The sequence below is a fragment of the Vombatus ursinus genome, unplaced genomic scaffold (assembly GCF_900497805.2).
Source record: "Vombatus ursinus unplaced genomic scaffold, bare-nosed wombat genome assembly UNPS02015255.1, whole genome shotgun sequence".
Lineage (NCBI taxonomy): Eukaryota > Metazoa > Chordata > Mammalia > Diprotodontia > Vombatidae > Vombatus > Vombatus ursinus.
In genome coordinates this window covers 640,979-713,067 of record NW_020955033.1, presented here as the reverse complement: position 1 = coordinate 713,067, position 72,089 = coordinate 640,979, and the positions used below count along the sequence as shown (strand labels likewise).

Below are 72,089 nucleotides of genomic sequence, written 5' to 3'. Positions count from 1 at the left end.
AATATTAGTAAAGCTTTCTGCCTGAGCATAGGACTTAACTCAACCTCAGGAAATTCATATTGGAGAGAAAAAATATAAATGTAATGAATGTGGGAATCCTTTTGCTGGAGGATACATCTTACTTGACATCAGAGAATTCATACTGGAGAGGAACTTTATGAAGGCAATGATTGAAGGAAAGGCTTTCTTTCAGAAGAAACACCTGATTTAACACACCAAGTTGCCTTCAGTGCCCAGAAAGCTCTCCTTCTCCACCTCTAGCTCCACCCTAGCACCTTCAAAAATCAGCTCAAGTGACACCTACTACATGAGGCCTTTCCTGAACCCCTCAGATGCCAATACCCCCCCAAATTATTTTCTATTTATTATATGTATATACACACACAGTACATTTTCATATACTCAGTGGATAGAACACTAGGCCTGAAGTCAGGAAGACCAGAGTTCAAATCCAGCCTCAGACACTTACTAGCTGTATGACCTTAAGCAAATCATTTGACCTCTGTTTGCCTCAGTTTCCTCAACTGTAAAATGGAGGGGGGAATTAAAGTACATACTATTGTTGTGAGGATCAAATGAGATAACTTATAAAACTCCTAGAACAGTGCACATAGTAGGTGCCATATAAATGCTATTGTTGTTGTTATTATATGTATGTTATTTCCTTTGATAGAATGTAAAGAAAGAGACTGCTTCACTTGTCTCTGTATCTGCAATGCCCATCACAGTGCCTGGCAAATAATATACAATTAATAGATGTTTGTTGACTGAGTTGTTGGGAGAAAGGAACTTTATAAATACAATGAATATAGAAAACCCTTCAACCAATGCACAGAATTTAGATAACCTAGGATAGTTCACATGGTAAGAAGTCTTATGAGGGTGAAACCCTGTGAATTGTTTCCTGACAATTAATTGTCCAGAAGTAGAACAGGCTACTCCCCTTCACAAGAGAGCTTCAAGTAAAGATTGGAAGACCATTTTCCCATATACTGCAGGGAGGATTCTTTTCAGGTAGGAGTAGAACCCCTGGGCCTCGGAATTATTTTCTAAGTTTGAGTGTTATTCTATGAAAGCAATATGGCATCTTTTTTTGTTGGAGGCAATCTGGGTTGAGCGATTTGCCCTGGGTCACCCAGCTAGTAAGTATCCAAGGCTGGATTTGAACCCAGTTCCTCCTGACTCCAGTGTTGGTGCTCTATTCCTTGTGCAATGTAGCTGCTCTAAGCAATATTGTATTTTAAAAGTATATAGATCTGTTGACTTCTCCAAAATGTGAGAGGCTGCAAATTTCTTGGTCCAGACAACTGTAATTGCCTACTACATTCCTTTTATGCTTTCGGCGATGTTTCATTGTTCAGTAATCCTCTCTCAGTCTCCCTGAGCTGCCTCAGGGTTGGAAACATTGAGTAAATTACTGAAAGACAGAGTGACCCGGAAATTTTCATGATAAATAGACATCCCCATGTTACCAAATGGAGTCACTTTCTGTCTTTCCATTTAGGCATATTCAGTGACAACAACTGGACTTGAATTAACCTATCCCCTGTTGATAAAATTACCCCCAAAGGAATGGAGAAGTCAGGGAAGGGTAGGATAGATTTCTTTTGGTATTGTTTTGAATTGTTTCAAATTTCACTTTAACTTACACCAAGTAAAATCTGTTTTATCATCAAGTGTAAAATGGCATTACTAATGTAATCAAAAACATTTGAAAAAAATTTTAAGTACATAGGTTATGTAGGTTGATAAAATTTTGAACAATCTGAAAGTGTTTGCTTTCTTCTCTGGTATTCTATGCTGCCAGCAATTAGCTGTGTGATGTTGCTTGGTTAGATACCAAACCAGTGGATGTCACCATTTTAGATCAATGTGCTAAAATATCTTTCTTGAAAGGGATTGGAGTTTTTATTTTTGTTTTATTTTACTTATTACCAAAGGCATATCATATTTCCCGTGATGTTGGACTTACGGGTTAGAAAAAAAATGGAGAAAGGAGAAGAAAGAGAGGAGAAGAAGAAGAAAGAAAAGAAGAAGAGAAGGAGAAAGAAGAGGAGGAAGAAGAGGAAAATGAGGAGGAGGAGAAGGAAAAAGAGCAGGAGAAGGAGAGACAACCCAACCACATTTATGTAGTATGATGGGTAACAGAGTTAACAGAGTTAAAAGGAACTGCTCAAAAGAATTGTAAGTTGGAGGCAAAATGTCTACAGTTCATGAGTCTATGGTGTCTGAGTTTAAGTACAGGTAAATTGTATACAGAATAAAACATATTTTAGGTCTCTGGCAAGTAAAATACAATTTTACATTAGTAACAACTTCAAAACCCTCCTACAGAGCAAAGACTTCATCATGGTAATATTTTATCAATGAGACAAATAAGTTTTAGTGCCAAAATCAATGCTTTATCTTCCTTACCATCCTACATATGAAACACCATGAGGACAGCTGTGTAATTTGGGGAGGAACATAGGCCTCCAGGGGGTTCTAGACAAACATGTTCTAATTGGTTTTTAGTTAGAAGGCTATATAATACAGTTAGTAATTCTTTTCCTCACCTAATTTTGTCTTAATTATTTTTGCATTATTTTAACAATGGATAGTGTATTGAGTTTAGAATCAGAAAAATCTGAATTTAAGTCTTGCCTGTGGTTTCAGGCAAGTCACTTAACTTCGGTTAGAATCTAGAGAAAGAACTGATAAATAGAAATATGTATAGAATGATTTTACACACACACAATTTTGTGTCTAATGGTAGTCATCTCTTGGGGGGGAGAAAAAAAAGAAATTTACATGGTAACTTTATTATATATTTAAAAGGAATAGCAAATTGTACATAATAGATTTGCAGTTTCCTGTTCAATCATCTTTATTATTATTATACAGTGCTATGGAAATGCTTGTTTTATTCCATAAATTTAAAATAAAATTACAAAAAAAAGAATGTTACCTGTTAGAATATAAAATTTTTGAAAGAAGAGATTGCTTCATTCTTTGTTTGTCTTTGTATCCCCAGTGCCTAGCATAGTCTGGGATATAGTAGGTGCTTAATACATGCTTATTGATGGTTGATTGATGAACCTCAGATTTCTCTTGTCAACAGGAAATCACAACTTCACAAAACATACATGAAAAACTAGGTTTATTACAAGAGAAATGAACATGCATGTGGAACCCTATTCTCTCTAGGATTTAGACTAGACTAGATTAGTGATTTTTAAAGTGTTGTCCAGGGATTCCTGGGGATCCCCCAGACCCTTGCTAACAGTCTGTAAGGTCCAAAACTATTTTCAAAATAATACAAAGGTGTTATAATTTTCAATATGGTGAATATTAATAGATATAACCCACATAAGCAAAAGCTCTTTGGGGAATCCTTAATAATTTTTAAGAGTGTGAAGATACCTAAAGTTCCCTGCTAGTTCTAAATCTATCATCCTATGATTTAGTAAAGCTTGAGTTATAGTGTGTCCTTGATGAAAGTATTTCCAACACCCAGGATTCTCTATGAATAAAAGAGTTGCATGAGTTTATGATTTGGATTATGAATTATGGGAGTACTTTCCTGTTGATTGCACAGGCAATCTTCTGCCAGAGGCACTACTGAGTGAAAAGCAACCAGAATTTCAAGGAGAGCATTAAGGTTAACAACATTTTAGTTTCAAGGTCCCACTTTACTCTCCCCTTCTACCTTGAAGTTTGGACAGCAGAGGAAACAGAGAATGTGCTGGTATGTGTCTGGAATTGAGATGATGGCCTAGGAATCCCTGTGTGAAAAAGGTTCTTTCAGTATGACTGTGCCGAAAGTGCACCTGAAAGAGTGAAACTGACATTTGTAAAGTTGTTTAATAGACACAAAGCCATGTATAACAGCCAATGTGGCTTGAAAGGTTAGGTAAAGAACTAGAACTCTGAAGCCTTGACTTTTGACCACTTTGTGCCTCTTGATAAAGTCATTGTTCAATACTGACCTTTGCTTCATTTTTCTCATCAGTGAGATGGCAAAAATAATAATTATGTGCTATTGAAAGAATGGTTAATAATAACTAATAATAATCACCAATACTACTGGTCCCAAAACACTTGGCAATATAATGATTTCACATCCCTGGGTTACAAAATCTGGGTTTAAGCAGCACATGAAAAAGCAACTCATGAGAAAACTACCATGAGACCAGTTCTCTCTTACTAGATCTTGTATTTTTCTGTTCTTCAGTCCCATCAATGTAAAAACAAGATTGAACAAATCCCAGAAGAGAAACTCAGTTCCAACTTCATCTCCACTTGCTGAAGTCTGACAGACTCTGAGGTTCTATGGTTAACTGCCTTATCACTCAGTAGTCATGTCCTACCATGAAATGATTATTTTGCATTGGTGGATGTACACTTTCCTATGAGATAGCTTTAGATTTTGTTTTGACATCTGATTTCTCTATATTTTTATTCCCAACCTTAACAATAATAGTATCTACAATAGCAAAGGTAAAAGGCCACTCTGACCTTGAGGGAATAATATAATCCTTATTCCAACTAGGCAGGTCATTTTCTCTGTAGAGATAGTAAACTGAGTGAAGATAGCTGGGGTGGGGAGGGTTTGCCTGCCTTCAGATCTTGTAGGTTGTTTGCACTGGGTGTAGAGATCTTTCTTAGTTGAACTGCAGGTGGGTTGGCTGAGATGCCTTCTTTCCAGCTCCTGACTCCAGGTGATAGCTATTGTCTCATCCCTTCAGCAAACACCTTCAAAGAACATGCTGCAGATATGAAGTGGGTAGGAAGATTGGCTTTCTCCAAACAGAGAGACTGTGTAGGGGGAGTAGGTGAAAATCATATTCTTAATCACAAGTAAACACAATTAACTGGCAACTGGATTAAGATACCTAATCAGTCAAAATTATTTGGAAGGTTCTTATGACCATTGATTACTCTGTGAGATAATGTCTGTTAATAAAGTACATTCTCTTGGTGGGGCATCTAATTTCAGTGATCACTCTTCAAGAGGAATATCTATTTGATTTCACTATGACTACCAAAGTAGGTCAGGGAACCTGAGGAAGAGTTATTTAAATGGAAAAGGCCAGAAATTAATTGCAATAAATGAACTGATTCAGATCCAGAGATTGTTTTATACACACACACACACACACACACACACACACACACACACATCTAGACTTTTCATTTTATAGGTGCAGGCAACTCCCAGTGTGGAAATTGTATTATATTGGAGGGATCCACCAATACAGATCAGCAACTCACCTGTAATTTCTAACTTCAGAGAATTTCCTGAGGCTGTTTAACAAATGAGAAATTAAATAACTTGTTCATTGATCTCATAGCTAGTATGTGTCTGAGGTAGGATTTGAACATGGGTATTTCTTATTCCAAAGTCTGAAACATTGAGCCCAAGTTGATGTCTCTAGTTTTAAGCACATATGAAGCAATGCTAAACACATGGCTTGTCTTCCTCTACTTCAAGAGAGTAATGAAAATTAGACTTAACTGGCGGAGAGGGAAAATGATCATCTTTATGTTTTATTTGCCAATGACATAAGAGAAGGTTGACATAGAAGAATAGTGAGCTGGCACTGTTCTGTATTGGGATGTTGGCAAGCTTGAAGAACTTGGAGAACTTCTCTACAAATCTGTAGAATAGTGAGTAATTAGTAATCTTGGCAATCTCATTCTAAACTTGTTCTTTCTTCCTCCCTTTAGTTTTAAGGAGGAAAGAGGAGATCTTGTTAACTCTGACCCTTCTGTCCAATGTTGTTTTAATGCATGATAGAAGCCAGATGGGAGTTTTGTTCTCAGTATGAGAGGAACTAGATAGAAGTACAAGGCCTAGGAGCAAGGAGTTCTGGATCTGGGGTCAGAGGACCTGGTTCATAACCTGCTTCTGGTGCTTACAATCTTTCTTGGCCAAAATTTCCGCATTTATAAAAATGAGAGATTTGGACTAGAGCAGGGGTTCTTAATCTGGGTTCTATAAATCTAAAAATATTTTTGATAACTATTTCTATATAATCGGTTTCTTTTGTAATCCTATACATTTTATTTATGTACTTAAAAGCATTATTTTGAGAAGAGGACCATAGACTTAACCATAGACTTAACTGGGCAAATGGGACCACGCCGCAAAAAAGTTAAGACCTTCTGAATTAGAAGGTCTCTCAAAGGTTTTTTTGTTTTTTGTATTTCCCTAGCTCTAAATGTGTGTTTGCTAATAGTTTTAAACTCATGGGTAAACCAAATGAAAAAACCATGCCAGGTGCTGCTAATTCATTCCAGAAGACTGTGTATTAGTAGATAATGAAATCAGGAAGAAAACTTGTATCAGGGTAGTCTGTGTGATTGTGTGTGTGTTTGTTTACCATAGGAGAAATCTTTCAGAAATGGAAAGTCTTCCATAAGAGCAATTTATTTGACCATTGTTTGCTCATCTTTGCCAATGGAAGACTAGAGAATAAAGAAGTTGATGGTGTTATCCAGCCCCAGAATTCATAAGCACTATCCAGTTTTCAGGAAAAGTATCATTTAGTAAGGGAAAATGCCAAGATTGTACTTTTTGTTGTCCTTTCTTTGGATGTCAGTTAAAAGATACAGCTTAAAAAGGTAAAACAGAAGGCTATTTCTTTGGTTTACTAAATAATGGTGAATAGATGGGTCTGAATTCCTGCTAATAAAGGAGTGAATTTAAGAGATCTAATCTTCATTGCTCTGGACCAGAGGTGGGATCTTGGCTAAAAGACAGAAAAATTTCCATATATTTAACCAGTGGCTGATAACAAGGTAATCCTCCTTGCCAGCCCTATTTTCATTTCCTCTCAATTTACTAATTAATCTGTATTACTTGCAGTCTTCCATGAGCTCAATCACATCTAATAGCATTACTTGATATTCTTGAATGACAAATTAATCAATCAATTCATTATGCCTGTGGGAACTAGGTAGTTATTACATAGTTTACAGGAAGTACAATGTTCTCCTGGTTCTGCTCACTTCATTCAGCCTCAAACCAAACAAGTCTTTCCAGGTTTTTCTGAAGTCTGCCTGTTCATCATTTCTTATAGCACAATAGTATTCCATCACATTCATATACCACAACTTGTTCAGCCATTCCCCAATTGATGGGCATCCTCTCAATTTCCAATTCTTTGCCACCACAAACAGAGCTGCTATCAATATTTGTGTTCATGTGGGTGCTTTTCCCATTTGTATGACCTCTTTAAAGGGCACTTTAGCCAATTTGCCCAATATTCCATGGATTTCAGTGAAGAAGCTGGAATTAGAATTCAGAGCCATTGGCCTGTGTATTATCAACTGAACTGGTCCAGGTATAAATTAGTTCAACGAACTCATTTCTATGATTTGCACCCATGACTCTGGAAATCTAGTTAGATGCCTTGCACACAGTAGATAAATATATGTTTATTTAAAGAATGAAGTTTTTCTTTCTCATTAGTACTGACTTGCTGGATGACATTAAGAAAACTATTATTATGTACAGTCTTCTAAATGTGATCTATAACAATAAGACAAGAAAAAGAAATTGAGGGAATAAGTACAGGGAAAAGCATGATTACTTTTTGTAGATAATATGATGATTTGTTTAGAGAATTGTAGATAATCAACTAAAAATTATTTGAAACGATGTAAAGCTAAGATGCAGGGTATAAGATAAATTCACATAAATCATCAGTATTTCTATATATTACCAACAATATACATCAGGAAGAAGTAGAAAAAGAAATTCCATTAAAAATAGCAATAGAATATATTAAAACCTTGGGAATCTAACAATGAAGATATACACAGGAGCTACATGACTACACTACAAAAAAGACTCTTTACAGAAATAGAAACTTAAATAATTGGAGAAACACTAATTTATCATGACTAGGTTGATCCAATAAAATGAAAATGATAATACTACCTAAAGTAATTTTCATATTCCATGATAGGTTGTTCATTCTTCATTTTCAAAGCAGACCAATGACATCATGGGGTGATGTCTTGACTTGTTCATGAATCATATTTAAGTGAGGCAGAGTTAAGAAAAATCATCAGCCTCATTTTCTCTTCCAGGATCATAGAAGTCCAGTGGCAGGACAAAAGTCAAGATGATTGGTGATGGACCAGGGATGACCTTAGTATCTTGAATGTCTGATGACCCAGCTCTAATAGATTCAAAGTACCTGCTTCAGTCATCTTCATGGCTATTGGAACAAATTGTTCTCATCTGCCCATTCTGCCAGAGGAAGTCTTCACATTCTTGGGGTAGACATCCCCCCTAACCCATAGGCCTCAGTGAGGCTTAAACTGGTTTAGCCCATCTGCTGAAACCATTTTACCAGGGTGTAGCCACTGCATATGCTACACCTTCTTGGAGCCACAGGTAAGAGTTCCATGATTTATGCCATGATATGCCAACTCCATGATACACCAAACAAACTACCAAAGGATTATTATATAGAAATAGAAAAAATGGTAACAAAATTGATCTGGAGGAACAAAATGTCAAGAATCTCAAGGGAAATAATGAAAAAAAGTGAGATAGAAGGAGGCCTAGCAGTAAGAGATCTCAAACTATACTACAAAGCAGTAATCATCAAAAACAACTTTGTAAAAAAGAAGGTTGGTCAGTGGAACGGATTAGGTACACAACATAGAGAAGCAAATGAAACCAGTAGCCTAGTGTTTGATAGTTCCAAAGACCCCAGCTACTGGGGAAAAACTCATGATGTGACAAAATATTCTGGGAAAATTACAAAGTAGTTTGGCAGAAATTAGGTTTAGCCCAACATTTCATATCATATGTGCAGTTAAACTCCAAATGGATGTATAATATAGATGTTAAAGGTCACATCATAAATTAGAGGGACAAAGAAGAAGTTGCTTTTTGGATCTGTGGATAACAAAGAGTTCATGATTAAACAAAAGACAGATAAAGAGGATCACAGAAAATTAAATGGACTGCTTTCATTTCATAAAATTAAAAAGTTTTGCACCAACAAAATTAATGCAACTAAGATTTGAAGGAAAGTAGTTGGCAAAAAAATAATCTTTGTAGCTAATTTCTCCAATAAAGGTCTCATTTCCAAGATAAAATGGAATTGGTTCAAAGTTATAAGAATAAATTGGCAAATAGTTAAAGAATATAAACAAATAATTCTCAAAGTAAGAAATCCAAGCTGTTAATAGCCATATGAAGAATATTCCAAATCACTCATAATTAGAAAAATGCAAATGGAAGCAACTCTGAGGTTCTATCTCACAACCACCAGGTCAGCAAAGATGAAAAAAAAAAGAAAAATATTGGAGGGGCTGTGGGAAAACAGACATATTACTGTAAGAGGAGCCGTGAATTTCCTTTTTGGAAAGTTGTTTGGAATTATGTCCCCAAAGTTGCTAAACTATACATGTCCTTTTATCCATAAGTAACACTACTAGGTCTATACCTTGAGTATATCAAAGAAAGAGATAGGCCTTCATGTACATAGATATTTATAGGATTTCTTTTTTGTAGTGTCAAAGAACTAGAAATTAAGGGCTTGTCCATCAGTTGTGGAATAGCTGAAAAAGATAAGGTACATGAATGTAACAAAATATTGTTATGGAGTAAGAATTGAAGAAAAGAACTGTTTCAGAAGAACCTGGGAAGGGGCAGTTAGGTGGCCCAGTGGATAGAGCTCTGGCCTGAAAGTCAGGAGAACCTGAGTTCAAATGCAGCCTCAGACACTTGGCAATTATTAGCTATGTGACTCTGGGCAAGTCATTTAACCCCCATTGCCTAAGCAAAAAACCTGGGAAGATTTGTATGAACTCATGCAGAACAAAATAAGAAGAATCAGAACAATTTATACATAATAACATTGTAAAAAAGAAACTTTGAAAGACTTAATTTAAATCAATTCAATGACCAACCATGATTCCAGTAGACTGTTGATATAGAATGCTATCCACATCTTGACAGATAGACTAAATATGTAGAGTGGTACAGGAATTTTTGGTTATAGACAACTACTTTATATGACTCTGCATATTTAATGTAAGGATTTTGTTTTTCTGCTTATTTTGGGAGGAGGGGGAAATTAATGCTTGTTTATTGAAAAAAAATTAAAAAATCACAAAATTACTCTAAGCCTCAGTTTCCCAACTGTGCACAAATGAGGTTGATAGCATTGACCATCTGCTTTTCTTCAAAAGAAACTTAAAATTGAAAACAATTTGAGACTGTTGGCTGGTATAAGAAGGGAACTGGAGGGGTCATCTAAACAGTTTGCCCACATCAAGGCTCACAGATAATAATAGACGATATTTTATAATGCTTTGAGGTTTATGAGATGTTTTCCTCACAACAACCCTTTGACACAGGTACAAGTGTGATTATTCACATTTTAAACAAACTGTGAACCATAGAGGTAACTCTACATGCCCACACAACAAACAGACTTTAGGAAGCAATGAAATAGGAGGGCCTGCAACCTCAGTCTATGACTCTGAATTTAGTGGGGGTTTTTTTTCCAGTACTTTTCCCATTAAAACCATACTGTCCCTAAAAACTACAAAAGATCTTAAAAAGTTTCTTAAGGCAAATTTAATGATTAAAGTAATTCCCTTTGTCTTAGGGGGGAAAAGTATGTGTGTGTGTGTGTGTGTGTGTGTGTATGTGTGTGTATTTTTTTGGATTTTGACTTTTCTTATTTTTAAGAGCAGTTTAAAGTTTGTCTTTATAGTTCTTCTGATAACAAACAACTCTAAGAAATGGTCAGGATTTTTAGTTGTACTGAAATTTGGTTGTATAAAATATTGCTTAAGATAAGTAATAATAGTATCATAGATTTAGAACTGGAATAGATCTCAGTGTTGGAGTCCATCCTTCATTTTACAAATGAGAGAGCTGAAGCTCAGACAAGTTAAATTCGAGGTTCACACAGCTAGTTGTAATAAGGCAGGATTCAAACCCAGGTCTTCTTGACTGCAAGCAAGCCCTCCCTACCTAATTCACTTAGAACCTCCTCTCCCCCCTCCCCACCCCACTTTTATATTTGACTAAGGAAAGTTCGGAACTTCTAATTGCAAGTGTTTTTCTTGGGACTGCCTACATCCATAACGTTAAAACATAACATTATCATGGATGTTGCCTTGGCCTTTCTGAGCCTTAGGAATTTCCCTATTGTTGCCTCTTTTACCTCCAACCACAGGGACACCAAGCGAGTCCCTGCAAGTACCTGGTAGAAAAATGGAAGGCTAAACCGCTGGAGCCCACAGCTGGAAACAACAGGGGAAGCTACGTGGTGTATGCACCACAGAAAGGCACACTCTCCACTCCCCCCCACCCTTTCCAACCCCCCTTCCCGATACTCAAGGGAGCGAAGGAGACCAAATAGCATCCCAGGAACTATTGGGTGTCTGTGTTGGGGGAGGCAGTGTTATGGTGAGAATCAGTCCCAAAGCTGAGAAGCTTCTGAGGGGGGGAAGCAGGCGGGAATAACGCATTTCCTGTTTCACTAGTACAAGCTCCCAACAGAGCCAAGGGGGAGCAGAGATGCAGACCTGTAGTCTCCCTCTGCAACTTCGGGCCAAGCAAAGGTTGGCAGAGAGAAAAATGGGGAGGGCAAAACAGGGAATCGAGCCAAAGGAAAAGCGAACAAGACTAGGGTAGAGGGGCAAAGGGGAATGAACTGTGTGCGTGAGGGACAGTGAAATGGAACAGAAGGGAAAAGCACTTTGAGGCCTCTAGTAACTCGGAAGCTTAAGTGAAAAACTGAAACTGGTAGAAAACCTGAGTGCAGGGGCTGGGGTGGATAACTGGAGAGTCAGGGATCCCGAGGATGCCAGCTTGTTCTCAGCAAGGGATCTCTCTGAGGAGTTTTCCGTTTCTCCCTCTCCCCTTTGCCCGGGTCAGGTCCTTGACTAAGCCCCTCTCCTCCCGCCAGATGCCCCCACTCTCTACTACGCCTTAGTCTGCGGCAGATTGGGTTTAGCACTTGGGGGTGTATGTGTGTGAAAAGAGAGTGGGGTGGTTAGTGAAGGAGGGTGCTAAAGCAGGGAGAGGCGGGGCGAAAGGGGACTGACATCCAGGCGCCCAGCGACCTTACGGCTCAATATTGCCCTATTCTGGGTTGCACTTAGGGCAACTGGCTCCTACCTGAGAGGTGGAAGGAGACCATTGCTCTGGCCAGGTACCGCCAAAAAGAGCCCACGAGCTCTGTAAGCGCTCTCCCGCTGCTGTCCCCTGGAGAGTGATCGTGCTTTGCTGGGGGAAAAAAAACCCCACAATTTATAAACGCAAAGACCTTATTGTTTTACTTTTCCAAGAGGGCTATTGTTTATTCCCACGCCTGGGCTTGTTATTGTGAGGCTTCTACGTAGCCTTCCCAAACAACCTTGAGCCAACCCTGCTCCCTCTGCAGTGGTTAGCCCGACCGAGCTGCTTCGCTGTACCCCCAAAAGTACGGCTGCAAAAACACAAAGTGCACCCACACTTCGCTGTGCTTTGCTTTTTTCTAGTCCTGGGAGAAGGGGAAATTCGTGTTGAGTTTGTCTCTTAACTTTTTAAGATCTTTTGTAGTTTTTAGGGACAGTATGGTTTTAATGGGAAAAGTACTGGAAAAAAACCCCCCACTAAATTCAGTCATAGAGGTTTTTTTAAACCTCTGTTTGACATTTCCTCAAGAGCTCCTCGATATTTAGCCGGGTCAGGTGTGCACAGGGCTTTCCTCTTAGCAACCCTGATCGTTAACAGGGACTCTTTGCTGAGGTGATACCTCCAAAACCTCGTTTTCTTACAAACTAGTTATTTCCCACACTCTGCTGAGGATCGCATGTGCTGCTGCAACAGCAGCGTCTTCAAGGGACTTCATCCACTGAGGGGCTCACAAAGCAACCTGGACAGAGGGAGGAGGGTGCAAATGGAAAATGTCCGCTTTTATTTGGGTATGGTGTATACTGTTCTTTACTTATAAAACTCCCTTCCTCACCAAAGAAACAAAACAAAACAAAAAATCCTTCAGTGTTGAGAAAAGCGGGTTTTCAGGAAGCACTCCGGATGTTTGCGGCTTTTCATGTGGCATTTGTGGCTGGCTATGATAACACTTGACCACTTCCAATGCTAGTTAGCAATGGGACTGAAATAGAAACGATTCCTCGCAACGAACTACAGGGTTTGATAAGGTCCAAAAGAAACTGCGGTACAGTTATCAGAAAGGAATTAATGCCAATGGGAGCAAGGCTTGAGAGCCACGGCTAAACAGGCACGGGGAATTCCTTCCCAAAGATTTAATTAAATCAGTGCTGACCTCTGGAAAGATAGTAGTGTTATAGGAAGGAGGTGAAAGCTGAAGATTCCGATAAAGCTTCGGTACAGTAATTCCATTTGATTTCTCACTAAGCTAATTGGGGCAAAGATTTTGCATTGGGAGGCTAATTGTAAGATTCTGATGAAATAGCTTTTGCTGGTTGTCAAGCTTACTCTGCCTCTCTTTAAAAATGTCCTTTCTAGGCGAGTTTCGTTTTGTTCTAGTAATGTTGGTGAAGTAGAGCACCAGAGTGAAGAACACTTCCAAATGTAAGTCAATGGATATAAGACGCTGGCCTCTTCACCCCCGGAACATTTACTTTTGATGCCCAGTTGTTGTTATTTTTTTTAAAGGGTCATCAAAAGGGGTTATTAAGGGAGCTAAATCCATTACTCCTTTCTTGAATGCAGAAAAATCTTTTTTTCCATATGTGTAATATGAATAATTCTCTTTAGTTCACCTGACTCTCCTAGGGAGATTTTCCCAAAGTTAACTGTCACTAAGCAGATTATCAACAGCTCGTTAAATTGAAAGCAATTGTAAATTTAAATTTCCCCAACCTAAACGATCAGCATTTTACTTTCAGAAGCTGGTGGTCCTAGTGAATTTTGGATGCCCTGCCTTTTGTATCCTACCTATATAGTCCTGAGAATGTTTTTACAATTTGTTTCTCACTTAACTTGGAAGAAAATTCAAAATTTCATTACAAAACTAAGCAACAAAGGCAACATTGTGAAATTTGTTTAGGGGACCATCTCTTTTCTAATTCACTTGGTTGAAATAATACTTCTGCAATTCTTTAAGCTAATGCCTCTACTTTCCAAGTTGGGGGTCTTAACCTTTTTAGTGTTATGTTCCCCTTTGGCAATCTGCTGAAACCTTTGGATCCCTCCAGATAATGCTTTTAAATGCATAAAATGGAATGCAAGGGATTACAAAGGAAACATTATATTGAAATATTTATCGAAATTTTAAAAAAATCGGGGACCCCAGTTTAAGAATCCAAATATTAAACTATTTGCTGGTTCTCTTTTTCTTTCTCTTAGAGACACCTCTTAAAATCAGACCTAAACTCTCATCCTGAAGTGGGGAGAGAAGGCTGCTGGGGAGTAACTTAAGTGAGAATTAACTGCTCAAAGTGGCACCTTTACTACTGTTATTCATGCAATGGGAAATTGAGTGGGAGAATTATTCCTTCTGGGGAAGGGAATCGCTAAAGAAGCACGTTGTTTATGGAACAGAGGTAACTTTACTGGAGTAAAAGCCCCTTCCACAGGTTTCTGAGATTCGGTAGATATTCCGGAGCTGTGAATTTCTGAAACGATGAATTTGGTCCTCTCTTGGATTGTAACATCACGCAAAACGGGATGATTTCAACTTTGGGGCTGAAGACCATTCAGTGCTTTTTTTTCATTTTTCAGATGGCTTTTCACAAGCTAGAAAGAAAAACCCACATTTCTGGAGATTACTATTAAGGTTTTTTGGGAAAACTGAAGGAAAAGGTTGGGGGTTTGTGAGATAGATTCACCGGATCTGTAATTCAGACTGAGTTTAGATGCTTCGTTAAAACACACACACACACACACATCTCCTCTTACCTACCCTTTCCTCCCACATTGGCTTCTTAGATCTGTACTTTTATCACCATTCAGCTCCTGAATATAGAATAAGAAATGTACTTTTTTCCAATCTCAAATTTCAGGCCTCGTTATCCCGGCTCCTTTTTTGTTAAGCCATTTACTTTAACAAAGGCATTCATATTTAAATACCGCCAAAAGACAAAGGGTAGCAGACTTTGGCTGCAAATCTGACTACCGAAAGCCACCCTGAGTGCTAAAGTGAGTTTGTAATAACTGTAGTCCAAACAAAGCTGTCCTTACCCAAATAAGGCTCTCTGATCTCTTGTTTACACCTGGACATTTCCAGATAAGCAATGGATTTAATAGAAGTCGGGAGTAAAATTTGAAAATATTCAAGTTTAGGCCCATAAAATTCACTTGTTTGACTCAGATTTCAGATTCTAAAGGTAAGGTTTGCCTTGTTTATTAGAGACGTGGGAGAAATAGCTTAAAAATACCAATATACATTTAGGAAATCACTTAAAACAATTTTTAGGACACAAAGGTTTTTCTTCTGACAAAAGGGAATGAAGTTCTTTAACAATCTTATGCAAACTTTGTACCGAATTTCCTCCCTCCTCGTTCTGAATATCCTAGGTGCTAAATAAATATGCATCCAATTGAATTGGAAGAGAAAGATTGAGGTCTACAAAATATTAGTTACGTTTTATTTTTAGTAAAAATGACTTATGAATCAACGTCTAAAGGGAAAGCAACGTGAAAAACGTCGTAGGGAAGCAAGAAAACTTAAGTCGGAGGGAGGACTTTTTTTTTTTTTAATCAGAGACGTTATTGACGTCGGATTAAGCACCTCTGAAGGAGATACCGGTTATTCCCTCGGCGGGAAGGAAGACATCCAGAGGTTGGTCATATAGATCATTTTGTACTTTACGTAAAAGGAAAATACCAGTGCTTCTGTATTTTCACTAAGAAGGAGCTGAGAAGTTTTTGTCCACCAGGGCTAGCATTAAAAAAAAAAAAAAAAGGTTTCCAAGTGGGAACCTTTGAAAATTTTGCAGCTTGTGCAATCAATTCGACAACTGAGAAGTCTGAGGTTCCGATTTTCCGATGCCTGGAAGTCTGGTTCCTTCCAGTTCACACCTGCTCAGGTAAAGCCTAAGCAGCTGCAGCGCTAGCTCCCAGCCCGGGAGGTGGCCCAGGGCCTTGGCCAGGGAGGGGCGTCTGACACCTCGTGGGAGCGGCCCCGCCCCCCGAGTCCTATTGGTCGCGTGGGTGTAGAAAGGGGAGCTGCTGCAGTGAGAGCGCTTACACTGGGTCCGTGTCGGTTGGGGGCTTTTGTTCCTCTCGTGATTTGGACCCGGGAGTCGAGGCAAGGAGTCAGGGCATCCACATAGACCGATCTATTGCCGTAGGCCGCCGCGTTCTCCTTCCACCTAAGAACCTCCACTGGGGGAACCGTCGGGTCCCGGCTGAGGGTGTGGGGGCCGGGCGGGGTGCTGGGCGTGAGGTCTGGGCAGGAGAGCCATGAGCAGCCCTGATGCAGGGTACGCCAGTGACGACCAGAGCCAGGCCAGGTGCGCGCTGCCCATGATGATGGCCGGGATGGGTCCTTGCCCTTGGGCAGAGTCTTTGAGTCCCCTGGGGGAGATGAAGGTTAAGAGCGAGTCCGGTGCGGGTGCGGGGAGCGGGAGCAGCGCGCCTGCCGCAGCTTCTGGAGCTGCATGCCGTGGCAAAGGGGAGTCCCGCATCCGGCGGCCCATGAACGCGTTCATGGTGTGGGCCAAGGACGAGCGCAAGCGATTGGCACAGCAGAACCCAGACCTACACAACGCCGAGCTGAGCAAGATGCTGGGTGAGTTGGCTTTCTCTGGGAAGTTGCTTCTCTGGGAAGCAGCAGGGGCCAGGAGGGGAACCGTGGGGGCCCTACTGCATGCTTCGGTCACGGTGAACTCACTTTCCAAGTAGGGACCTTAAAGACCAGAAAACAAAATAATGTGTTTTGCAAGACTTCGCTTCCCTCTTGCTTTGCTTTTTCCGTGCTTTCCACCCTTCTCCTCCCCTACATCCCCCCCCCCCCCCCGCACTTTTCGCCTAGCCGCTCTAAATTAATCTTCCCGGTCTTGCCACCCTTTTGCCCCGCTAGTTCCTGCTGCCCTGCTTATATGCCCCTCTTTCGGGGAGGCTGCTTTCGGGACAGATGTGGCGAGAGCATAGTTTTTGCCTGCCCTCCTGGACTGCAGAGAGAAACGCCCAATTCTAGTCACCTCGGGGCAGCGGGACAGGAGAATTAGATCAGGAAAGGGTATTGGAGTTCCTAATGGAAAGGCAAAAGAGTATTGGGAAGGGGCGGAAGGGATTGGATTAAGACGCTTCTTGGAGATTGGAAATTTAGTAATATTTTTACAATAAGGGTAGTTCCTGAATGCCGCCATTCCCTCTTCGGCCATTTCTAGTAACGGGTTCATTGTAAGGGTAGAAAGAATGGGCGCTGCCGACCGGTGAAGAATGACCAAGTGTATTCCCTCTTCTTCCTCCCCTTGTCCTTGCAGGGAAGTCCTGGAAGGCGTTATCTTTGGCCGAGAAGAGGCCCTTTGTGGAGGAGGCCGAGCGGCTGCGAGTGCAGCACATGCAGGACCACCCCAATTACAAATACCGGCCTCGGAGGAGGAAGCAGGTGAAAAGGCTGAAACGGGCAGAGAGTGGCTTCCTCCACAGCCTCCCTGAGCAGCCGGGCTCTGGGCTGGGTCCAGAGGGCAGAGTGTGTGTGGACAGCCTGGGACTGCCGTTCCATGAACAGGCCTACCACCCGGGCCAGGGAGTGCTACCTCCTCAGATGGGACACTACCGTGAGTGCCAGAGCCTGGGTCCGGCCCCTCAGTTTGACAGCTACAACCTGCCTACCCCTGAGGCTTCTCCCATGGATGGCATGGAGCCAGATGCCGCTTTCTTCACCTCCTCTCTTCAAGGGGACTGTCAGCCGGGACCCTACAACTATCCTGTAGCCTCTGAGTACTCTGTGCATCCTGACTCTCACCCAGGTGCTGTGCACCACAGGCACGTTCAGGAACCCTTGGCCCACTCGTTGCAGGGTCTGATGGGTCCCTCCAACCCTCTGCACGTGTACTATGGTCCCATGGGCTCCCCGCAGGCTGGGGGCAGTGTCCGTGGTTTCCAGATGCAGCATCAGCCAGGATCTAGTCAGCCCTCTCCTCCTCCAGAGGCCCTGTCCTGCAGGGATGGCCTGGACACCAGCCAACCTGCTGAGCTCCTTGAAGATGTGGACCGCACAGAATTTGAACAATATCTACATTTTGTGTGCAAACCAGAGTTGGGGCTAAACTACCAGGGACATGAATCTGGCCTCCCTCTACCTGACAGTCACGGGGCCATTTCCTCTGTCGTGTCTGATGCCAGTTCTGCAGTATATTACTGCAACTATCCAGATGGGTGACACATCTACCACTCTCCTCCAGCCTGTGGGCCAGCAGCATAAACAGTGTTACAGTGTTACACACTTCCTGCAGGAGCTAAGGAAATCCTTTCCCTCCCCCTGCCCCCCTTGTTTCTGTGTGTTTTTTAAATTGAGAGTTGTCTTGGCACCTAATTTATGGTAATTTATTTGACTCTAATCTTAGCAATTTCCTAAAGAGGATGTGGGGTTTGGGGGTTCATTCTGTCAGGGATTTGCTCTTTAGTCTTCCCCCTAATTGTTATTGTCAATTGTCATTTGTAAATTGGACTTTACCTTTTCTGAGTAATGTGGCCCAAAATACCAACCATACTATGAAAATTCATGTTGCTTACTGAATTTTGGGGGGGGGGCAATTTTTTATATGAATACTTAATAAAGATTGAACTTTTCCAGTGTTTGAGTTCCCAGAAATTTATTAATCTCATTACTAATTTAAACAGAATTGAGGGATTTCATTTGTTAAAGTGACATTTATTAAGAATGAGTACAATATATGTATAGTATATGCTGACTTCAATAAGGATCTGTAAAATCTGGGGTATACCATCAAACCAGATTGTGATTTTCTCCATGTCAGTTTGAGATGCCACGACTGAAAAATTCATCGCATGGTCTGCTCCTTTTGTAGAGAGACACTTTCCATATTAAATAACTCTGGCCCTAGGATAATACCTATAGGTATAGGTTGGGCTTGTCTCCACTTTCAGCCCCAAAACAAACTTCTAAGGTGAGGAGATAGTTTTCATTTTTAGTGAACTCATTTATATTTTGAGTGTTATAGATTAAATTTTTAATGCATTTGAAGTAGCCTTTTTATGTTGAAATGAATAACTATGTTACCAATAAGTCAACAGGCATTTATTAAGCCCCTATTATGTATCAGAAGCTGAGTCAAAACCTTTTACAGTTGACAGTTTTGTATTTATTCATCAGAGTGAAAATCTAAGCATTCTGTGTACTCTCCTAGTGTCTGAAAATACTGTTAATCCTCCTGTTTTCTGGAACCAAGTACATATGATTAATTTAAACCATAATTTTTTTTATTATTTGAAACAGTTTTGCTAACCCTAATTGGTAGACCAAGTATCTTTTAATGTTGTTCTTAATTCCCTATTTGAAAAAAAAAAGTACTTCATAGTAACCTGAACTTTTAAATCCAAGCCTTTTTTATGTATTGATCTGTAAGATTTCTTTTAGCTTTTAACATTCTGTTACTTGAAAATAGCAACAAAAAACCATGGGAGGCACAGTACCAGTGTTGAACTAAGGACCTGTGTGCTGTTAAGACCTGAACTGGGACAATAAATACTCCAAGGAGAAGGGTGATCTGAGATTGGACAAAACCAAGTCATTTTTTGGGAAAGGTCTTGCAAAACTGACTCCTGAATTCTCTACAGCTTTGTGTTCTTGAACATCTAGTTTCATTTCTACGTAATTGGAGGCACCTCAAATTTGATTTGAAGGTTGGGAAAAGGTAGAGGGGAGGGGGCAGAAAAAAATAAGAAAAAGATGAACTTGAGGCACATTTTATGCTTTAATTACTTTCCTTAGTCATATTCTGTATGATAGTTGCTCTTTCCCTTGACAGTTCATGTGGCCACATCAGGTGGCAGTCCTATTATTCATCTAGAGATTTAATCATTGGTGAATTTAGTCTTTCAGATGAAATAATAGAAATTGTAAGTTCTTTTGCCTAGCATGCCAATCAGCAGTTACCACTATGCTGGAGGAGAGGCAGATAAAACTGGAAAGGGAAGAGGATGAGAAGAGCTAAAGTTGAGAGAGAAAGTGTATTATGGTGAATAGTAGTGAAGAGGTTTAAGTTTTAATCAGGGAGGGCAGTATACACTGCATGAAGTATACTTTCCCTGGCTCTGGCTCTCCTCTCCTGGGGATGGAGGTTAGAGAGAATCTCCTTAAAGAAATGGCATTCTTCCCGTCCCCCCCCCCCTTTATTTTTCTTAGAGGAACAGAATGGGAAATGCACCTTAGGAAGGGGACGGGAGAAAAGAAGGGAATAAGTGTTTATATAGCTCCTACCATGTGTTAGGCACTGGGTTTAAGTGCTTTTTACAAATATCTCATTTGATAACATGAGCACGCAAAGATTCTCTTAAATCTTGGGTATTTTAGACATTTAAAAATTAATCTTCATATGGTTTTAGCCTTAAGAAAAACCTTAAGGTACAAATTTCTTATGTGTACAGCCACCTGTAGACATTCAGAGGAGTTAGCATGACAGGAAATCTCTTACTCTGAGGTCTATGAATTTATTTTTAAATATTTTGATATATTTCAATACAATTAGTTTCCTTTATAATCTGTTGTATTTTTTTTTTTGCATTTGAAAATATTCTGAGAAGGGATCCATAGGTTTCACCAAACTGCCAAAAGGGTCTATGACAAAAAAACAAACAGAACAAAAAACAAAGCCCAGTTAAGAATCTCTTTCACAGGGTACTTAACTACCTTTTCTAAAATTATAAAGGCATGCTTGTGAAGATCATGCCCCTTCTTTTCTGGAGAAAATAAAAATTAAAAGCTTGATTCCTAATGTCAAAGAGGCATATATGAAGCAAAGCAAGAAGTCATTCCTCCCCAACCCACTCCCCCAATCCTTCATGTATCCTGAGTTCACATGATTTTTTTTTTCTATGCTTACATAGTCAGGAAATACACTATTTACTTTAGCCTTACATTTTGAAGGTAAAGAAAACTATAGTACTGCCAATCCAAAACATAGTTGTATTATTGCATTTTATATGGTTTCAAATGTAATTGGAATAAGGACCTCATTTGCAGAGGAAAGAATGAACAGTGGTTGTAAATGCAAAAGATTGGTTGGGGACTGTTGTTAGGTACCAGCAGAAAAGAAAAATGCTGAGTTATAATTGTTAATAAAAATCAAAGGCTAAAATGCCTTCTGTGATTGTGGGAGATCATTAAATGATTTCACATCCCATCCAAAGGCTGACATTACTCTTTGGATGTTACTTTTTAAGTAACATCTCCATGTCTGAATTGAATACATTTTTTTTTTATTAAATTGATTTGGATCTCTCATAGACAATTTAAACTCAACATATTCAAAACTGAACTCGTTATCTTTTCCCTTCCAAACTTCCCTCATACTGTAGCCAGCACTACCATACTCCCAGTCACCCAGGTTTACACCTAGTTCCTCACTTTCTCATCTCCCCATATCCAATCTTTTGCCAAGTCCTGTAGATTTTACTTTGACATCTCTTGAGTATGTTCCCTTTCAGATGCTGTCATCACACTGGTGTGTGTCCCTATTGCCTCATGCCTGGATCTTTGCAACAGCCTGTAGGTTTGCTTCCCGGGTCTCAAAGTCTCTTCTCATTCTATTCCACCCTCCTTTCAAAGTGATCTTCCTGAAACACAAATCTGACCAGTAACTTCTTTATTCAATCAACTCCAGTAGCTCCCTATTATCTTCAGAATAAAATATAAATTCTCTGTTCATCTTTGAAAGGTCTTCATAACTTACCCCTTCCTATCTTTTCAGCCTTCTTACACCTTCCTTCCTTCCACATGCCCTGTAATTCAGTGACACTAGCTTCTTTGCTCATCTGCACACAGGACACTCTCATTCCTTATTACAGGCATCTTTACTGGTTCTCACTCAGGCCTTGTAATTCTCTTCTTCCTCATATTCATCTCTTGCCTTCCCTGACTTTCAAATAAGCCCCTTCCAAAACCCACCTTCTATAAGAAGCCTTTCCAGATCTCCCTTAGTGCTAATGTCTTTCTTCTGTTGATTGTTTCCAATTTGTCCTGTGCTTACATATTATTTGTACATAATTGTTTGCATATTGTGTGTGCTCTATCAGACTGTGAGCTCTTTCAGAGCAGGGACTTTTAAGCTTTAACCTTTCTTTGTATCCCTAGCACCTAGGATATATTAGATGCTTAATAAATGCTTGTTGAATTGACTTATTTTGAATGTGTTTGCTCCAGAGTCATTTAACTTAACTTTGATTTTTTTTAAAGTATGCTATTTTGCATCAGGAGAAATGTCCTCACTAAAAATTTTTAGGGATGTGTAGGAGAGGCTCAAGGAAAAGTGTCATTAGCAAAAACTGGGGGATCACTAAAGTAAAAATGCAAAAAGTTAGGGAAGGAATTTTTGCTAGCATTATGAGGATAACATTTATTTAATTTTTATTTGAATCTAAAAGTCCTCTGTAACAATAGTCAAAACTTAAGATCCAACCGTTGAGGTGCAGGTATGCAAAAAATGGACTAACAAGAGACTGATTTCAGGGAAGAGAGCTAGAAGCAAAAATGGTTGATAAAATCAGTGGCAGTGACAGAAAGAGACAATATTTCAAAGGAATTCAATTTAACTAATCAAAATGTTAAATTGATAAATTCTAAATTGCATGGTTGATTTAATTTTAGAAACTTTTATTCTCAACAGTGATTTGGAGAGTAATTTTAAGATCCAGGGAGTTGCATTAAAAAAATTCCTACATCCTGCTCCTATAGCACCAACATTTCAGGCTTTGCTTTTCATCCCACTTCCTAGAACATAAATCCAAAAAGAGGGGGAGGGAGAAAAGAAGTTTAGTAAAACTAGTCAATACATGGAAAAAGTCACCCCTTCCTCTCCTCAGCCTGTTAAAAGAAGCGGGGAGGTGCTTTCCAAGCAAATTAATTTCAACAAGTTTATTCCCCAAGATTATTGAATAAAATGGGCAACATTTTCCCTTGGTACAATTTCCCCTACTCATGGCAAGAGTAATAAAGGGTTCCAAAGAGAAAAAAGAGTTGATTGTTCAAACTCTTGAATTTCCTCCTAACTGGTAAAATCAGTCCTCTTTTGTCAAGTTATGACTTGGATGGAGTTGGGGCACACTGTTCTCAGTTTAATTTTATTAAAATGATAATACCTGCACTTACTCCACTGAGATATTTAGATCATCTCTAGGTTAAGAAGTATGTGGTGCAATAGAGTGAATGGAGCTCTGTGTTTGGAATCAAGAGATCTAGGTTTGAGTTCAGGCTTAGTCATTTAGCTAGTTGTGTGACCTTGGGGAAGCTTCCTGACCCCCAGTTTCCCTAAGTGCAAAGGGAGTAATAATACTTTTACTACCTAACTTGGGTTGTGAAAGAGTCAAATAAAATAGTGAATGTGGAAGCCCTTAGATATACTAAAATATTATGTAAATGCAACTTCTTATCTTAAAAGTCCCATGTTCCCATGAGCTACTTAAGTGTAAATAAAAATATCCTCACCCCCTTACAAGTCCCACAAGTCAAATATATGTGTATATATATATGTGTATATATATATGTTTCAATTACTAAACTTATACCCATAACTACTATTTCCTCTTTAGTAAAGTACTTATTTTTTGAATTTAATTTTTATTTTTTCTCAATTACATGTAAACAAAATTTTAAACATTCATTTAAAAAAATGTTGAGCTCCATATTCTCTTCTTCCCTTCCCTCCCAAGAGTATTTTTAAAAGTAAGATTTCTTAATGGCTGCTGTATGGTTGATAAACATGTATAATTATCCTTGGTAGAAGTAAAGATTGGAAAAGCCCAAATTTTGTACTGATTTCAGTAGTTGTGTGACCTTGGGGAAAATCATTATGTCTCTATGGATCTGTTTCATTTTCGGTAAAGTGAGAAAGTTGGACAAAATTATCTTTAAGGTTCCTACCAAATTAAAAAAAATGGGATTCAAATATACCATCTAAACAAACTGGCAAAAACAAAAATAAAAATTCTGCATTTTTGAAATTGAATATTTAACTTTTGCTCTTCCTATTTTTTTAAATTTTATTTTGTCATTTTATCAATAGCATTTTGAGGTTTTAAAAAAGCTACCTTGGTTATTTTACCTGGAATCCTAAATTTAACATTTCTTTGAAATCTCTTTTGGTAGTCAGTTCCCTTTTACTTCTCTCTCCACATCACTTCATATTTCTGCTTCCCTATGAAATAGAAATGAACTGCTCCTGCCCCCCATTTCTGACTGCTTTCAGTTGGTCCCTCTTCCCTCTCTCCCCCTTTTTCTTTTATCCCATAGTCTTTTTTCTACTCAATACCTGAGGGTTCCATGCTGAGCTTAATGAAGAGTCAAAGCCCAGGGATGATCTTTATCTTTTCTTGACTTTTGCCGTGTCAGATTTTTTTCCCTCTGAATTAAAGAACTTCTGCCCCACAGTGGCCATTCTAGTTTATCACTGAGTTCCTCACGACAATTCCGGAAAACAGCCCAGCAGCTCCCATCTTTATATTACTATGCAGTTTACGAAGATCTCCACCCTTACTTGTCCTAACCACATTCTCCTTCCCTCTGGTAGCCAAAGCCTTGGCCAACCAACCCTCATTTTCCAGGTAAATCAGTTCTAGGCATAAAAGCAGACTTTTGCTTCATTGATTTAGATCCTAGCCTGAAGGAGCAGTCAAACCCCAAAACAAGAGATTAGGTTGTTTGCCAGTGTTAGGACACTATTAGTGTTTTTGTCTTTTTCTGAGGGTTCTAGAAACGTACGTCTGTCATCTTTTTCTTTAAAACTCCTTTTTTGACAATTAAAGGAAATTCTTTGGGGAAAATGAGGATGAGATTCCTCTTTGGGACAAGGATGTGCTGGTGTCCTTCTTTTTCCCTGATGTAGTGGGAGAGGATGTGTACAATGGGAAGAACAGTGACTTTGGAGTTAAAGGAATTGAATTCAAATCCCACCTATGACAGCATACCACCTAAGTGACTTTGGACAAGTCATTTACCCCTGGGTCTCAGTTTCCTTATTTGTAGAATGAGACAGTTGGACTAGAATCTAATCACTAGATGGCTTCTGGGGTCCCTTCCATCTAGAAATTGATGATCTTATGAATCCAGAGACTGCAGTTTGTACTCAGATGTTTAAAGGACAGGGCTGGATGATGTTAACTGAACATTTAATACCTTAAAGTTATAAAGTACTTTACATGCTATCTTATCTGATTGAAAAGATTCAGATCAAATTGTCTGTGTAACCTGTTGTTATTGTCCTTGGGGGTGGGGGAAGAGAAAAGGGAGAGAAGTGGGAAGGAAGAGAAGGGGGGAGAGTTAGGGAAGAGGAGAGGGAGGATACAATAGGGAGGAGGAAAACAGATGAAAGAGAGTGGACAGAGAACAGGCACATACTGTCAGGTATGCATGTAGACAATCCTCAAACCATTCTTCCACACTTCTCAATTTTTGTTCTTGCTAGCCTTTTTGCCTGGCAAAGGAGGAGAGTAATCATCACCTCTTGAAATCCTTCCTATCTTTCAAGGCTTAGCTCAAGACTATAAAACAACACAGCCTATGGAAGATGAGCTTACATTCCAACACTTTTATTCAATTAAAAAAAACCCCAACATTCTTCTATTTGTACAATGGTCTGCCTTTCATGTTTCATTAAACTTGAAAGAACAATAGTAACAACTTATCACAAAACTATTTCTGTCATCTCCATCAAATATGAGAATAATATTTCTATTATGACTGCCTCCAGCCTCTTTACAACGTGAAACATCGGGCAATTCAGCCTCTCTGGACCTGTAACAGCAGGTTGCCTTATTTTTGTGCCAAGGACAGCAGAAATGCTTCGTATTGTACCCTCCCCCCTTTAAAATGTGCTTTTAATGAGGGCCAGTTAAATCAGAGCAGTCTTGATAGAAATGCCACCCCTGCCAACACTCTTTTCCTGCTCAGACTTTCTTCCTGTCTCCGTCACTATTTCCCAGTCTCTCAGGCCCCGTGTCACAGCTCCCTTAAAATTTCTCAATAAAATAAACTGAATCTGACTGATGAACAGAGATCAACACAAGATTAAAGGGAGGATAGAGAAACCGGCAAGGAAGAGAAGTACTAAAAGTTCTAGGAAATTCTGAGAATGAGCATGAAGCTTTAAAAACACACATCTACCCGGGATAAGTATTTTCCTCCCAGGGCTAGATTGGAGGAAAGGGAATTCTGTTTTTTAGGACAGACAGAACAACCTTGAACAGCCCAAGAACAACCTAGGAGTAGTGTCTCCCTTGAAATGTTAAGGAAAGAATATCCCCTCCCCGACCTTTTCTATCTTGCTGATAGACCTCTTTCATTGATTATAGTGAATCTGCATGTTGGGGAAAAGCTAAAACGAGATTAGCTGCGATGAGGTGGGGGAAGGGAAGGACAAAGCATTTGTACAATCTTTTGAAGGGATAGGAGGGGGGATCTGAGGTGCAGGGTATTGCTCACTACCGAACTGATTCGATGTATACAAATAAGGGACTGAGTAATTGGGGGAGGGAAGAGAAGTAGAAATAGTGGGGGACCTGTGGCAGGTCTTCGGCCATCAGTTTCCGTTCAGCCAACCTTCCCACCAACACGAGAGGGGAGCATGGGTTCTGCAAGAAGAAAAATGAAAATCTTTTTAAAAAGTCCAAGACCACCGAAGTCGAGGGACCCAATTGTTCTCTAGCTACTCTTGGCTCAGGACAAACTTTGGGACTTTATTTCTTTGTTATTCCCTCAGACCAAAGTCCAGAGAGGCGTATCAGAGCCAGGGTTAAGCGAAGGAAGGAACCCACTGGAAGACAGTCCTTCATCCAGTTAGCCTCGGCCAGGTAACCCTGGGTTAAACACAAGGATTCGAAAATAAGAAAGGCTCTGGGTGACTATAACTATCAGAAAGTGAAAAATCTCAGTGCAGTGTTTCTTTTTCATTTGTTCTGATTAAATGTGTTAATATTATTAAGGTAATCAGGGAGAGAGCTTGGTGAAATAAACGTAGGAGTGACAAACCTTTAAATCTTACGATTTAAAATAGCGCGTTTATATAGCTTTCCCAGCTGTACAAACGCGCTATTTTTAAACGTAGGATTTAGAAGAAGGAACTTTAAACATTCCCTAGTAGTCTAGTCCAACACCCGCATTTTACAGATGAGGAAACAAATGACTAGCGAGGTTACTTGTCCAACGAGTTAATAGGTATGGCAAGTAGCAGAACCAGCATTCGAATACAGCCTCTTGACTCCAAAGTAGAGCTCTGCTGTTTTCATTATATTTCTGAACTGGTAGTAATACTAATAGATTAAAAGACTCTGGGGGCGGGGCGGGGCTGAGTTTACAAGAGGGGTTGTAGCAGCCTAGAATTAGTAGGGTATAGGTAAAAGAAATCAGTACCCAGTTCTAAGCAGAACGGAGAGCCTTGTGGGAAGTCTGTAATAACACAGCATACTGCACATGCTACTGGGAAGTCCCGGACCTTCTAAATTGCTAGAGGGAGGAGGGTACTGGGGTTCTATCCGAACACGGATGAGGAAATAAGAGGGAGCAATGTTTTCAGATCCCTATTAAGTTTTACATATGGTTAAATTTACATTCATCTCACAATCCTTGAAATAATTCCTAAGCTTTTCAAGTATCTATCATCTATTTAACTTGGTAAAATACCTTGATGTGAGGAATGCTATTTTAGTGACTTTCAGAATTTTGAAATAAACACCTAATTTGGTTTTTTAATACTAACATTTATGTACCACTTGAAATTATGCAAACCACCTTACAAATATTGTCTCACAAAACCCCTAGGAAATAGGTATTATTATTATTATCCCTACTTTACAGACAAGGAAACTGAGTTAGACAGATGTTAACTAACTTGCCCAGTGTCTGAGGCTGGATTTGAACTTAAGTCTTCCTGACTCTAGGCCAGTATTCTACTCACGGCGCCTCCCATCTTCTTGGAATTAATAAGACTCCAGGCCATTTGAGAAAGGTACCGATTATGGTACTTCCTTAACTGATTTCAGGGCTCGGACTGCCATATCTCCAAGACTTAGAGGTGACTTGCGGAAATTTCACCCAGAACCTGCTCCCTGCCAGGATATAGGCCTCCTCGTGGGGTGGTCATTTTTGTGTCACGGACCCCTTTGGCAGTCTGGTGAAAATTATGGACCTTTTTTCAGAAGATTGTTTTTACATGCATAAAATAAAATGCGCAGTTCTACAAAGAAAACCAATTATATTCAATACAGTTATCAAAGCATTAAAAAAACCCCACAAATTCATGCTCCCCCAGATTGCGCACCTCTATTTTAGGTAAGTGGAGAAACCGGTATGCATCAGAGGTGACCAGGAGCGCAATATGTCTTAACTGTCCAAAGAGCAACCAGGTTCAGGGAGGTCCAGTTCTTGGACTCCAGGTTTTCTCCAGCTCTCACCTGTTCAGGTAAAACCCGAGCAGCAGTCGAGATAGCTCCCGCTGGTCAGGCAGGGGCATCTGACACCTCAAGGGAGCCGACCCGCCCTCGGAGCCCCATTGGTCGCGTGGGTGTAGAAAGAGGAGCGGCTTCGGGGAGAGCATTTCTAGTGAGGCAGTGTCTGTTTGGGGCGCTTCTTGTTGGGGTGGCTTTGAATGGATCCTGGGAATCAGATCATCCAGATAGATCATTGATTCTCGCCGGCAAACCGCGCTCTCTTCCCACCCTCGACCAGCCACTGGGGGAACCGTCGGTCCCGGCTGAGGGTGTGGGGGGCGGGGCGGGGTGCAGGCCGTGAAGTCTGGGCAGGAGAGCCATGAGCAGCCCGGATGCAGGGTACGCCAGTGACGACCAGAGCCAGGCCAGGTGCACGCTGCCCATGATGATGGCCGGGATGGGCCCCTGTCCTTGGGCAGAGTCTTTGAGCCCCCTGGGGGAGATGAAGGTCAAGAACGAGTCCAGTGCGGGTGCAGGGAGCGGGAGCAGCGCGACTTCTGCAGCTTCTGGAACTGCATGCCGTGGCAAAGGGGAGTCCCGCATCCGGCGGCCCATGAACGCGTTCATGGTGTGGGCCAAGGACGAGCGCAAGAGGCTGGCACAGCAGAACCCTGACCTGCACAACGCTGAGCTGAGCAAGATGCTGGGTGAGTGGGGCTCCTGGGCATTTGCAGCAGGAACTAGGAGACTTGGGAAGGGGCGGGAGGTGGGGGAAGAAGACCCAGCATCTGTACCAAAGATCTTTCAAGTGGCGGTTACTCTAAGAGAGCTTTTGACCTTAGTCTGTTCAATGGCTTGTCCACAAGTGTCCCTATCACTTTTGTACTGACTGTATCCAGCAGTACAACAATGACCACGGGCGGGGGTGGGGGTAAGGAAAATTTATCCCGATTGGACCACAGCCCCTTTATGGGGTCCCCTCAGTGGAAAACCTGAATAGGCGTTTATGTCAATTACACCTTTTTTAACCTTACTTTCGCTACTGCAAAGGGGTCCCTGGGCATTATTTTTGGTTTGATAGCAGCGTGGCGCAGTGGACCTGAGAGCTGGTCTCAGAATCAGGAAGTTCTAGGTTCAATTTCCACTGGCTTAATGACCCAGGTCAGGTCACTTAACTTCTAAGCGTAAAGGTCAACAACTCTCCTAGAGGATAAATTGCAGAAAAGTGCTTACCTTCGTTGGTAGAGACGTTTCCTATACGAAGTATAATCAGGGGTCCCTATCCGAAGGCTGGTAATAAAGAGGTGCTGAGGACCTAAATGATTCTCCTGCGATGTTGTTTCAGTGGGTTGGGTAGTTTGCTAAGAACTGCTTGAAAGTCAGGTCCAACCATAACGAAAGTAGTAGTAGAAAGATAAAGCCGATATCCGAATTTTCTTAGGTTAAAAGTTGAGACATAAGAGTACGCTGCATTGGAGATTAAAAATATTGGTCAGTGACGACGATAAGAGCATATTACAATTTTCCATCTTGTTTACGAATACAAACTGTTAGAGGTTGCTGTGTAGATACCGTGTGTGTGTGTGTGTGTGTGTGTGTGTGTGTGTGTGTGTGTGTAAACAACAATGCAAAGAGTTTTTTGTCGGTCCAGTCTACAACCATGCAGTATGGAAGCAACTGTGCTTCAAAGTGCTGCCCTATAGTATGACTTTTATTTTATGGTCAACTGTTCACACTCAGAGAAGCATCGACATAATGGGTATTGCAGATAGCGAATTCTCCTGGGAAACGGGAGACGAGTTCAAGTTATGCCCATGGCTCATACCTGCTAAATGATCATGAGCAAGTTACTTTACCTCTCAATTGGCCCAGGTCACTCTAACATAATGAATTATGCAGAAGGTAGAGGGAGTCCCCTCTCCTCGGAGTTCCCTAACAGTGCAGTCACAGTTTCAGTCCTTAGCGCCTTATGCCAGGTTTTTTGTTTGTTTGTTTTTATTTTGTTTGTTTTTTTGGCTAAAGAGTTGGGGTTAATTCCTAAAGAGCAGGATAAGTGTGTACCAATTTTAGCTTTTTTTTTTTTTTTGGTTACAAAATAGCTTTAAAACTTTGTTTATTGTTTCTTAGTCGTTCTGAAATGAGGAAGACAGAGATCAGTATGTTATGAAAGCAGTATTTTGTGATGGAAAAGCACTGGGCCAGGATCCAGAAATATTTAGGTTCTAGTTCAACCATTGCCACTAACCTACCTGGTCCACCTTAGGAAAGTCTAGAACACCTCAGTTTCTTCAACTGTCAAGTAAGGGACTTAGATAAAATGATCTCTAACGTCTCTTCCAGTTCTGAAATTCTATAAATGGAATGGTCATACATTAGTTTAGTAAAAAACAGCCTGAAATCTTTGTTGCCACATTCCTATAACTGCCTGGGGAGATTATTTAATTTTTATTTTAAAAAGACTATGAAAGAAAGGTAAATGGTACTTGCTGGTAAGGAAGATGAGTGTGATGCTATAGTGTCAAACTCAAACAGAAACAGATCCCTGCTGGCTCCACTTTGATTTAGTAGACCACAAATTAACATTATTTATGTTGTATTGTAGTTTTATTTCTTTTGTTAAACATTTCTCAATTACTTTTTCATCTGGCACTCAGGAGTTGCCCTTGGGCCAGTGAGTTTGAAACCTCTGTGTAGCAGCTAGTTGGCTGGCCTTTAGAGTCAGAAAAATCAGGGTTTTAAGTCCTTCCTGTGATAACCAACTGGATGTATGAACTTTGACAAATCAGTCAGGTAACATGCATGTATTAAGCACTTATTATGTGTTAAACTCTGGTGATAAAAAGACAGGCAAAAATAATTTGTGCTTTCAAGGAACTCCTATTCTAAAGGAGAGAAAAACATGAAAATAACCAGGTACTTAAAGAGGATCCTAGAGCAAACCAGAAAAAGCCTCCTGCAGATGGCATTTGAACTGAGTGTTGAAGGAAGCCAGAGAAACTGAAGCATTGGTAAGGAAGGGAAGGGAAGACTATTCCAGGTATAGGGGATAGGCTGCAGTGCAAAGGCATGGAGTGTTGGGATGAAGATGGAGATGACTCATCAACATAGGCATACCTGTATTGCATAGATACAATCAATGTGTCTACCATTTCATGTTCTGCTCTATTTTGCATAAATTCATATGGCTTTACCTATATTTCTGTATATTTGTATTTATTAATCTTTGTTGCTATAAAGTATTCTCTCTAATGATGAGGCATTTAGTTTGTTTGTAGTATTTTGCTATTGGTAAAACCAAATTATAAACCTATTTTACAAAATAGAAAATTTCTTTGGAAAAGAGTTAACTTTCTGCACAACAAGCACTTTATTTCTATTTCACAGATAAGAAAAATAGCTAAAGACCAAAAGGGGAAGGGGTCGAAAGATCATGCTATTGTGTTTTCTATATAAGGAATATGGAGATATCTTTGAGTAGAAAGGGGGACACGTGAGAGTTGTCTTCAACTCTTTGAAGGCCTTGTGTGACATATTAAATGTTTGGCTTGAGATGAGAGGACTGGAGTCTAGCAGCTAGCTATGTGGAAGTTGCAGGGGCAGATTTTCTTTTGCTAGAATGGAAAACTTTACCAACAACTGGGGTTGACCCAAGGGGCAATGGGCTGCCTAAATTCGTGCAAGTCTTCACTCAGAGAAGCCAGGTTGATCCCTTGTCAGGGACTGCTGAGCAGGTCCTGCTCAGGTCTGACTTGATCTAGATGAACTTTGAGGTCCCTTCTGTCTCTGAGATTCTAAGATTCTTTGACTTGGAGTTTAGAAAAAACAAAACAAAACCCTGTGCTAATTATAGAGACTGTTATGGGTAGTGGAAAGATGATTGGCCTTGGAGTTGGAGGTCTTGGGTTTGAATCTTGGTAGTTAATACTTGTTAAAACCTTGAGTGAGTCACTTGCCCTTCCCTGAGCCGCAGAGAAGGTTGGTTCAGTTGAACGGATGCGACTGGATGATCTTTGAGGTCCCTTCAGTTCTGATTCTGTTAGACAAAACCGTCTTCCTCCAATTCCATAATGGATCCAGTTTAGAAAAGGTGAATATGAAGAATCCAAGCTGTGAGACTTTAGGTATTAGAATAATAAAAGGGAAGGGGGCTTAGATGTGGCTGTGAATTGACTGAAGGTTTAATATGTTAATATTTGTCTAAGTAGGTGTGAGGGGGATGTTTTCTGACCAAAAGGTGCATACAAAGGGAAGGCCTCAGGACTTGAGATGTAGTTGCTGTGATCGGCCCTGCCCTCGGGTCTGGTAGAGCTGGATTCAAATATTGTCTCTGACACTAGCTGTGTGCCCCTAAGCAATTAACTTAACCTTTTAATGCCTCTTTCCTACTTTGTAAAAAGGATTGGACTAGAGGGTCCCTAAGGCCCTTTCCAGCTTGAGCTCCAGCTGGAGTAATTATGCAAGGCAATCTTTGATAATAATTATCAAATAAATTATGTGACAAAGTAAGCAAATGTGCTTTGGGAGTTGAAAGAAACAGCTCCCTGTTATATTTCCGGTAGAAGAAGGCCCCAGTCAGTCATGGTCAAAAATATGAAGCAGACAAAGTTTGCCTTGGGTTCCTTAGGCACTTTTCCTGTTCGTGCCCCTTTCCTTTCCCTGGGGTTCCTTCCCATCTTTCTTCTCTAGGGTACCCATCCTGTGTCTGTACTGGACACTTAGACTCAGGCTATAGCTAATCCCTGCTAAAGTGTGAACTGTTAGTGGAATTGAGGTTTAACATTTTCAGAGGGGATTGGAGGAAGATTTGAAATTAGAATTGTGGAATGACAGGTTATGAATTTGATCCATGAAAGCAGAGGACACCCTGCCTGCCCTGGGTATTTTATGCCTGGAATGGAAAAATGGGCGGGGGCATTGGAGGGGGGAAGGGGTTGGGGCTCGGGATCCTTGTGGGTGGAGAGACTCAGATCTATGCTTTGGGAAAATCACTTTGGTTGTTGAATGAAGGATGGTTTGGCATGGGAACAAATTTGAGGCAAGGAGACCAGTCAGGAGACTTCTGTTCCAAGTCACACTAGCTGAGTTCAAGTATGCTTCTAATGGTTAGAACCTTATTGTCGAATGCTTTAAATTTGTGAGAAACAAGATATATTTTTAAAAGGCCACATTTATGTAGCGCTTAAAGGTTATAAGATCCTTTCCTTACAAACTGTCAGATTGGTAGTGTATAAGTCAAAAAGCTAGTCAGCAAGCATTTAAGTGCCTATGATATGCTGAGGACTGGATGGAGATCCAAAGAAAAGCAGAAGACAAATCTCTGCTCTAGTCTGATCTCCCTGCCCTTCCCCCACCCCAAACTCTTCATCCTGAAATATCATTTCAACCTGGGAATTCATACTTAGGAAGGACCCTCAGCCCCATTTTGACTGGATGGTTCTTCCCTGAACTAGGAGGGCACCTGGACTTACCATCTCTTCATTTCTCTGGGGAATCTTCATTCATACTCCCTAGCCATATGCCCCTCTTTATCCCTCAATAACTTCCTTTTATGTATTGTCTACCACCATTAGAATGTAAATTCTTTGAGGCCCGGAACTGTCTTTATTTTTTCTTGTTTTTATACTCCCAGCTCTTGGCTCACAGTGCCTGGCACATAATAAGCTCTTATAATAAGCTTGTCGACAGACTTTTTCCAATAAGGAAAGTGATGCTCACAGAGGTGAATTGGCTTGTAAGTGGTAAAGTTAGAATCTTTTAAATTATTATTTTTAAAAATTTATTTTATTTTTAATTTATGGGATAAACAAGCATTTCCATAACAGTAGAATAAAAAAATTGCACATGAAACTGAAAACCTGTATGTATAATTTGCTATTCCATTTACATATATGATATATACAATTTATATATAATTTCTTTTTTTTTCTTTTTTGTTTTCCTTCCCTGCTCCACACTAGAGATGGCTACCATTAGACACAAATAGGTGTGTGTGTGTAACACACACACATAATTCTACACATACTTCTATTTATCAGTTCTTTCTCTGGATGCAGATAGCATCTTTATGCATATGTATTTTGTAATTAATTTGGTATTGATAATGGGCAAAATGACTTATTTGTTCAAAGTAGTTCTTAAAACAATGTTGCTGTGACTGTATACAATGTTCTCTTGGTTCTGCTCATTTTGATCTTCAATTTTTGTGCAGGTCTTTCCATGTGTTTCTTAGATCATTGAGCTCATCATTTTTTATGGCAGAGTAGTATTTCATCACAATCATATGCCTTAACTTGTTCAGCCATTCCCCCAAAACTTTTTGTATAGGTGGAACCGGATTTGAATAATTGGAGAGCTATTGATTGTTCATGGGTAGGCAGGGCCAATATAAGGGAAATGATGATTTTACCTAAGCTGATTTATACATTCAATACCGTCCCAATTTAAATTACCAAAAAATTATTTTACTGGATTAAAAAAATAATAATAAAATCCATTTGGAAGAGCAAGACTCAGGAATATCAAAGGAACTAATAAGGAAAAATGTGGAGAAAGGAGGTTTAGCAGTGCCAGATCTTGGGACTATATTATAAGGTAGTGATTGTCCACATTGTCTGGTACTGGCTAAGAAGTGGAAGAGCAGATCAATGAAACAGAGCAGACATACAACTTATATAGCAGCAAATGAATATAATAACCATTATTTTGACAAGTGTAAAGACTTGGGATAAGAGTTCATTATTTGGTGAAAATTGTTGGGAAAACTGGAGGGCAGTGTGGCAGAGGCTGGACATGAACCAATGTCAACACTGTTTATCAAGATGGGGTCAAGATGGATAAGTGACAGATACAAAGAGATATTGCAGGAAAATTAGAAGAACATGGAATGTATTACTTATTTTTTACCTTGTTTAGAGATTTATATCTCATTCATCATAGTTCAGGATTTTATTACATGTCATCTAAATTATTGCAATAATCTGCTAATTTATCTCCTAGTCCTCTCTCAAGTCTTTCCACTTCAGTTTACCCTACACAGGGCTGACAAAGTGATTCTCTTTAGTTGAAGATCTATGTTGCTCCCCTACTCAATAATCACATAAGTGGCTCCCTATTGCTTCTAGGATAAAATAAAAACTTTTGGTTGAACTTTTAATAAAATAAGTAGCGTTTACATAGTGCTTTAAGGTTGCAAACACCTTGCAAATGTTATCTCAATTGATCCTCATGATAACCATGGGAGGTAGATGCTGTTTAGCCTCATTATACATGTAAGGAAACTGAGGCAGACTTGCTCATGGATACACAGGTAGCTAGTAAATTGACCAAAATAGGATTTGAAGTCAGATCTTCCTAACTGGTCCAACACTATTACCACTGTGGCACCTAGCTGCCTTCACAAAAAAGTCCTTTGTGACCTTTTCCAGCTTCGTTGGACATATTTTACCTTAGTTTTGGCCTAGTCCATTTTCTCAAGCAGAATGCTCCATCTTCTGTCTCTATGCTTTTATACTGGCCATCCCAAATGCCTGAAGTATGCTTTCATCTCACAGCTGCTTCATAGACACCCTTTCTTCCTTCAAGATACAGCTCAGTCACCACTTAGCACACGCTGCCTTTCTTCATCTATCAACTGCTAGTGCCTTCTCAAGCTACCTAGTATTTAACTACCTTGTATTTATTGCTCAGCGCATGACACATGATGGGTTATTAATAAATGCTCATTGATTGATTCTGTGTTCCTTCACCTCTTTTGCAAGAAATGGGAAGCACAATTAATTATTAGTGTTTTGGAACTATGATTGGTCATTTAATAGAGCAGAGTTTTTAAGGCTTTCAGAATTGTTTTCCTTTACATTATTGTAATCTGTATGTTCCTCTCCTTGTTCTACTCACTTCACTCTACCTCAGTTCATATAAGTCTTTCGAGGCTTTTCAGAATTTATACTCTTTATTATTTCTTATTGTGTAATAACATTCCATTACTTTCATGTATCACATTGTTTAGCTACTTAACTGATTTATGGACACTCACTTCTTTCAAAGTCTTTGTTACAACAAAAAATACTGCTTTAAATATTTGTGTAGGTAATTCCTTTCCCTTTGTATTTAGCCCCTTTGGGAGTATGTATAGCAGAATGGATTACTTTTAACCCAGGTTTTCCTACTTTTTAGTGCAGTGGAAACTTTTCCCAATATACCATACCCTGTAAGTGACAAATGGTGGTACAACTACTTTTGTGGGGTTGGTATTCTGAGATTCTTTCATTCTGTGAAGAATTTGGGTATTGTGAGCTGTTTACAATGGTTGGGGTTACTGCCTGTGAAGAGAAAGGGTTGGGGGGGGAGGACCATGAACATCAGGGATATAGTTTTTGGAATAAGGGAATATAGTTTCATCATTTAATTCCTTAGGGGGTTGGGTGCATAAAGTTAGCCAAAGAAATGTCAGTTTCAACTCAAAACTTGGGAAGGTCTTCTGTATAGATGTGGGAGGTGCTTATATAAGCATAACAGCTATGGGAATGACACAACAGGTTTCGATTCTTCTATCTAACCCCCCCCCCCAATTCTTTGCTGTATTTTTATTTATGGCAATGCTAATTACATGGACTTGTTGGTTCAGTGGATAGAGTGCTAGGCCTGAAGTCAGGAAGACTCATCTTCCGAGTTCAAATCTGGCCTCAGACACTAGATGTGTGACCCTGGACAAGTCACTTAACTGCCTCAGTTCCTCATCTGTAAAATAAACTGGAGAAGGAAATGGCAAACCACTACAGTATCCTTGCTGAGAAAGCCCCAAATGCAGTCACAAGAGTTGGACATGATTGCAACACTGAACAACAGCAGCAAAACTTTTGGGGTTGCCCAAACCCCAAGGTTCTGTTCTAAGCCCAATTGATTCTCTTTTCTCTCTATATTATCTCACATGGTGATTTCATCAGCTTTTAAGGCTTCAATTATTACCTTTATTCACATGATTCTCAGATCTATGTATCCATCCCTAGTCTCTGGACTCAGCATCTCACATCAGCAACTATTGATATTTCTACGTGAAGGACTTGTAGGCATCTCAAACTTCATATATCCAAAACAGAATCATCTTTCCCTTCACTCCTACGTTTTCTCAACTTCCCTACTCTTATCAAAGGCACGACCATCCTTCTCGTCATCCAGATTTGCATTTTCGGTGTCATACTTTTGATATCTCTCACTCCCCCCTCTCAATAATCTAATCATTTACCGAGCTTATAATTTCTTTCTCTACAGCAGCTCTCAGACATGGCCCACACATACCCAGCCACCAGCCTACTTCAAAACCTTATCACTCACCTCTTGCCATGACTGTTTGAAATAATTGGCCTCTCTCCCTCATATCTCTCCCCACTTTAGTCCATTTTCTACCAGCTACCAAAATAAGTTTCCTAGTGAATAGGTCAGCCCATGTCACCTCTACTTAATAAGCTCTCGTGGCTTCAAGCCTATTTACCTCTATCATCAAATACAAATTCCTTTGATTGACATTTAAAGTTCTTTATAACCTTGCCTCTTCCACATACTTAAGCACATTATTTCCCTCCATACATTCTATGGTTTGGCCATAGCAACTGGCCTACTTGCTCTTCCTCCCATTTCTAGCGCTGTACTCTTTCTCAAGCCTGGAATGTTCTCTCTCTCCTAACATTGCTTTTTAGCTTCCCTGATTTTAAGTCTCAGCTCACATGACCCCTCCTGCTGAAGGAACCCTTTCCCTGTTTCCCCAACTACTAGTGCTTTTCTCTAAGGTTACTTTTCATCTTGTATGTGCTGATTTATGTATATGTTGTCTACACCATTTACACGTAACCTTCTAGAGAGCAAGGCAGGTTTTGTCTTTTCCCCTCCGAGAGTTTAGCACATAGCAAGAGCATAACAAATACTTGTAGACTGATTTAATTAAAAGCAAGACCTACTTTTTAGAAACCTTGACTTTGGGATCCTGAGATGTGTTGATAAGGTTACATTACAGCCAGATGGAGTCCTCCTTTGTTATGTTTCTTTTTTTTTTCTTTTTTAATTAAAAAAAATTTTTTTTAAGGCGATTGGGGTTAAGTGACTTGCCCAGGGTCACACAGCTAGTAAGTGTCAAGTGTTTGGTCTAAGGTCAGATTTAAACTCAGGTCCTCCTGACTTCTGGGCTGGTGCTCTATCCACTATGCCAGTGGCTGCCCTCTTTGTTCTGTTTCTAAGGGAAAGGGGGGAAGAAAAAAATTACGTTTGGTAAGAACCTGCTATAAAATCCCTTGGGGCCATCATTTTATGAACCCAATATGGAAAGGGGGGTGATTATGTGCTTTATTGGCTTTTGTGATAGCTTCCAGAGGTGGGCCACCATGATGATGTTGAAGGGCACCTAAAGGAAGGATTTGAAAGCCCTCCTACGGAGGAGGCCTTGGACTTTGTTGACCTTAAGGAAGCAGAGATAGTAATAACAGTTCAACTCCACAAAGAATAGCATGTGGAAAAGCTGCTCGAGATCCAATTTAAGCAGATTTCTTCGAAATTAGAGTGATCCCAAAGTGTAATGAAGCTCCCTCACTGGAGACCTTCCTGTAAAGGATGAGTAAGGTATACTGTAGGACCCTTTGTAAGGTATGCTGTAGAGTGGGAGGTTATTATTTTGGTTCTGCTGTGGTTTAGACTAGATGGATGACCTCTGAAGTCCCAGGATCATAGTGTTAGAGTATAGAACTTTTAGAGGTTATCTAATTTCAAATCCTCATTTTCCAGAGGAGGAAACAGCATTAGAAAATGTAAGTAACTTATCCAAAGTTGAACAGATAGCAAGTGGCCATGCTATGATTTGAACCCAGGCTCACTGATGTTAGAACTGATGTGCTTTCTGCTGCGTATTAGCTGTCTTCAATTCTGAGATTTGTGATTCTTTAAGATTAACTTTGTTCATCATGTTGGCAGGGAAGTCCTGGAAGGCGTTACCTCTTGCCGAGAAGAGGCCCTTTGTGGAGGAGGCCGAGCGGCTGCGAGTGCAGCACATGCAGGACCACCCCAATTACAAATACCGGCCTCGGAGGAGGAAGCAGGTGAAAAGGCTGAAACGGGCAGAGAGTGGCTTCCTCCACAGCCTCCCTGAGCAGCCGGGCTCTGGGCTGGGTCCAGAGGGCAGAGTGTGTGTGGACAGCCTGGGACTGCCGTTCCATGAACAGGCCTACCACCCGGGTCAGGGAGTGCTACCTCCTCAGATGGGACACTACCGTGAGTGCCAGAGCCTGGGTCCGGCCCCTCAGTTTGACAGCTACAACCTGCCTACCCCTGAGGCTTCTCCCATGGATGGCATGGAGCCAGATGCCGCTTTCTTCACTTCCTCTCTTCAAGGGGACTGCCAGCCGGGACCCTACAACTATCCTGCAGCCTCTGAGTACTCTGTGCATCCTGACTCTCACCCAGGTGCTGTGCACCACAGGCACGTTCAGGAACCCTTGGCCCACTCGTTGCAGGGTCTGATGGGTCCCTCCAACCCTCTGCACATGTACTATGGTCCCATGGGCTCCCTGCAGGCTGGGGGCAGTGTCCGTGGTTTCCAGATGCAGCATCAGCCAGGATCTAGTCAGCCCTCTCCTCCTCCAGAGGCCCTGTCCTGCAGGGATGGCCTGGACACCAGCCAACCTGCTGAGCTCCTTGCAGATGTGGACCGCACAGAATTTGATCAGTATTTTCACCACTTATGTAAAGCAGAGCTGGAGCTTGTCTCTCCGGGCCATGATGGTGAACATAACCCTTCAACTATATCCTCTGTCATGTCTGATGCCGGTTCTGCAGTCTATTACCATAACTATCAAAACATATGAAACTCTGTGTTCCTCACAGACTGAATCCAACAATATAAATGATGTTGCAATATCTTTCCCAGTGAAGGCAAACTAAAGATGTACTTCGCCCAAAATTTTTTTTCCAGTTGTATGGACATTCTTTTAGTTTTATTTATGTTTAGAGTCTTCATATTTCCTGTGGTTATTTTCTAAAGAAAATAATGATAAACCTGTATAATCATTTTTCCTTGCAAAAATTTTCCATTTTCATCTATACTTTTTAGACCTTTGTGGATCTGCAAATAAAGCAGAATGTTTTGTTTTTTTTTTTAAGGAAAACATTGTTTTCTCAGGAAAGTTTAAGGGAATTTAGCCTGTTTAGCTTCAAAGGCTACAGTTAAAAGTGTTTTCTACCTCTAAAGAACATCCTCAAAGGAAAAAAAAAATGAATAAACTTGATGAGAGGTTATGTTGATCATTGCCACATGGAATTGAATAATAATCAAGGCTTTCTTATGCATATATTACTTCATGGATGTGAGCTAAGTGTCATTAAAATTTTTTTTGTCTTTGACTTTTTTGTCACTTGCATTTTTAAATAGATTTTCCCTTACATAACAAACAATGTAAAAGAGAATTTGTCAACATAATCAACTGAGTCTGACATTATATGCAAGTGTTTCACCCTCACAACCTAATCCCCTGCAGGATCTGTCTTCTCATAACTTTCATAATTTTATACCATTTGCTTTTGGTTTTGTGTTTTTGTTCTGCCATTGATTTTACTGTAGTCACTGTACAGACTTTTCCTGGTTGTGTCAATGATGTTTTACTTTACATCAATTCATAGAAGTCTTCTCATGCATCTCTGCATTATCTCTAGTCGTGATTTGTTACCACACAGTAATGTTCCCTTGTATTCATATACCACCATTCCCTAGCTCATGGACATCTACTACTGTTTCTAGTTCTTTGCTACTAAAAGTGTTCTATTGAAAGTAAATATGGAACTGTTCTTTTTATCACTGGACCTCCTTAGGGTATCTGATTTTTGGAATAAATCCTTTCTATCATATCTTAGTACCCATTATAGGGAAATTCCCCCTAGAAATAAGGTATTGAACTCAGCTTAGGGTCAGAGGAGAATCTCTAGGCTTGAATCTATGAGGTGTGTTACCACTGCTTAGAATCCTTTCTTTGGTATACCCTAGGTTCAGTCTAGCATAACAGTAGCTATAACTGAAGGGGTCACTTGGGAAAAGGGTGCACCTTCTGTGTCACATCATCAGTAACTGCTAACCAACTGACTCTAAAGAGTAGGTCAGCCCAAGAGCCCTGGAAGAGGCAACCATTCTGCCCTACGACCCCTACTTTCAAAACTACTCATTTCTAAATCAGCGATTATTCCAAGAAACAATCTCTGTCAAGATGTGGTCTAGCTATTGAAGACATAGCGAAAGAAAGTCTTTAACCATCACCAGTCTTTAACACTGAAATGGTCAAAACATCAGAAACTAAGATTTTGTCAAGGGAAATGAAGATATATCACCAACCCTAAGGATCAAAAGACCTTTTAAGCTAACTTGTAGTTGAAACCACCTTTAAGAACAGGAATGTGTTTTCTATTTGTATACTTAGCACTTAGAATAGTGCTTTGAACACATGTAAGTGCTTAATGAGTACTTTTCACTTATTCATTTATGCAGAATGAGCCAACGACCCACGCAAGACATTCTCGGAATGTACATATGTGGGATCAGATACAGAATCAGAAACACAATAGGATCACGGTACTCCCAGTCCTTGGAGTCTTTCTTGGCCTTTTGGCTTCCACACACTCTATGGTAAATGATACCAAAGAACTGTCTTGTGCATACCAAGGTTCTTCTCCAACAATGACTCCAGTCAGGTGACAGCTATCCCCAATTCATTATATATATGAGTTCCTCTGCATCCTTTCCCCTCTCATCCTTCCAAACACAATTCCTTGACTAATATTAAGCCCACTATGTGTAAGGCAGCTAGGTGGTACATTGGATAGAGCTTTGGACCTAATATGGGAAAAAAAGAGCTCAAAATCTGTCTTCAGGCACTAAACTGTACGACCCTGGACAAATTACTTGAACTTCAGTCTGCCTCAGTTTCTTTAATTGTAAAATACAGATAATAATAGCACCTGTTTCTAGGGTTGTTGTGAGGATCAAATGAGAATGTTTGTAAGGCACTTATCACAGTCCTTGGCACATAGTTAAGAGCTAAATCAATGCTGGTTTCCTCCTTCCTTCTATCTCTACCTCAAGGTCACGTGGGATGCTGTGTCTTACCAATAGGAGACTTGAATATTTATTGTTAAGAGGGGCATAAAAGAGTATGCAGAGTCCTGCCCTCCTAGAGTTTAGAATGTAGCTGTGAACAAAAAACAAGTAAAATACCAGGCATAAAGTGTCATGAGACAGTATGTAATTAATTGCTATGTTCACAGTAGAAATTTAAGTACTGCAGTTCAGAGGAGGCAAACACCTCTGTGAATTGAAGCTGTGGGAATCATGCTATGATTGGATGTTAGTATCTTCCTTAGAATCACATCTAGAGTTGGAAGGAATCTCAGAGACTTAATGTTGTTCAGTTGTGTCCCAACTCTTCATGACCTCATATGGGATTTTCTTTGTAAAGATAGTGGAGTAGTTTGCAGTTTTCCATTACAGCTCATTTTATAGCTGAGGAAACTGAGGCAAACAGGGTTAGGTTAATTCCTCAGGGTCCCACAGCTAGTAAGTGTGTGAGGTCAGATTTGAACTCAGGTCCTCCTGACCCCAGGGCTGGTGCTCTTAACTACTAGCTGCCCCCCCTCCCCCAGACTTTGTACAGTCCCCTAATTTTACTGATTAAGAAACTGTATTTTCACGTGTCCTCCATTTTCTGGAATCCCCTCTCCCACCTCTGACTCCTGTTTTCTTCAAGTGTCAGCTAAAACTACTTTTTTGCAAGAAGCCTTTCTTACTCTTCCTTAATGCTATCACCTTCTGAGATCTCCATTTTATCCTATATGCTTGTTTGTATGTAGGTGTTGTGTTCCCCCATTAGAATGTAAACTTCTTGAAGGCAAGGACTATTTTTACCTTTCTTTGTGTCCTTTTCTCCACCCTCCCCCAGTGTCACAGTACTTGACACATAGTAGACTTTTAATAAATATTGCAACCCAGAGAGGTTAAGTGTTTTATTCAAAGTTGCACAGATGAAACTTGGATCTAGGTCCACTGACTTCAGAACCAATGGCCTTTCCACTATGTCAGGCTGCTTGGCAATAGTAATTATTCAGAACAATTCAGGAGTTGTAAAAACAATCTAGTTTTGACAAATGGCTTACTGAAATCTAGGGAATCATTTTGTTGGACTCAAAATAGCTTAAATTAAAATGTGTTGGTACAATAGAGAGCATGGTCTGTGTTTAATGTGTAGTTCAGTTCAAATGTCTTATTATGTTATCACTTGAACAGTAAGGTTTGTACATGAGTTTTGGTGCCATTTGGGTCACTCAAGAAGCATTCATTCTGAAAAAAAAATGTAGCAGCTCTGTGGACTTCTAAATTAAGTGGCTTTCTTTTGTAGGGTGAATAAAGCTATTCTTCATGCTTTGATAAAAAGTGAATCATTGGGGGCAGCTAGGTGGCGTAGTGGATAGAGCTTGGCCCTGAAGTCAGGAGGACCTGAGTTCAAATTCAGCCTCAGACCAAACACTTGACACTTATTACTAGCTGTGTGACCCTGGGCAAGTCACTTAACCCCAATTGCCAAAGGGTAGAAAAAAGTGAATCATTAGAAATGATCCATTAGTTTTTTTGGCTGACACCTCACACTGCTCATTCATAGTGATCTTGCAGTGCACAAAAATTCCAAGGTTTTGGAATTAAAAACAAACTTCTAACTCTGTCTCCCTCATCTTTTAAATGTGAAATCAATTTCTTGCACTCCCAAATGGTTAGAATTTACATTTATCCCTATTGGAATTCCATCTTGCTCAATTTAGCTCTTCATTCTGACTTGTCATGATCTTAAAGGATTTTGACCTTGTTTTCCATAATGTTAGCTGTCTTTCTCAGGTTTGAGCCATCTGCAAATCCTACAGGCACACATGCAATGTAGGCAATTTTCCATGTCATTGGCAAAAATATGAAGGACATACGATGACAGGTAAAGTTGATATTGAACATTGAACATTTTTTGGGTAGTTCTATATCCATTTCATTGTATCATTTTCTTTGCATAGAGTTGTTTTAAGTATGTTATTTATTTTTAATAGAGACAATTATCTAGCCCATATTTCTCAATGTTTTCCAGAAGAATAGTATGAGGTATTTGATCTCATGGTTATGCTTTGGCAGCTAGGTGGCGCACTGGGCCTGAAGTCAGGAACACCTGAGTTCAAAAGTGGCCTGGGACACTTAATGAACTGTGTGTCCCTGGGGTAGTCATTTAACCCCTTTCTGCTTCCCTCCCCATCTGTAAAATGGGGATAATCATAGTATCTACTTCCCAGGATTTTTGTAAAGAAATAAAATGAGTTAATATTTGTAAAACACTTTGAAATCCTTAAGGTACTATATAAATGCTAGCTATCATCATCATCATCATTAATTATTAATCAAGTATTTTCTAAAATCTCAGTAAAATATAACTACAACATTCCCCTGATCTACCAACTTAGCTACTGGTTGGTCTGGCACAACCTCTTATTAATTAAAGCATGCTGTCCCTTTGTGATGCCTTTCTCATTTTCCATGACCTTTAAAATGTCATGGACTGGCTCACCAATTACATCAGCCATTTCTTTAAGTACAGGAGAATGTGATTACTTCGGATCAGGCATTTAGGTACTCCCATACTGTCTCTTTACTTAGTTTAGGTAACAATTCCCTGCTAACCATTTTTGTTCTTTCATTTCCAGATCGTTATCCTTGGCAAATGTAATGAATAAATAGCTCTGCCTTCTGTGGTTCGGTGAGGTTTGTTCCATTCACCCAAGGAGTGGTGCCATCTGACCTTAACTTTCCTCTCCAAATTCAGGTCATTCTGAGCTCTAGCATTTCTGAGACTATTTTGCAGTACCTTTTGTTTCCATCGTCTGCATGTATCTTTGCAAAATCTAATTTCATTGGTGAGTTGGTTGTGTATTCATATACATTTCTTTGGACAAGTCATATTTTTGAAATGTTTATCATTTTATCTTTAGAATTTCATCTTCAGGAGTTTCTCATTTTTCCTTGGCCAATTTGCTTCCCTAGTAGATGTCCCACGTCCTACCATCCAGAACTCATTCAGGGCCCAGCAGAGTGAGTAGCAGAGGATCTCTCTCAAAACCTTCATGTTAAAGCCCCCTCCCCTTTTTTCTTTATTTTAACTCAGCTTCTACTCCTTCCTCATTCCCACTTCCCTGGGAGGGACAGAATTCCTGTCCCACTCAGACCCTCAAGTTCACTCCTATTTTCCTGGTCTCACTATCACTCACTCTGCTGTTTCCCGTTACCCTCCTCCCTGTAGAGTGGACAAGGCTGTTCACACCAATTGGAGGAGTCACCAACTATGATCCTGGTTAAGAGGGAAGACCAATAGGCATTACCATTTTACTGCTACTACATCTTCAGGTCTTTTGAGTACTTACTATTTTTCCTGTTTCCATACCTTTCAAACCCTGGGCAGTGCCATTTAACCTGTGCCTGTAGCGTAAGGACCCCCTGGTCTTACTATCTTATCTGCCCACAGCATCTTTTGGATTTCAGTTAGTCAATAAACATTTATTAAGCTTCTGATGTGTGCCAGGTACTGAACGAAGTGCTGGGGATACAAAGAAAGATAAAAGACAACCCCTATTCTTGAGCTTATGCAAACATGTATGTACAAACAATCTATATACAGGATAAATTGGAAGTAATCAGAAAGAAGGCACTGGAATTAAGGGGAGTTTGGGAAAACCTTCTTGTAGAAGGTGGAATTTTAGATGGGACTTGAAGGAAGCCAAGAGGGGAGATGAAAGAGAACATTTTAAACATGCAGGGCTGCCAATGAAAATGCCTGGAGTAGTGCTTGTTCAAGGAACATCAAGGAAGTCAGTGGCACTGAATTACAGATAATCTGGGTGAATTGATGGGGAGATTATAAGGTATAAGAAGAATGGAAAAAAAGAAAGGTGGGGGAACCACATCATGAAGGGCTTTGAACAATAATTATATATTTGATCCTTAAGGTGAAAAGGAGCCACTGGAGTTTACTGGGCGGGGGGGGGGTGGTGGTGACACAGTCACACATGAACTTTAGGAAGATCACTTTGATAGGTGAGTGGAAGATGGACTGAAAGGAGGAGAGATGTGACAGGGAGACCAGCCCAGTATGGTATTGAAATATTCAGGGTATCAGATGAAGAAGGTCTGCATCAGGGTGGTGGCAGTGTTAGAAGAGAGAAGGGGGTGGCCTACTCAAGGGGTTATGAAGGTGAAATCTACAGGATTTGGCAACAGATTGGATAAGGAATGAGAAAGAGTAAAGTTTTGAGTATGATTAACTATGTTGTAAGCCTGGGTAACTGGCAGTATGATGGTATTCTCTACAGTAGAGGTGTTGAGTTTGCTAGTAAGTAGCCTACAAAACTTCCTAGTGCTGCCCAAGTTAGATTAAAATGTAACTGGTAAATGTTTAACAAAATAAAAAATGTAATACAAGATGGATAATGTTAATTTGTGGTTTTCTAAGTCAATGTGCAGCTTCAGGGATCTGTATCTCTTTTGAGTTTGACACCATTGCTCTATAATAATAGTGAGGTTTGAAAGAAGAGAGGCTTTGGGAAAAAAGGTAATGGGTTTAGTTTTTGACATGTTGAGTTCAAGATGTCTAATAGGCAGTTGGAGATATTAGACTGGAGGTCAACTCAGCAGAGAGGTTAGGGTTGCAAATCAGCGTAGAGATGATAATTGAATCTATGGCATCTGATGAGATCAAATGGAATAGTATGGGGTCAGAGAGGAGAAGAGGGCTCAGGACAGGGCCCTTTGGGATAGCTATGGCTATCAAGGTTGACGTGGAAGGAGATCCATTGAATGATACTCAGAAGGAGTGGTCCGATTGGTAGAAAGAGACCTAGAAGACAATAGTATCCTAAAAACCTAGAGAGAAGAGGACATCAGAGGAGAAGGTAATCAACAATGTCAAAGGCTGCAGAGGTCAAGAAGGTTAAGGACTGAGAAAATGTGGCAAGTAAGAGATTGATTTCTAGGCCTTTCCATCTGTGCTACAGATGAACCCTCCTTTATATTTTCTCTCCAATTAAAGTGTGAGTTCCCCAAGATCAGGAAGTGTCTCATCTTTCTATTTGTGTCCCCAGTCCTTTGCAGTGCTTGGAGACAGTAGGTGCTAAATAAATGCTTATTTTCTGTCCATTCATAGATACTTTTTGTCCTTTGTAGGATCTATTTCATCTAACCTTCTTTAGAACGTTTTGAAGTCTGCTTGCCCAACATCCAGGTTGAATGTTATACTACACTCCAGCTTCGTATCTTTATCTATCACAAATTCTAGGAGGGATTGGTCACTTTCATCAGAATGTTCCCATCTTTTCCACACCACCAACTATTACCTTCTTCTTGGTGAGAATCAGATCCATAATGGCTTTTCCTTTTACTGATTCCTCTACATTTTGAAGGGTAAAATTATCATTAAAGCAAGTCAAGAAGTTATTGGATGCCCTTCTTTGGGAAGAAAGAACTCCAGCAGATTTCTGAATAATTGGTGTCCTCCTATTTCCTCCCAGCTCCCAGCACTGCTGTATCATGTTTCTATGCCAACCTCATGGTCTGTTTCATACACTACTGATTTATGACAAAATAAATTCTATTTCCCCCTTCACTGATTTTCACCAAAGTGCTCTCCACTATTATTTTACCTTCTGATCCCTTTAATTCCTTACATGAATATACCTTCTTTTTTAAAAGTTAAATTTTATTTTTAATTAACAAAAATCTATTTTCTCCTGTCTCCCCATACTAGGAAAAAGAACCCTTGTAGCAAATATGCAACATATTTCTGTCATAAAGGTTCTACATCCAAGATATAGAAGGACCTGATTCAAATAGTAACAGGAGACATTACCCAATTGATAAATGATTGAAGGATTTGAACAGGCAGTTTTCTTTTCTTTCCTTTTTTTTATGTGAGGCAATTGGGGTAAGTGACTTGCACAGAGTCTTGGAACATCTAGTGACAGAGGACTCGGTAGGTGTCTAAGAAGTGGGCTTGGTGATGCCTACTATGAAATCTCTTTGCTTGCCAGGGCAATATCCACCCTCATGGATTGTGAAGTGAAAGAAGCATAAGTAGATATTGATTGCACAAATGTAATGATGATTCATTTTTTTTTTTTTAGGTAATTGGGGTTAAGTGACTTGCCCAGGGACACACAGTTAGTAAGTGTCAAGTGTTTGGTCTGAGGACGGATTTGAACTCAGGTTCTCCTGACTTCAGGGCTGGTGCTCTATCCACTGCACCACCTAGCTGCCCCTCAATGATTCCTTTTTTCCTGGGTCATTAGCCTTATGAGGGCTTATTTGATGCTGATTTCACAGGTGAAACAAAATTTATCACAGGATTCCTTAGGATTATGAGATTTAGAGCCAAAAATAATCTTAGCTATCATATAATCCAACCCAATTTATTTATTAATTTTTTATATTCAGGAAAGTTAATTTGATAAAATGTTATAAAAGTTAAAGATTTGTTGGTTCCTATCATTTTTAACAGGGATGATTTTTTAGTGGTGATATAGAGAATAGATTTCATTTGGAGGTTATATAAAACAAAAAGTTAGAAATGAAATAAAACTGTTGCACATCAGTGCTGCTTTTTCAAGGTCAGCAGCTACACAGGAAAGTAAGTTAGCCTACAAATATTATCTTTTTACAGATGAAGAAACTGAGGCTCAAAGAGGGGAAATGACTTGCTCAAGTTTACAAGGCAGTAAGTGGCATGGGTAGGATTTGAATCTGTAACTTCTAAATATAGTGCCCCTCCTTTTTTTTTGCTGTACCTCAGATGTAACTTTGTTCAGTTATCCCGTGATCAATATTAAATGAGGCTTAAATAAGGAGACACAATGTTCGCTGATTTCCTATGGAAATCCAAATGGAAAGGAATCACCTATATATGATATATACGGATGTATGGAATATGTGTGTGTATCTCTATTTATATCTATCTATCTATGTATCTATCTATCTGCAATCCTGTTTAAACATGACAATGTTCTGACTTCATTAAGGGCTGGAGCACTAGAGAACTTCTGTGAAATCCATGGCTTCTCAAAAAAAGATTATATAAGTAGATTCAAGAATAATCACAATAGAGATGAAAATTTAATACATGGAGACTGATAAGATTACCAAATGAAGTCATTTAGAGGGAGAACAGAAAGGGGCCCAGGACAGAGTACTATGGGATACACACTTTTATCATCCTGTCCCTGATGAAAATCCAGGAAAGGAGATGAGAAGGAACAGTTAGATAGGTAGGAGTCAAAACAGGAGAGAATAGTATTCCAAAAACCTAGAGAAATTGAGTATCAAGAAGAGAGGGTACCAAGAAGACTATTTCCTAAACTATATATATCTATATCTATAAAAATAATATACATCATATATAATATACTTTGTATATGTATTTATGTATGTGTGTGTGTATACATATATATATATATACACATACAGTTTGGGGAAGAGACACACATACATACACACATGCATACATACATGCATACATACATACATATTTTCTCCAATAGAATGCATGGTCTTTAAGGGCAGGATCTGTTCATTTTTGTCTCTGTATCCTCAGCACCTCGCACAGTTATAGGCACATAAAACATAATAGTTGATTGATTTAAAAAACAAAAACATATAAACATACAAACACTACCTGGGAGAGGAAGAAGAGACTACTCTAGGCGGAAAAAAAAATTCATTAATCAGCAAGCATTTATTAAACTCCTACCATGTGCTAGGCACTGTGTTAAGCTGTGAAGATACAAAGACAAACTTAAACTAGTCCTTGACCTCAGGCACCTTTCATTCTAACTGGGAACAGCACATACCAAGGCATGGAGTCAATAGCAAGCTAATCATGTGTCAGGATAAGAAGTCTATTAGTTTGGTTGGAAGCAAGATAGCGACTAAAACTCAGCACTTGTGGGGAAAAAAAAAACCTAAGTGAGGGACACCTCTGGAAAAAAACTCCACAACTTGCCTACAATGGTTTAAGAAAATAACAATTCAAAAAAATCTGAGCATATTTCCACTCTTTTTCTTATCAGACCAAAAATGCATTTCAGAGGGCATTTCTTGGAGTTACCAAGGGAATAAAGTTATTGTTCATGCTGAGGGTGGCAGCTCCATTTACCCAGGGAGAATCTATTTAGGAACTTGCAATCTTGGGCTCTTTCCAAGGCATTGTAGAATTACTCCATGGTGTCTGATTTACTTTAAAGCTTCTTGTTATTGCCACTCAGAAACAAAATTTATCCTGCACACATCCTGTTTAAAGCAGAATTTTCTCTACTGTTTGGCAGAGATAAAAAAATACTAAAAAGTGCATTTTACCACGAATGGTTGCTTCTTAGTATGAGCTGAAAAGGTGAACTGGCATTCGGTGCTTTCTCAAATTAAGCTCATCGTTGGACGTGGGGTACGAACTAAACCTTTATGTGATTATGACTTAAATGAATTGTGATGTATGTCTAATTTGTAAATGATATGGTAGGGATTTTCAAGCACACAAATTGAAGGAAAATTTAATGTTTCAGAATTCAGGTAATACATTGAAATATCATATATACATATATTTAATGAAATCAAAAAAGTTGGTATACTAGTCATATGCAAAGAATGGAGGATAACAGATAAACAATGTGAGTGCCATATTGGAACACACGAAGGCTTCAAAGAACACAGAGAAGGCCTTCAATATGTTGGATGGATTTTCTTTGGAGGAATGATGGAAGGATATGGACAAGAATTACATAGAATGAGAAGCAGTAAGAGAGTTTTAATCTGTATTGATGGAGGAAGAAGCCAAACCAATGAGAAGACAAGTTCATTGATGTACTGAAAGTTCCTATTCTCAAGTCACTAACCTTAATATGGGAGCCAGTCAACCAAAATGGGAGAATATATACATACTTATTGCCACAATGTTGATGTAGGTATCTACAAAATATTTTTCTTACCTTTTTATTAGATAAAGCTTTTCTGCATTTTTAGTAGCCTTCAAATAGCTTTTTAATTAGCTCACTAAAGGTGTATTTAAATATCATAGTGGATAGAGTGGTGGACTTCGAGTCTGGAAGACATGGTTTCAAATCTCACCTGCAATGCTAAGTTATATGACCATCGGAAAGTCACAGTCTTTTGGCTGCAGTTACCTCATCCATAAAATGAGGATAAGAGTACTTGTATTTCCTACCTCACAGGGTTATTGTGAGGCTTAAATGAGATTATATATGTCAAACACTTTGTAAACTTTGTAATTCTATGTAAATGTTGCTTATCATCATGTCTTCCCATGAAACTTAGGCATTAAATAGTAACCGACATTCACATAATGCTACGAGACTTTCAAAACAACTAACATACATTAAATCCAATGATCTGTTCTTCAAAACAACTCTTTGAAGTGGATAGTGTAGATCTTATTATACCCATTTAATAGTTAAGGAAATTGAGGCTCAGGGAGGTTACATAATTTGCCCAGTCATACAACCAGTAAGTGTCAGAGGAAGGATTCCAATGTAGGTTTCTCTAAACTATAAAGACTCTTTCCACTATACTAGGGTGCCTCTCCAGGTATATTCTGAAGCATTTATTAAAACATATCTAAGTTATATTCAAATACTTTTGATCATACATACCATTCCAATACACTCAACTGAATAGGTATTCCAATATGCTCATTGGTTTTGGCATGGGATAGGATGTGACAACTGATATCCATCCCTAGACTCTGGAAGAGGGAACTCATTCAAAAGAAAGGGGGTAGATGAAAAATGGAGACAGGTAGCATTTATATTTTAAGTAGATATAGAGGAAACATTTGGGCCAAAATTAATGGAGGCTGAAATGAAAACATTATTGTCATCAGAATATGACCTACAGTTTGTCTTGGAAGAAAGGGGAGATAGATGAGAAGTTCTGGAAACAGACAACAAGTTTGACACAGGCATAATATAGTAGTGATAGGTGACTCCAATTATTTGGACATCTGCTGGAGCTCTCTTTTTCTCCTCAGAGCAAAGCAATGAATAATTTCTTGATTTGATTGAATGATAACATCAAAAATCAAATAATCTGACAAAGGGAACTTATGTTCTCACTTTGATTTTCACCAATTAGGAGAAATTGTTTTCTGAGGGTAGAAATAATGAAGACTTTGGTAGGAGGAGGGATGTGGAGGAAATGCTCACTCTAGAGTTTGTGATGGAGGACAGGAAAGCTTGGCAAGTTCTGATATTGTGACCTGGGAGACCAAATTTAAAGGGTGCAAAAGGATAGGTAAGATCCCAAGGATTAAAATTCCACAGGAGGAATCTGGTTCTTAACCCAAATGCTTTTAATCATCTTTCTTAATAACCTTTGCTACCTGACTTTCCTTTATATCTAATATCTATGGATGGGAAACTCTAGGATGAAATTTTGAAGACAAGGAAAGTTAATTCTGTTGATAGAGAGCTAATAAGGCAACAAGGATTTGTGAAATTCGGACTATGTGCCAAACACTGTGCTAAACTCCAGGAATACAAATATAAACAAACAAACAAAAAGACAGTATTTGCCTTCAAACAGTTTAAATTCTAATGGGGGAAGACAACACATAAAAAGGGGGTGGGAGAAAGTACTACTTGGGGGCACAGTGGCAGTGTAGAAATCAAAAGTGCAGTTAAGAGGGGAATGAAGCATGTCCATTCTGTGTCTCTCCCCCAAATGTAGACCGGGGAAGAAACTGACCAGTGGAAGGAGGGGACTGGGAGGGTGGAAGAATGTTACAGAAAAGAGCAAGAACGTAGCTGCTTCATATAATAATAAAATATTAATCTATAAATGATACTTTAAAAGCTTCAAAATGCTTTGCATACATTATCTCATTTGACTTTCCCAACAATCTTGTGAGCTAGGCACTATAAGTATTATAGTCCCCATCTTACAGATGAGGAAAACTAGGCTTGGAGAATTTAAATGACTTGCTCATGATGCTAATATCAGGGGTGCGATTTGAATTCAGTTTTTCCAGACACTGAATCCGGCATTTTATCCACTATACCAACCTGTCTAATGAAATAGAAAAATGGGAGTAGTTTAAAAAGATCAAAGTGAATGTGTAGGGAACTCACTGAGATTGAAAAATAGACATATACAGAAGATGGAAAGAAAGGCGGGTGATGGAGGACAAAAACAAGAGCTGTGTGTTCTCATCATGTCAGTAAGTCAGTAACACTAAAGATCAAAAAGGACGAGACTGACAAAGAAAGCTAAAGAAAACAAAAAAGCATTTCTTTTTTAAAGGAAAGAGGATCAGCAAAGTGATAGGCATGTTGCTTATGATGGATGAGCCATCACGACCAGTGACAGGAGACAGAACTGCTCATCTCTTATATTGATTCTGTTTAATGTACTAAGGAGAATTATCTTTGAACTAGAAAGGAGAGGGAAAAACTGGAGGAAGGACTTGATACCCAGAATGAATGGAGAGAGAAATGGAGAGCACATAGCTGCTCTTGACAAGTTAAGTCACCAGTACCAGAAGAATTACATTCTTGGGGACAGAAAGAACTAGAATATGTGATTTCTGATATATTATGATTGATTTTTGACAAACTGTTGAGAAAGGGAAAGGTATAGTGTTCGGAAAAGCACAAATAAAGCTTAGATTTTTTTTTTTAAGAGAAAATAATGGAGTCTGAAAACTACAGGTCAGTGCACTTGATTTCAATTCTTGGGAAACTTTTTAGAATTTATTAATAGAAATATGGCTGGTGAATCTCTAAAAAAGGAAGTGGCTATCAATAGAATGGCTTCCATAAGAACAGCTTGTGCCATACTGATTCTCCCTTTTTATAATGGTTCAATGTCCACTTGAAAATCATAACTCTAGAACTGGAAAGGATCCTAGGAACCAAGTAGTTAAATCCCTTCATTTTACAGATAAGGAAATGGAAACCCAGGGAAGTTAAGTAACTTACTTAAGGTTACACAGTTGCATATGTCAGAAGAGAGATTTGAACTCAAGTCCTGACAGTTATGTTCACTTGTTTGATGACTATCCTAATGAAAAGAGATTAAACTTGTTCTTTTTGATCCCAAAGGGGAGCAATGGGTGAAAGATACAAACAGGCAAATGTCAGCTTCTAACAATTAGAGCTGTACAAAAGAGAATTGGGCTGCCTTGAGAGGTGGTGGTGTTCCTTTTACTAGAAATCTTCAAACAGAGGATGTATGACCAGTTTTGTTGTTGAGGATGTTCTTTCACATGTCTGTTTAGGACCATGAGGTCTGAAGGTCTCTTCCAACTCTGGGATTCTTTCCTTTTGTGATTCAGTGTGCCACATTTGGATGAATTAGCACCTACTGGGTTAAAGTGATGTAGGAATTGTCTATCCACTTCAGTAGTTCATATAGCCCAGTCTATTCACCATAAGAGACATATGGTGAAAAGATAGTTGTTTTTCCTGAAGTCAACCTAAAAAGGTAGGTATACCTGAGTTTCTCTTAATATACATTTTTAGTTTTGTCAATCATAAATTTTTCTCCACTTTTTCATGCCATCACCAATTATCGGGACAATGACTCCCAAATTTCTTACCTGTTGTGAGACATAGCACTTCTAGATCTGCTTTGGAATGGGACAGTCATCCTTTATGAATATGACTAGAGAGTAGGATTCTTGAAACACGGTAGTAAAGAGTTAGCTTCCTCATGGAAACAGTAGGGCTATTAAGAAGAATGTAATAATCCATTGTGGGCCTTTGGCCTTCTCAGTATTGACTCTGGTTAACTAGCTCCACTTTATGCTGCCATTTAAGCTTAAATCCCTTGTCCTTTATCCTCTTGCTGCTTATGTCTTGCCCAACCCCAACCCTTGATTATCCCACCATCTGCTCTCTGGGTTTTCACGACCATGTTTTCTCTTTGATCTGCTCCTACCTGTTTGTTCCTTCTCAGTGTTTTTTGTAGGTTCACCATCCATGTCCCATACCACAATTGTAGATGTAACAAGGCTCTATCCTGAACCCTTCCCTCTTCTCTTTCTACACTTTCTATCTCTTGGTGACCTCATCATATAACTGGTATGTGTCCTCCTTGCAGAAAAAATAAAGTATTAGAATTCAAGGGCCAGGTAGAAGATGTGTTTTTAGAGAAGAGGGATACCTCTTCCTCTTAGAATGATGAGAAGGGTGAGGGGGATAGTTACAAGTTAACTGATGCATTGGGGTGAAAATGAGATAATTTATGATTGATGTCCTCAATCATCCATATGATGTAGGAGACCATATGAGACCAAAGATAGAGGGAGGGAAAGTAAATGGAGAAGTCAGGAGTTTAGAGGAGAAGGTCTGGAACAATCTCTTAGGGAGTTGATGATGGATAAATTAATGGACTGATGAGTAGCTTGATTATCACCTGTTGGGCAAGTATGTTTTTCTTTTTAAAATAACTGTGATTCCAAGTGCCCTGACAATGCCTGCCTCAAATGAGCTTGAAAATGGAGCTAAAATTCATTTTTAATGATTCCTCCCCATAGGCTTATGGAGGAAAGAATATTTCACTTAGAGAATTTTCATAGATAACATACTAAAAACCCTTTCTGTAGGGATAGTATTGTAATAGATATTTAAAAGACCTTTGGGAGAAAGGGATTTGTAACTCTTCTATGTCCTTCTCTGCTTCCAGCCAAAAACTAAAATGTATATTATCTTTTACTAATTTTTCTTTAATCATTTATGTCAATTTCAAGGTTTTTTCTACTGATAAACAAATTTTGGATGAATTGTATGTTTGATAACCTTTCCACCACTTATCCATATCAGAACTGATGAGCCTAATTTACTTTTAATTTATTATTTATTTATTTTTAACATTCATTTTTTTTTTTTAAATTGTGAGTTTTGAATTTTCTCCCTCTCTCTAATGCCTCCCCCCTTCCACTGTGAAGGCATGGAATGTGATATCAATTATACCTGTGAAATCATGTGAAACATATTTCCATATTAGCCATGTTGCAAAAAATGCAAAGAAAAAATTATACTTCCATCTGCATTCAGACTTCATCCATTCTTTCTCTAGAGGTGGATAGAATTTTTTGGTTTAAGCCCTTTGGAATTATCTTGGATCATTGTATTGCTGATAATAGCTAAGTCATTGACAGCTGATCATGTGAGGAGAGCCTGGCCTTTGCCATTCTTTTAGTTCTTGGGCTTCCCTGCATGTAGATCTATTCCAGGACTCTGACTTTTATAAGAATTGGAGCATATAATCACTGATTATGTAATTTAACTTATATCAAAATACATTTTTAGAAAGCCTTTAAGAAAATGTCCTTGAAAATGGTTATCTGAAAATGGAAGAGGCAATCATAGGCAGGCCTTCACAGGATCAAAGGCTGTAAAGTTGGAAAGGGCTTTAGTCCATCTAGTTTAGTTCTGTCATTTTTCATGTAAGGAAACTGATGTCTGTAGAGAGGAAAGGACTTGTATAAAGTCACATAAGTAAGTAATAGAGTCAAAATTTGAACCTTGTGCTTAAAAATTCAGTTCCCCAATAGCCAGTTGCTAATTGTTTTTTTAAGGCAACCTGATCTGGGTTGTTGGATCATAGAACTGGAAGAGACCTTAGCCTTTATGTTGTCTAGCATCTTTATTTTACAGATGATGAAGCTGAAGCCAAAGGAGGTCAAATGAGTTGCCCGGGGTCATATGAGCATGGTACAGTGGAAAGAACACTGGCCCCAAAGTCAGAGGACCTGGGTTCAAACCCTACTTTTGATACTCCCTGTTTGATCTTGGGCAGGTCACAATTTCCCTGGACCTGTTTGGTTTTTGATATTTCATTTGTTTTAATTAGCCAAAAGCCACCAATTGAAAGCATAAGAAAAACAAAATCCACTGCAAACATGTTTGTTTTTGTTGTTCAGTTATTTTTAGTCACGTCTGACTCTTCATGACTCTATTTGTAGTTTTCTTGGCAAAGATGCTGGAGTGGTTTGCCATTTCCTTCTTCAGCTCATTTTATAGATGAGGAAACTGAGGCATACAGGGTTAAGTGACTTGCCAGGATCACACAACTTAAAAGTTTCTGAGGCCAGATTTGATCTCAGGAAGATAAATCTTTCTTACTCCAGTCCCAACACTATTTCCACTACACCACCTAGCTTCCTTACAAACATGTAGAGTTAATCAAAGCAAATTTCTACACTGACCATATTGAAAAAAAATTTGTCTCATTCTGCACTGAGTCCTCTTCTTTATCCAGGGGTGAGAAGTATGTTTCTTCATTAGTCCTCTGGAATCATAGTTGGTCACTACATTGATAGGAATTCAGGATAATGGTATTCTATCATGTTTACAAACTATGATTTACTCATTCATTCCCCAATTTATGGACATCTCCTTAGATCCCTATCTTTTATCACATCAAAAAGAACTATAGATATTTTTGTATATCCTTAGAATTTGTTTTGCTTAGGATTAATTGCTCCCTTTAATTTCTTCTCTCCCCTTCTCATTCTCCCTCCCTCTTTCTCCCCCTTTCCTCATATTTTTCTGTTCAGTAAAATATATTCTGTACCCAATCATGAATGTGTGTGTATTTTTCTTTCTTTTGACTAGTTCAGATGAGAATGAAGTTCAAGTGTCAGCTGCTCCCCCCACTGTTTCTTCCTTGTTTGTATAGATTTTCTACTTGTGTACCTTGATTATGTCAGATAATTTTCCCCAAACTTTCTTTTCCCCTCCCTCTTTCCAGTGTATTCTTCTTCCCCTGTCTTTCCATTCTTTTCTTAAGATCATTATGACATAACAGAATCACTCCTAGGCCTTCTGTCTGATTATAATCTCTCTATGACCCCTCACGATGACAAAGTTCAGAGGGAACACAGATATCATCCACTAATATTTGAATATAAACAGTTTATCCTTGTTTAATCCTTTATCATTGCTCATACATGTTTACATATTTATATTTCTCTTAACTGTTATATTTGAATTTCAAAGTTTCTATGTAGCTCTCATCTTTTTTTTTATCAGGAATGCTTGGAAGTCCTTTATTTCATTAAAGATCAATTTTTCTCTCCTGTAGCATTTGCTGAGTAACTTATTCTTGGGGTAAGACTCTATCTTTTGCCTCCTGGAAGATTGAATTCCAGGTTTTCAGTCCATGATAGTGATAGCTGCTAAATAATGTGATTCTGACTGGCTTCTCAGTACTTGAATTTTTTCTAGTTGCCTGCAATATTTTTCTTGGAACTAGAAAGTCTGAATTTTGGCTATGATGTTCCTGAATGTTTTCATTTTGAGATTTCTTTCAGGAGACAATCAATGAATTCTTTACCCTTTGTTTTAAGAGATCTAGGCAGTTTTCTTCCAAGATTTCTTGAAATGGGATATCTAGGATCTTTTATTCATTCATTCATTCATTCATTCATTCATGTGTGTATGTATGTATGTATGTACATATGTATGTATATATGTATGACATTAAGATAGTCCAGTGAGTCTTAATTTTTTCTCCTTCATCTGTTGTCCCGGTCAGTTGTTTTTGCTATGAGATATTTTACATTTTCTCATATCGTTTTCAGTCTCTTGACCTTCTTTTAATATTTCTTACTGCTTCATAAAATTATTGGCTTCTATTTGTTCAGTATAATTTTCAGAAAGTTTGTTAGTTAGACAAAGTTTTGTATCTATTGGATCAACTAGTATTTTCCTTTCCAATTCTTCCCTCCAAAACTCTCATTTCTTTTCCATTTTTTTCACAAGTGCTCTCATTCCATTTATTAAAAACCTTTTAAACTCTTTTTTTTTTAAAAAAATTCTTGCTTCATCTCTTCCAGGAGTTCTGGTAGAACTTGTCCTCAAGCTGTATTTTTTTTTGAGGCTTTACTTGTAGATGTTTTGGAGTAATTTTCTTCATGATGGGATTCTTTTCTTTTTCTTCTCCTTTTCTTTCATTCTTTCCCTTTGTTTATTTCTTTGTTTCTTCCTTCCTTCCTTCCTTTCTTCTTCCAGCATACTTCCTGACTTCAGACTTTATATTAGGACTGAGTTCTGTGGCACTTCTGGAGAAAATTTCTGTACTGTCCTGTTGCTGTTTTCTTGGAATATTGAATGTTGTGTTATTCTAGGATCTCAGGGACAGCTCAGTCTAGGGACTGGTAAGATTTCAGTGTTCACAAAGTAGTTTGATACAGTTTGTTTGCTGACTATCACACCTCCCTTCCCAATCTGAGCTCTGCAAATTCCTGACCTTGGTTTGTGTCTGAGCAAGAGTAAACTGCATCTAGGTGGCACAGGGGATAGAAGCTGGGCCTGGAGTCAGGAAGACTCATCTTTCTGAGTTCTAATCTAGACTCAGACACTTACTAGCTGTGTGATCCTGCACAAGTAACTTTGCTCTGTTTGTCTCTGTTCCTCATCTTTAAAAATGAGCTGGAAAAAGAAATGGCAAACCATTCTAGTATCTTTGCCAAGAAAACCCCATAAAGGGGTTCATAAAGAGTTAGATGCAACTGAAATGACTGAACAAGAGTATATTGATGCTGGACTTAGTCACTCTCAGCCAGCTGGAGAGCTCTTTTTGTTCAGAGTGACAGAATTATGGGCTCCCCTTTGGTCTGAGATTTCTGCCTTGGTTATTCTTCTGCAGGTTGGGGTAGATGTTAGAAGTGAGACCCTACTCTGCTCCTCAGGTCTGAGCCATACCATTGCTGTTGCTACTGGCTTCTGAACTTCTCTTTTCTCCATACACTGTCCAAGATGTCTGTACCTCAGAACTTCAGTCCCTTATACAGGTCTTCTTAGTTGCCCTGGATCTGTGGATCAGAACTGGATACTGGGTAACAAAGGTACCAGTTCAAACCTTTCCCCATTACAGTGACCTAGTATGGGCCTGGTGGTACCCTGGTATATGTCTTGGACCTCCTCTTGCCCTGGCACACAGCTTCTCCCTGAGCACTGGTCGTCTTGTTCACAGCATTCTCCTGGCTGGACTCTATCCCCACATCTGTCTGTAGATCTCCCTCTGACTTAATTGGGCCGGACAAATGATTCACTGTGACTTTTTCTGGATTTTCCCAGCAAGATTCAGATTGGTGCATTTTCTAGATCTATTTGGAGGAGTTTGTGGAGGGAAGCAGACTACACTGGTTCCTACCACTCTACCATCTTGGCTTTGCCCTTGTTTCTTCATTTGTATAATGAGCGGGTTGAACTGATGGCCTTCGGGGTCCCTTCTATATCTATGATTCTAAGTGTCAGAGGGAATTCAAATTCAGGTTCAATGACTTTAAATTCAGTACATTGGTCACTATAGCACAGTTTTAATTTAACCATCAGAGAGGTATAGAAGTAGTAAGAGACAAAAAATTACTAAAAAGGCAGAAAAAGTTTCCTGATTGGTGAGAGACAGACAGGATTAATGCTATATTATCTCTCTATATATATTGTATCTCTTCCCCGCCCTTTTTTTTTTCTCAGGAGAGTGAAGAATGGAAAAAAAAGCAGAATGCCAAATCTCTGGACATTAAAACACCGGAAGACATCTCAAAATATTTGGGCATCCCCTTTTCCCTGGCATAGGATTTCTTGAATAAATTCTGAGAACCCCTTAGAGAGTAAGACAAGGGATGATCACTTTTGGGCGATAGTAATTGAGAGCATGAATGATTGGTGATGGAAACATCCTGTATGATGTATCAGAATTGCATCTGAGTTAGAGACCTTTTGGAAATAAAATATCAGACACTACATGTAGAAACAAATTTTGTTATGGCAGCTAATGAGGGCAGTAGTGAGAACTCTCCAGCTGATGGGATGCTGAAGGTTGGGGCTTATGTGCACATAGCCAGACCTAAAACCTCATATGTATCCCTTTAACAGCGAATACATACAATTTTAGTTTTCTTTCTCTTTCTCAATACCCTGTTGATTACTCAGTATTGGATCAGTGAACCCTGTGTCCTACATCCTTTACATTTAGCCATTATCCATATTTTGACTTGGCTTCTACTTCAAACACTCCAGCTACCCTGGGCCCTTTCAGTCCTATGATCTGTCCTCTGGTACAGACTTTGGCTTCTATTTCAGATGCTGCTACCACCATTGTCCCTTTTAATTTTGGGACTTCTATCCCTGATCTCTGATATCTGCTAATTTGTATCCCACCCTCAATCCACTTGGCACAAGATTGTGATGGCAAAATTTCCCATTTGCTTCCAATGTGAGAAGGCTTCCATCAAAACTACGGAACCCTTTTTGGGAGCAGCTAGGTGGTGCAGTGGATAGAGCACTGGCCCTGCATTCAGGAGGACCTGAGTTCAAATCCAGCCTCAGACACATAACACTTACTAGCTGTGTGACTCTGGGCAAGTCACTTAACCCCATTGTCTAACAACAACAACAAAAAACAAACAAACAAACTAGAACCCTTTTAGACACAGTCCCGCTGAATCCTATCTCTGTTCATATTAGGGGAAAGGTGGAAAGAATGGAGGTTGCAGAGGGGAAGTACCACACAAGATTTAGTGGCTCTTTACTTAAAGTAGGACATTGTGAACTAGTCTATAATCTAGTGAGGAAATACCCCATTTGCCTCAACCTGAAGCATAGACATGAAATAACAACAATGGCTTGGCACAGTAGGTTTTGTTCAATTCAACAAAGCACCTCCTATAGACACTGTACTAAATGCAGGAGATGCACCTGCCTTTGAAGAGTTTGTGTTCTACTGGAGGAATGTAGCATGCATATAAATAAGTGCAGTGCAAAGAAAATTGAGGAAGGAGAGAAGGCATGGGGTTGAGAGCTGGAACTATAAGTTCAGGGAATAGCACATGGATCACTATTGCTGCATGACAGAATTCATGAAAAGAAGTGGTATGAAATAAGATTGGAAAAGTAAGTGGGACAAGATTGTGGAAGGCCTTACATGTAAGGCTATGGAGCCTATTGACCCAGGGGTGCCACTGAAGGTTTCAGAGCAGGAAACATATAGTTGTGACTTATGCATATTATTTGGCAGCAGTAATAGATTAGGAAGGCAAGAAAGTCAGGAAATTAATTAAGAAATTATGTTGCAGAATGTGAGAGGTAATGAAAACCTAAATAAAGGGTAGTGGCTGAATGGAGAGAAATGGATGAATGATAGAGATGAAGAGGTTGAATTTGTAAGACTTGGGAACTATTTGGCAATGTGAGGGAAGTGAGGGAGAGAGAAAATTTAAAGACAATTATGAGGTTGTGAATCTGAATGAATGGGAGGATTGTAATGTCCTCAATTGAAGTAAATAGCTCATAGATCTAGAACTGAGAGGTGCCTTCCAAGGCTGCGTAGTTCAACCCTCTCATTCTAAAGATGGGGAACTAAGGCCCAAGGTGGTAAAGTCACTTGACTAAATTCACACAGGTAGCAAACTGAATTTGAGCTGCTCATGGGACATCTGAGAGGAGTTGTTGGGCAGATAGCTGATGATGCAGTACTGAAGATACCTCAGTATTTAATTCACACATTTTAACCTTCAGATATAGGACTTAGAGCCAGAAAAACCTTAGAGATCAATTAGTCCATTCCTTTCAGTTGATTGAGACCCAAAGAAGTTCAAATAGATTTAAATGAAATGCTGTAATGATTTTGCTTTGCTTAATCTTCCATTTTCCCTTCTCTTTCTTTCCTTCTTTTGCCTTCCTGACATCCTCTTATTCTCTTTAAAAAAACGACAATAAATTTGAAGTTACTCAATATTTGAAATTTTTTTAAATCACCAAAGAAAAGGCAATAATGACTATTTTAAAGACTAATTAAAAAATGACAGGTAACCTGAGTCCTATACTAATATCCATGGGATGAAGGAAGACCCAGAGGAAAGCCTATACCCCAGAGGTTCCCAAACTTACTTGGCATACCACCCCCTTTTCAAAAAAAGTTGCTCAATGTCCCCTGGAAATCTACTTTATTTAACCCAAATGCCCCTCACTTGCACTCACCATTGATGAATGAGAAGTATAAAACTAGGTAGCTTTCCTGTCCTATAACCATAATAAAAGCTATTGTGATCTCATCCTTTATCGCTTGTATTTCCTTAATTATCTAAACTGTAAGGAAGCTTTGCCTATACCTGCTTAGACATGGGGAAACTGAGGAATTCAACAATTTGCCCTTAGAGTTGGAACAGTCCTCAGAGGTCCTCTAGTTCAATCTCCTATCCACTCTAGCTGTCCCTTCTCCAATACCCCTGATGGATGGTCACTCAAGTCATTTCTAGTTCTAAGACTCTCTGCCTTTTACTTCTATCAATATGGAAGAGAATGTGAGCTACAGCTAGAGTAAGAGGGCTTGAATCCTGATTTTGCCATGTAATTATCTCTGTTATCTTAGGCAACTACATCTATTGACCTTGCTTAATATAAACTAGGGGGTGAGGGTGAGATCAGGGGTTCTTAACTTGAGATCTGTGGAACTTTAAAAATTTTCATAACTGTATTTTAATTTAATTGGTTTCCTTTTAAACTCTATATGTTTTATGCATTTATAAGCATCATTCTGTTAAGGGGCTCATGGACTTCACCAGATTACTAAAGGGACCTATGACATAAAAGAAGCTTAAAACCCCTTACATTAGATGATCTTTAAAGATCCCTTTTAGTTCTGAGCCTATGTTCCTACTTTTCAGGACAACCCATCACATTTTTGGACGTTTCCAACATTTCCAATCAGAAAATGCTTACTTCTTATTTTTTTAACTGTAAGGACTATTTTTGACATTCATTTTTAATAAAATTTTGAGTTCCAAATTTTCTCCCTCATTACCTCTCTCCATACCCTCACTCCTCCTTAAGATAGTAAGCAATTTGATATAGGATAATATACATATATATGTATATTACATATATATATATGCAATCATGTAAAGCCTATTTCCATATTAGTCATGTTGTGAAAGAAAAAAAAGTTTGAAAAGTAATTACAGTATAAAGTGCTCACTTCTCCTCAACTAAAATCAGGTTCCTTGTAACTTTCACTATCCTCATTCTGTTTTCTGGAAACAGAAAGAATAAGTCTAGTCCTTTTTCCTCATGGCAGGCCTTCAATTTTTGAAGATATCTGTCATGTCCCACATAGCATGTCTGTAATAGGACTGGACTGGAGTCCAGCCTTCCTGTCTCACACCAATGTACGAGTCTCTCCAGATGAGGCAGTGTGTGATGGAGACACCTGCCAAGGGGAAAAGTGGCAATAAAACTGAAAGTTCTGTTGCTGATGGATGATAGGAAATTCTGTTAGGCCTGCTTCTGCATGCCAAGGAGGAAACAGGTGAAAAGACAGGCAAACTCTATGCCATCCCTCTGTTTTCCTAGTAAGAGCTGGGTTCCTTTTAGGCAATGAGTGCTTTCAAAATTCATCTAGCATTTAACAGATTTACTTTAATTATGATATTTGATATATCAAACATAATATAATCAAATATAATCAAACAGTATAACAGGATATTGTTTTTAGAATGAGGCTGTGTAAATGGAGAAGATATTCCTAATTTTACTATCCTTTGTCTTTAGTGAATTAAGGACAAACTTACAGAGAAGTTCTGAAAATTTATAGGCCCTCTAAATTAATTGTTCATGAAATCCCCATTTATTCCACGCCAACTTACCAATGGTGTCTTTCTCCCCTCTTGAGGAGCAATGTGATATAGGGGAAAGGGTATTAGACTCTGATTTTGGATTTGCTGTTGGGCTGGGTAATCTAAACTCCTTTCTTGCTCTCTAGAGAAGAAAGGGGTTTGGATGAGAGGAATAGGTATTTTGGCTATGAGATGGCGATGATAGTAGTTATGAGATTGAAATAGCAATCAATCAACAAATTAAAATTTATTAAGCTCCCAAAGTGTGCCAGGTACCATGGTAGGATACAGTAACACAAAGACAAAGATGAAACATTCCCTGTCTTTAAGAGTCTACATTCTATTGAAGGACAGAAAGAAATATCCTTTGATACATACATACATACATAAGTTCGTACAAAAATACTTAAAATAAATACAAGTAAAATTTTTAAGAGGAAGGGCATTATCTGTAGCAAGCACTCCTTACACTTTCTGTTTGCCACGAGCTTCTCCAAAGAGGAATGTATCGTTGTTAAATTGAGAAAAGAACTTTTCTGATTCTCTCAGTTGGGAGTCCTTCCATATTCCTCAAATTACCTTGTACTTATAGCTTTCATTTACTTTTCTGTTTAGATGTTAAGAACATAAGCTCCTTGAAGGAGAGGACTGGCCAATTTTTATTTTTGCACGTGTCTTGGTGCATAATTGCCTGCTCACAGAGGTTACTGCCACTGTTTGTCCTTTGTTCTTGAAGGCATGATATCAGGGAGGTGATGCCATGACATGCAGGTGAATAGTAGCTGTTTAATAAATGCTTGTTGAGTTTAATTTATTTAAATCACATCTTTCCTGCCCAAAGGAAAGTTACTTCTCCTCTCCATTACTCGTGGAATATGTGTTCTGGGCTAAGAAGAACTAGATGGGTGTAGCTGGGTGGCGCATTGGATAAAGCATTGGCCCTGGAGTCAGGAGGACCTGAGTTCAAATCTAGTGTCAGACACTTGACACTTACTAGCTGTGTGACCCACGGCATGCCACTTAACACCATTGCCTAGCCAAAAACAAACAAACAAAAAACCAACCAAAAAACCCCCCAAAAAACTAGATGTCTTTGTGGCAAAATATAGATAACACATTCTGCCAAGCATGTATTCCTTAGAAAATTTAACCAATGTCTAACAGATCCCAGGATGAAAACATAGGTTGTTTCAGGTTAGGTCTGACTCCCTTTTTTCTAACAGTCTTGGGCCATGAGGGCCTGTACTAATTTGCATGGCTGTTAAAGAAAGGCCACCTAATGTTGAGAACAGTGATGCACTAAAGGTTCATTCTGCATTTCCTTGAGACTCAAACTTCTATTAACCCCAGTGGGAATTCTGAGTCTGGGATGAGAGAGGAAACATGGGCCCTTATAGAGTGCAGAGCTTCCTGTAAGGCTACCTGCTGTGCTTGGCCCAAGGCCTGCCTCGGAAACTGTGCCAAGACCGGAGATGGCTGTGAAATCATAAGGCCCCAGGGATGTTTTCCCCTCCAAAAAAGCAGGGTGGGGAACATAGCTGCAATTTTATTGGAATACTTGGAGCAGACCACCAAGCATGGCATATGTGCCATTATGACCTTTTGGTTATAATCTTCTATGGACTTGGGTCCAGCAGATACTACGAAGAGTTTTAACATTTGGGGGATTTTGAGAAAATATTATTTAAATCAGGGATTCTTAACCTGAGGTCTACAAAACATTTAAAAATATTTTAATAACTATTTCAATAAAATTAGTTTCCTTTGTAATCCTATGTATTTTATTTTATGCATTTAAACATATCACTCTGAGAAAGGGTTCAGGTCCAGAGGCTTCACCAGCTTGACAAAGGGGTCCATGACACATAAAAAGACAAGGACCTTTGGATGAGATAGTCCATAATAGATAAATCATAAAAGAGAACTTGGCTCTTTTTTGTGTTTTCTAAATGTTTAATTTAAAAATAAGATCGTTGGATCCAGTTGAATTTGCTAAATAAAAATAAACCTTAAAATTTGATACATTTTAGTGTTTTAAGAAATTAATAATTATATGTAATAATTTCTTCTTCCCCAAGGGTAGCAGCATGATTTCCGAAGCTGGAAGCAAATGTTATGATATCCATTTTGAAGCTGAGCAGCCCATGAGGCAACTGTTACAAAAATGATTTTTTTTTTAAGGCTCTAAAAGTTTCCTTCCATCAGATGGGTTTATGTGTTTTCTGGAAAGGTGCCAACTTTGTTTTTAGGCCAAGTAATGAATAGCAATATTATGGTATCTCATATAAACAAAATGCTCTGCTGTTGTTTGGCTCTTCATATTTCCTAATTTAGAATTGCCACAATATCCAGGAATTCTCATTTTCTGGTGCAGAATCAGAAATCTTTATGAGTTCTCATGATTCAGTTGAAAGTAAAAGGAAATGAACTTCAGACGTTTTCCTTGAACACTCTGCTTGTGGGCAGGAAGTCCAACAGTGTCAACTGAAAACATGGGCATCGTCAGATCTGGGAAAAAAAAAACAAACCCAGAAAATAAAACCTGGGAGTCTAACAGATTCTCTGTCTTCTTCTGTGTGTTCTCCTTTTTCTCCCTCCCGACTGACTTTGGCACTTCTTACTCAAAAGTCAAACTGGTAAGAAGAAAGCTAAGAAACAGGGGAAAATACAGCTAAAATAATTGAATTACAGTACCTAATTTACCCAGAAAGTAAACCTCCTCCACAGAGCTATAAGAGTCCTTTATCAAATATAATTAACAATTTTTGCCTTACTACTTGAAACAGGTGATAGCAGGGTCAGGGAGAGTGCTAGCTTAAAAAATTGAGAGGCTTTGCTTCTGGGTACCTGTGGCTCTATCTCTGACTTCTTATGTGACCTTATACACATGATATTTATATTCTTATCTCTAAAAAGGAATTCATTTTGGTATTCAGTAAAGTCAAAACAAAATTATATGTTTGAAAACTCTGTGAATCTTGGATTGAAAATTTTATAAAGCTTAGGCAGTAGTATATAAGAATTTCAGTGATTGTAAATTCCTAGTGAAAAACCTATTGTGAAATCAATCTTTCAGAGTCTTTCAGAGATGCAGGGTGATGTTTCACTATCCTACAACTGTGGTTACTCTCCTTCTCCACTTTAGTTCTACTCTTGTACGTCAGATAGCCTAGTGTTAACCCTGTGTTCTTAAAGGCTATCCAAATACAGGCCTTGGACAGGCCTTGCCAAACTGGAAGGGCTTTAGCAATGGACTTCCTATCTATCATTGGAGGACCACTCTTGCTCAACTCATAGAAGCTAATCATTGGAAAATTGGCCACTGAATAATGTATATTTTTTGGTCAGAGAAGATAGATATCCTAAGAAGATAGAATGGGTGTGCTCTGCATTGGTGCATAAAATTACCAATGATGTTTTGAAGTTTTGTTCTTCATTTTTGAAAATGTCTATTCATTCATGGACTGGTTGGTATTACCTTTCAAAGATTGCTTTGTGCTTTCAAAGATCCCAAGCTGCTCCTGTGATGCTAAAACCCATTTCTTGAACATCAGTATTTTTCCAGCGATGTTATGTGGTTGAAGATCATGCGACAAACACAGATGCTGAAGAATTAAATTGTGAGTGACTCAAAGAGGAATGGAGAAATACCTGGCAGTCATGGTGGGCATTAGGAGACTACAGCATATTACCAATGACCAGAACATGCTATAAAAGATAGCATTCAGGAAATGTGTCATTGGGAAAAGAGATTGGCTGTTTAGTGAAAGTGAAGGATAGCAGATGAACAGACAAAGGTCTCTACTACTTTTTGTAGGCAATGTGGAGTAGTGGATTGAAGACTGGCCTGAGAGAGCTAGGCTCAAATCCAACCTCTGACACATCTTTCATGTGGGATCCCGGACAAATCACTCAGTCACTCTGTGCCCCAAGCAAGACTAGAAGTTGTAGAAAAGGTGCATGGGTAGAAGAAGAAAAGGTTCTTCAACAGGGGCTCTTTTCACCAATGAAATCATAGGTCTAATTAAAAAAAAAAAGAAAAGGAAAAGGAAAACTACCTACCTCCAAGGATTGTCTGAAGACTCAAATGAAATAACAAGTGTAAAGTGCTTTGTAAAGTTTAAAGGGCTGAGAAGTCAACCATTATTTTTATTTTTGTCTAACCGTTTATGAGAAAGTATGGACAAGAATAGCACTGAAAAAGAGGCATGATTAGATTGCAATCTGAGGAGTTAGAGGGGATAGCCATGTAGGTAAAATTACAGATCAGCAGCAGTATTGAAAAAAATTCAGTCCTTAACTCAGAACACATTTATAGTTGTCTACTACAAAGAAGACTCAACCCTAACGTGACTATGAAGTAGGGAAAGAAATGGTCTCTGCCCTGAACAAATTTACATTCTTTAAAAGAGGGGCAGTGTGATATAGTGGATAGAGGGCTGTGTGACCATTGGGAAATCACAGGCTCTCAGTGCTCCAGGCAAATCTCCAGGATGTTAAGTCCCAGGCAATTTGTCCATCAATATCATTGGAGTAATTTTCTACACAGTGTACCTTGTATCAACAAAATAATAATAAGTTTAAACAAAAAATATGAATGTTATTTACATTTTATTATTCTCCAAAGAAGCAATGAGTATTAAGAATTTGAGGCTTATCATGTGTGAATGAAATTAATCATTTCTTCTTAGTCAATGTACAATCCTGATTTTAATTGTAACAGATTCCCCTAGTATCATGATGCATTCCTTAGAAAGGTAGTTTAAAAGGACCTTTATCTACTAGATTGCTGACCTTGACCTCCTGGGGCAAAAATTCCTGTTTTCCTATGTTTTTAAAGGAAACATGTTTCAGAAAAGCTCTCAATCTCTGTTATGGTGGCGTTTCTTAAAACCTGTTTGGAGAGACAACAATGGAATTCTGGGAAAGATCTGACATAAACCATTTTCATCCGATCTCTCATCAGAGAGAAGTGTTTGTTTATTTTGCTTGAGGTACCATATTCCTATGTATGTGCTATTATTAGATTCCTTTGAACTAGGAAAGTCCTATCTCATCGAGCTTGTTGTATAGTAAAATTTTAAGATTGTTTTTCTGACACATATGCAAGAACACATAAAAAGGAAAAACATCTTTCTGTTGAAAATTGATTTTAAAGACTGGCAGAGCAAGTTTTTAAATACATTGCACAAATAATCAAATTTGTTTATCTTACTGCCTTTCAAGTGTCTGCAAAAGGAAATTTGACTGCATTTGACATCCAAGTAATTTATATTGCTCTTGGATCAAAGCAATAGAGAAAAGACAATGGTTACTCAACTCCACTGTCCTACCCCATTCTTCCTCTCATCTATCTCTTGTTGAAGGTACATGTGTGAGAAGAAAGGGAAGGATCAAGCCAACCTGGCACACAGCTGGGGAATGCATAGTTCCTGCATTGTATTACTATGGTGGAATTAAGTGGGGAATGAAAGAATAAAAGAAAAGATTTTAAAGAAGCTATAAAAGTGAAAAACTTGAAAAAACACAGATTCTATTACATTCAAAACTTGTTTATTTTAATATCATCAAACAAAGCAAAATATTTAGTCATTCAGAAAAGATACTTTGGTTATGGCATTTCAGTGGAATTTTTTATTCTTTCAATAATTTTTTTTGGGGGGGGGATCAGATGTGATTTCATGGATACAGGAAACTAGTGAGAAAACATTTTCTACCAAGGTATATCACAACTGTTCTGCCAACTGGAGCTGCCTGGAGCACTGAAAAGCTAAGTGACTTACCCAAAGTCACACAGCCAGTATTTGGTGCAGATCAGACTAGAAGCCACATATTCCTAACTCTGTCTGACTTGTTATTCACTTCATCATGCCGCTTTTCCCGTTAACAAAGAACAAGAGATAATAACTCACATTTCAACAGTACTTTATGGGTGCTGAGAACTTTACTGTGAACATATTATTTAATTTATTCCTCCTAATAATCTAATAGGGGAGTTAATGCTAGGTGGCACAGTGGATAGGGTGTTGGACTTGAAGCCAGGAAGACCTGTGTTCAAATTGTATCTCAGACATTTAATAGCTATATATCTGTGGACACCTAATTTAACTTATAACTACCTCAGTTTCCTCATTTATATAATAGGGATAATAATAGCACCTATTTCCTAGTGTTGTGAGGATCAAATGAGATAATATTTGTAAAGCACTTTGCATACCTTAAGGCACTATATAAATGTTATCATCATCATCATCACCATCATCATCACCATCTTCTCTTCCTCCCCCTTCTCTTCCTCCTCCTCCTCTTCTTCTTCCTCTTCATTCTTCCCATTCTATAGATGAGGAAGCAAAGGTTCAGTGAGAGTCTTAATTGACTTGCCCAAGGGAACAAAATTTCCTCATCTATAATAATAATACTTGCACTATCCACCTTATAGGATAGAAGTGCGCGTCTATTAAGTGCAAAGTCTTTAGTTACTGTGAGGAATACAAAAGACAATTAGGCAATGCCTCCTCACCTCCACCTCTTAATCCTTTGTCTCCTTCAAAATTCTGCTTAAGTTTTGACTTTCCTTATTCCCTTGAACATCCAATTTACCTTGAATTTATTTTTCTGTACTTTTTAATGTACATGTTGGTTCTCCTTCTGTAACAGCTCCTTTACAGCAGGGACTGTTATGCCTTTGTATGCCCAGCACAGTGTCTTGCACATAGTAAATGCTTAATATATTTGTTAATTGGTTGATTAGAGAAATAGTCTATATGCACATATTGATACCTTTATTTATTCCTATATCAATAATGGTATCAATAATGATATCTCTATCA

General features: G+C 39.1%; 2 protein-coding genes across 2 annotated transcripts; both read left to right on the top strand.

Moving 5' to 3' along the window:
* The first annotated feature begins 16,198 nt into the window (after positions 1 to 16,198).
* LOC114031864 (transcription factor SOX-17-like) lies at positions 16,199 to 18,742 on the top strand. Its single transcript, XM_027847044.1, has 2 exons — positions 16,199 to 16,727; positions 17,425 to 18,742. Exons 1-2 carry the CDS (start codon positions 16,400 to 16,402, stop codon positions 18,324 to 18,326), a joined length of 1,230 nt encoding a protein of 409 aa, XP_027702845.1. The 5' UTR covers positions 16,199 to 16,399; the 3' UTR covers positions 18,327 to 18,742.
* Positions 18,743 to 28,922: 10,180 nt separating this feature from the next.
* LOC114031897 (transcription factor SOX-17-like) lies at positions 28,923 to 40,509 on the top strand. The gene is made up of 2 exons (XM_027847093.1): positions 28,923 to 29,250; positions 39,497 to 40,509. Exons 1-2 carry the CDS (start codon positions 28,923 to 28,925, stop codon positions 40,384 to 40,386), a joined length of 1,218 nt encoding a protein of 405 aa, XP_027702894.1. The 3' UTR covers positions 40,387 to 40,509.
* The last annotated feature ends 31,580 nt before the right edge of the window (positions 40,510 to 72,089 follow it).

Bases quoted from the DNA above. Each gene is read 5' to 3' on its own strand.
- LOC114031864 (XM_027847044.1), top strand. From the start codon at position 16,400: ATGAGCAGCCCTGATGCAGGGTACGCCAGTGACGACCAGAGCCAGGCC. The intron at 16,728-17,424 runs GTGAGTTGGCTT...TTGTCCTTGCAG, and splicing joins CGAGCTGAGCAAGATGCTGG to GGAAGTCCTGGAAGGCGTTA.
- LOC114031897 (XM_027847093.1), top strand. From the start codon at position 28,923: ATGAGCAGCCCGGATGCAGGGTACGCCAGTGACGACCAGAGCCAGGCC. The intron at 29,251-39,496 runs GTGAGTGGGGCT...TCATGTTGGCAG, and splicing joins TGAGCTGAGCAAGATGCTGG to GGAAGTCCTGGAAGGCGTTA.